A 70,337-nucleotide genomic window follows, 5' to 3' on the forward strand; every position below is an offset into this window, starting at 1 on the left:
AAACTCATCATAGACGGAGATTTCGGGAGCAATTTAAAGAAGTAAGCGAAGCAAAGCAGTATTGCGGGAACGTGCCCTGGACGTTTGTTCTCACGCGCACTCCCTGCCCCTGTGCAAGTGGGGAGTTTGTTGGTCACGTGCAAAGAAGTCCGCGTAAACATCTTCGTCTTTCTTTCATTTCAAAGTAATTACTGCTTTTCAAATCCGGGTTTGGTGTTTTCTAGAGATTTTACTTATTTTGATTAAAAAATCAGACGGGATAAAATGAAGCAAGTCACTGAGACAAGGCAACACACACTTGCTTTGAGTGTTTTATTGTGGAACATTTCACCGTTTTCTGCATAATTAACATAAAGATACAGATGTTACTTTGTTCAGTGTCATGGCTACCGACAACAAACGATAAAAACCTCTACATGATGGGATTTTTATTGGAATGAAAAAAAAGAACAGATTTCGTTACAGTGAGGCACCACCGCAGTTTTTGGGGTGACCAAAGCGGTGTATAGTGTGTGAAAGAGTAAACAAGACACAATGGAGTACGGATATGGCCAATGCCTTCATACAAACATAGATGAGATGCAAAATTTTGAGCACAGCTAAGGAGGATCCACAACTTCTTCCGGTTACACCGTGGTATGATGTGATTGTGGAGCAGAGACCACTGGAGTCTAATTCGGACATTGGCACGTAGCAGGTCACTCTAAGAGAGTTCACGATGCGTTAAGTTATTTTTTGTCACAATGTCAAGGCAAGGGGGATGTCGTCAGACAAAATGGACCGCTGGAAAGAAGACAAGTGTGTTTCTATGTGCGCCATAAAAAAAACAAAACAAAAACTAAAATTCAGCCATGTCTGTTGCTGTCTGCTGTGCTTCAGCCCACCGCATCCATTCATAAATCTGCCCCTTTTCTGATCAGATTAGTTACCTGGCTCTAGATTCATGTATGCCTAAAGGACTACACCTCATGGCCACACCCTGCGCTGAAAACTTACACTTCAAAGACCAACCCAACAGTGAAGACTCCCAACTCCAAGACATGCCCAGTTCTCAAGACTTACGCCTCACAACCCTCCCCAACTTCAAAGACTTATCGGAACCTGGACTTCAGACAACCTGGATTGTAAAAACTAATCTTCAGATCTGCTCACACTGAAGGCATTCTCTGTGCATGTCTTCACTAAACTCGCTTTCTGTCTCATCATGACAATGTAAGAGGAGGACTAGGTTCCAGTTACACAACTCGGTTTTACAACTTCCTTTCCAAATCTTGACCAGAATTCACACAGTCCCTGATCTGAGATCAGCATCTAGGGGCAAAATGTGACTGACAGAGCTGCAAGGAACAGTCAGTGCAGTGAATTTTTAAACCTGCATTAAGGGGACTTGGTCTGGAGGGTCTTCCACGCGAGGGTTTTCTATAGGTCAGAGTTGGGCTCTATACTGCGGATTTAGCTTCGCGGGAGAGCAGCGCTAAACTGGGAGGCCTTGTTCGATCAGGCTCATAATCCGGAGAGAATCCCTGAGGAGAAGCGTCAGGGATTATCCGACAGGGTGTACAGAAAAATCATTACAGAATTGAGCTCTGTCTCCACAGGGTTACCTCCCCTTGTCACCAAGCAGATTCCAACTGTAAATATTACAAATAGAAAGAGTTTCTTTGACCTAATATTTGGCAATCTCTTGAAACCTTAGGTTCCAAATGGTAAACATCAGTATCCAATTGAGCATTTCCATTTTCCATATTTTCTCCTTCCTACTTGTACTGTAAACAAAGGAAGGGTCTGTCGATAATGGGTCATGGCTCCCAACTAAACAATCATTCACCCCCACTGCTCTGTTCCACACAGTGAATGGGAGAGTCTTCTTCAAATTTACCTCCTAGATCTTTCATTTCTGATGCTTTTGTTATGATGTAATAGTCTGTCAATTAATCTAAATATCATGGGCCAGTCAGAGGAGGATGGGCTCCCCCTGTTGAGTCTTGGTTCCTCCAAAGTTTTCTCCTTGCCGCTGTTGCCTTGGGCTTGCTTGCTGGGGGTATCAGGTCCGGCATCCTGTAAAGCTCCTTTGTGGCAATGTCCAATGTCAAAAGTGCTATGTACATAAAATCGAATTGAATTGAACTGAATTGAAACCAGTTCAGATGGCTCAGCACGTGTGAGTACATGCTCCACTATGAAGAGCAAAAATTTGAGATGAGAAGTAAACGGGTTTTTGGCTGGCTGTATCGTCACACGCGTGTGACCCAGACTGACCGGAACAGTTGAGACTACAGGCTTTTGCTTTAATAACATCAGACACAAAGTCAATACACACAGAGGAACAGCAATCAGAAACAAGTCCCGGGATGAAGGATGCTCTACGTAAGTGGTCGTCAGGGTAACTGTTGCTAAGCGTTAGAACAGTCATAATCACCAGGAGCACATGAGACATCCAGGGGTCAGATATTAGGGTGCACAGTGTGCCGGGTCTGTGTGAACTTAAGAAGGCTTGTAAACCATGGCAAAAGTGTGGGGTGTTAGTTAAGATTCTAGAGTTTTCTCTGTGGTTTCCTCCACCTCTTTCGGCTTGTACATGAAGGTCAGGAGAAATAGCGCCACGTCATGAGAGCACCAATAGGCTGTGTGCGACGTCACGGCTGACCAATAGCGGCTCTCCACCAAGCCCTCCCTCAGCTCAAAGTCAATGCGTCTCTCCAGCTCCACTACAACACAACACAACAGAGAGAGAACATGAGGTCAGGTCCTCACTATGTCAGTAACCAGTCACAGGTGTTTGGTTCAAACACAAATAAATAAACACAACCAACAAAAAAACAATGAAGTCCTCACAGGAAGAGTAGCTTCAAACATGGCTGAGGAGCAGCACCCCACCCCCCCACCCCCACAAAATTTTCCTCGTGCCCGTTCCTTGAAATTCTCAGCCAACCTCAAAAATACTTCGATTTTAAGGTTTGTTTTGAATCATTTCTCTACACAATGTCCTTCTTCTATTTCAGCCCTGATGGGATGGTTTGGTTGTATGAAATGCCGGGATGGAAAAGAAAAAGGCTTGTCATTGTTGTTCGACTCTTCTCTTCAGGGTGTTATGCTATGGCATCTCATGGTATCAACAGAGAATCAAAATAAGTAGCTAACCTTTCAGAAAACCTGCACCCAGCACAAACATGATTAGTTGGTTGTGAACTGTACAATGCTTTTTACATAAACGAAAATGATTATCAGATAAAAAAATGTGTTGATGCATAACCAAAATGCACCAAAATGCATCTCTGATTGCCCCCCGAGTCAAACCGGCCAAGTACCAGACCTGCCTTCAAAGCTGTCGTGAGAGATTTTTCCAGCCGATATGATTTTCCTGGAGAGGGGTTGGCTATGCTACTTTCAATGCTCCTTTTATATTTATCAAATGATGACAAAAATCTGTCCTACATTTCCTAGCAGATCTCAGAACACCTTTCTACCGACAAGCCAAAATACCAAACCAATCACCAACACTAGCTTTAAAAAGAATAACCCTGGCTTAGATCAAATAAATTTAAGATTTAAGGCTATATAAAAATATTTTTTGTGAGTATTTAATCCACACTCACTAGAGTGAGTCCAACTTTGAGAGCGTGTGAAAACAGCGCCCTCTCATGGATAAGTATGACAGTGTTAATGTATGTAAATAAGTCTGTGTTGAACTCTGGAGGGATGAACTGTTAAAAAGGTGCTTTGTGGGGACACTAACAGGAAGAGTTGTCCATTATGGCGGTGGTGGAGTGTGATAAGGTGGCTTCTTCTCCCTTCTCCTCAAATTTCTCCTCTGCCTCTGTGGCCACCTCCTCTTCCCCTGAGACCACGCCCTCAGCGTCACAGGTGCCACCCTCAGAGTCTGATGGCCCCTCCTCCGCACTGCCGACCTGGCCGCTCGATCGGGAAAATCGGGAGAACAGCATTCCGCCGATTCCTTTGCCTATGCTCGCCGCTCCTGAGGGAAAACAGACAGAGACACACACACACACACACACACACACACACACACACAGGTCCACACAAATAGAGCCATACATACATACACACACACACACACACACACACACAAACAGACATACAGGCATTGAAAGCGTACCACCTGGCAATCTGTGCTTGACACTGACTAATTGCGCTCTATCGATCTGTTAGCGATAGTTGCTGAGCTCTGCCTGTCTTTCTGCTCTCAGTGTAAGGAAAAGGATCCTCTCTCTGCCCACACAGAGAAAAACCACAGTGAAGAAAGCAGTGATTATGACCTGTAGTCTGGAGACATGATACTGCAGTGCTGTATGAGCCATGTGAGGAAACACGGCAACAAATTTAGAAACAAATTTAATGACCAAATATACTTTTAGGAAAGCTCTTCCGGAGTGAAAAGTCATCAGTACATCACACCTCTTACTCCCTTCCAACAGTCCCTCTCTCTCTCTCTCTCTCTCTCCCTCTCCCTCTCTCTCTCTCTCTCTCCCTCTCTCTCTCTCTCTCCCTCTCTCCCTCTCTCTCTCTCTCTCTCCCTCTCTCTCTCTCTCTCTCCCTCTCCCTCTCCCTCCCTCTCCCCCTCTCTCTCTCTCTCTCCCTCCCTCTCCCTCTCCCTCTCTCTCTCTCCCTCTCTCTCTCTCTCTCTCCCTCTCCCTCCCTCTCCCTCTCCCTCCCTCTCCCCCTCTCTCTCTCTCTCTCCCTCCCTCTCCCTCTCCCTCTCTCTATCTCTCACCCATAATGCTGGCTTTGCCCAGGCTGGTAATGGACTCTCCGTAGTGTCTGCGTGGTTGCGGGGGTGACGTGCAGGGACTGGGGATGCTCTCGGTGTCTGACACGGAGGTGCTCTCCTTCAGCGGGTTCAGCAGCGTCGGCCGGATCTGGTCATACGGCGTGGGGCTGTTTGTGTTATACCTATGTTTACAAAGACACACACACACACACACTGACACACACCTAACTAACACACACCTCGTCTTTCCCAAAGAGATGGAGCCAGTTAAACCTTAAGAGGTTTATTTACGCAGAATGTGTAAGGACTGTTCTAGGAGGATGTTACAATAATGGTAAGTGAATGCCAAATTCAACAGTAGCAATGTTGTGTCAAGCATCTAACCACTGTTCTGAGACCAGTCACAACTTTGTTATATTAGGTAAGACTGGAAGAAAAATTGGAAGAGCTGATTTTATCACAGCTCAACCCCCAGTGCTCTGCCCCATCTCCTGGAACCTTTATACAAATCTAAAAGCACTGAGCAGCTATCAGTAAGGCTGTACAAATTCACCATTCGGTCTGATTGGCTAAACGTCCAGTCAATCAGATGCATAAACCAATCAAGTCATCTGAAACCTCTACAAGCAGACAGAGGGAGAGGGAACAGGGTGTGATTTTGGGACTGGACCATAGCATTGGGCATTGGTGCCTATTAAAAGCATACTCACCAGTGAATCTGGACTGGGGAGATGTTGCTGTAGTGTTTTAGGATGAGGGGCTCTAGCCTGTAAGCCTGTGGGAGACACAACATCCCTCTGTCAGCCCTGAGGAACTCACTCAGGGAAACAACAACAACAAAAAAAAATAAAGCTTGGACTGACTCTACAATATTTTTCTCACCACTGGGTCCGTAGGGTGGAAGATGTTGAAGAGGCGCTGGCAGATTGATCTGGATAGAATGTGATCTTGGGTTCCGTTTGTGCCTGGTCTCACTCCTCGCAGAGCCAAGAACACAGCCAAGGGAGAACCCATACAGAAGAAGTTTTCAACCTAGAACCACAAAGTAAAACCATTCGGGGAGAGAGAGACAGAGAGAAAGAGAGAGCAATGGGAAAGAGAAAAAACAACAGAGAATGATATAGAGGTTTCACACTTGATACAGATGCTTTGTGGTGTGAATGGAATTTAAAAGAAGTTTATTTGTGGAGCTGATGTGAATGTGTAAGCGAACAGGTGTGAACAGAGAAGGAGCAGAAGCAGCACACCCTGAATCTGAGGGCGGGCGAAGTGAGAGAGGACGAGGACTTTACATCCTGCAGCCGATCTTCCAAATCCCTCAATCTGTCCATCAAAAAAAACAAAAAACAGATTTAAGTCAGAAAAAAAAAATACATGCACAACAATTTGTCCAGATAAACGAATCTATAAAACCAGTCCAGAATAAATGTTAGAACTGTATTAAGTAAATGTTAGACTTATGAGACCAGGCCACAGCTGAACTTAGTAAAACAACAGAACAACACGGGATGTTCAGATCCATTATCAAACAAAGAATCCACATACGCATGTGCTACTGCACCAGATCTCCACTCAGTTATATAGGGATCTGTTAAGCAGCTGTTCTTATTCAGCCATCCTTAAACAACTTTCCTCCTGTAGCAAACTGCTACACTACTCTCTTCAGACAGTCAGCTTTCTGTGTATTATACGTACCTTTATATTATTGTCTTCATACAGTAATCAGTACACTGCTACCTGTGATTATCTTTCACGGTGAGCTCATGTCGGACTTGTGTGTCTCTTGTCAGTTTGGCATGTATGTTGTCAGACTCTGTTGTCAGATTCATGGGTATGTGACGTCAAAATGATGTGTGTGTGTGTGTGTGTGTGTGTGTGTGTGCATGTGTGTGTGTGTGTGTGTGTGTGCGTGCATGCGTGCGTGTGTGTGTGCGCGTGTGTGTGTTGACCTCAAGCGAGTGAGTCGGAGTTCCTCCAGCAGTCGCTGTTCCTCGTGTCCCATTCTTCTCGTGTCTGTTTCCGTGGCATCCATCGCCACCTGATGATGAAAGCGGACAGGATCCCAGCCAGTCATGATGTCGAAGGTGATGACGCAGCCCAGAGAGTGGGCGACGATCGACACCTTTCCGTTCTCCTCAAACTCAGGGTTCCGCGAGCAGAACAGGGAGTAGAGACGGTTCAGCTCCAAGGTCAGACCTCTGGTAATCTAGGTTTGAGTGGAAAAAAAAATGACTGTCCCTTCTTAAGGATGAAAGAGAGGTTTGTGTTTGAAACAATACTATGTATCTAGGTACATGGAGGATAATGTGCAGAAATGAGTTTCACTGTGTGTCTACGTTTGTGTGTCAGGTTCATGACGCACACACAGTGATACACATTTAGAGAGAGAGAGAGAGAGAGAGAGAGAGAGAGAGAGATTAAGTTTGGTATGGGAGAGAGACAGATAAATAATTGTGTGTGTAAATGTGTGTGTATCTGAGAAAGAAGGAGAGAGTGATAAAGTATAGTGTGTGTGCGTGGGTGTGTGTGTGAGGGTGAGAGAGAAAAAGAGCAAGAGATTAAATATTGTGTGTGTGTGTGTGTGAGAGAGAGAAAGAGAGACAGACAGACAGACAGAGAGAGAGCGTGAGAGATTAAGTATGGCATTTGTGTGTGTCTGTGTGCATGCATGTGTGAGAGAAAGACAGAGAGAGAGAGAGAGACAGAGAGAGAGAGACAGAGAGAGAGAGTCAGAGAAAGAGAGAAAGACAATCAGTGTCTGACCTCGTCCCTGTACAGGGGACTGGTATAGTACATAATGTCCATAGCACTGCTGTTTAACATGTCTCTGAGGCCTCTGACTTTATCAGGAGTGATGGAGTCCACCGTGTCTGTAACAGAGAGACAACTGTCTCACAGACAAACATCCCAGAATTACAGTTTAACAAAAAACATCAGAGACTGTTTTACTGTTTACGCTGCGAAGAAAATCAACTTTAAACTCTACCCCAGCAGCCGGCCTGCCTACAATGCTGAAATCTCATAATCCCCTAGAGAACAACACCTCTCAAGATCTCACGCAAAACTCAGTCATTATAACATTAACATGGTAACATTATAACATTAATGCTAAGCACACTGTTATGACTAAGAGTGCCTTGACCGCTTTTTCAACACATTGTTTGAATTTTTTTTTCAATAAGTCTTTTGCGTTTTAAGTGAGCCTGTTTCAAGAGGTGCATTACCCAGAATGCAGCTCTTCTTCAACCCAGGATTCTGATATTTAGTCATATTCACCATTTATCAAGATAATCTTTTTTTATTATTATTATTATTATAATTTTATCTCATCTATGTAGATCTGCTATAGTACAGGAGTCTACAGCACAAAGTCACAGGCAAGATATCCTCTCTGCTTACTGTGAACTCATCCACCTTTGTCTGTAGAAATTCCACTGCTACCGTACCTCCATCCAGGGCTAGTTTGGACCTCCACTCCACCGGCAGGAACTCCACGTGCTCCGTGGTACGATCGGAAAAGTGTTTTTCCTCCATTTTACGGGCTGCATCACGCATCCTACACACACACACACACACACAGAAAAACACACGGAAATTCATCAGTCATCAGACGTATTAGATTCACTGGCCTTTTTCCTCAAACCCGTTGACGGAGCTGACAGAGGTGAACTCACATGCTTGTGTTCCTGATGATCCGTCCCTGGTCCATCTTCTGCCCGATCCCGTGCACCACAAAGACAATGTGCGTCGTCTCTGGGGGCTTGTCTTCAGGAGCTGCCTCCTCCACGTAACCACGGTGCAGGCGGGTTCCGCTGCTAGAGGCTGGTCGACGAAAGAGAGAGAGAGAGAGAGAGAGAATGACGCTTTCACAACGGTTAGAATGCAAAACCGACTTTGAGGATGAGAGCTTCATTCTGCACTGCTTGTCCATGACTATGTGTTTATAAAGGATTTCACAGTTCAGCCTTGCATGTTATATGCCATTACGGATCCCGCGTTATGGGGATTATTGACTCACTTGTAGTCCACTCTCTTATTTTCCTTCATCTTTCTTACATTTGTATCTGGTCTAACACTGACCCTGGCCGTAGCACTTATGCACCAGACACAGCTAACGGCCACATGCTTGGTTTGTACTCTGCCTGTCTTGGAGGTTGCTTTAGATAAAAGCGTCTGCTAAATGAACAGCTGAATAAATGTATATGTAAATAAGGGAATCATTACGTAAGTAGAGACAAAAAGGAGTCGTGATCTTAAGACGTCCAGGTGAATCACAAACCTTTGGAGAAGCCTAGTTTCTGTGTGACGGTGCGAGCGATCTTGGAGGTTGTGGCATCGCTGTAAAGGTAAACCTCGTCCACGCTGTGCCAGTCAACGTGACTGCGACTCAGTTTCAAACTGTGAATCGCTGAGATGAGAAAAAGGTGGAATTAAGCGAAACATAAATGCTGAACTTTGCACCGCTGAGAGGAGATCTCTGCGTTAACACTCAATCCGATTTCAAATCAACCCCATAGAGTGATCTGCCTAACTAAGCATGTGTGTGTGTGGGTGGGTGTATGAGAGTGGGCCAATGTGTGTGTGTGTGTGTGTGTGTGTGAGACATAGAGATACCTGTCAGCTTGTCTGTAGAACCATGTCTCTTGTTGTGTCATGGTATTCATTCAAGCAAGCAAATGAATGTCTCTTTGAGTTCAGCTGAACTAAGCTTAAACGAAGCGCCCTGAATACCATTGTCATACTAAACCATTACCACAAAGGCCCTAGCGCCATAAAGCTATTCACGCCACCTGACTCCATCCACCAGACCAACACTCACCGTCCTTACTGTCTACAGTGGTCGTCACCACCTCGGTCTCAAACGTATCTTTCATGCGTTGACCACGGAAACAGGCTAAGTGTTCTAGCTCAATCAGGTCGCTGTCCTCCTCCTCCAGGGGAAGCCACGTGCCATCGGTAAACCACTGTCCCCTCATTACAGGAATACGGTCCTGCTCTGAAAATATCGGGAGGGGGTAAAAAATATATATATTTTTCCCATCTTACGGTTGCTGATGTTTTTGTGGTTAAATTTAAACTAATGAAAACCTAATACTTACGGTTCCAGTACACTGGGTAGCATTCTTTCTCTTTGACATCAACTTCGTATAGACCTCCACGAACGCACACTGCCTCTAAGCTGACGTTTATAGAGTCCAGGTCTCTCTCCTCTGATGGACAAGCCTCGTCTACCCTTTCCGCAGCAAGCGGCTCCACTTGGACAGCAGTAACCCCCTCAGGATCCCCCCCTGCTGCTTCAACACACGTCACAGATTCGCTTAAATCCCCCGAATAGACGGTTCCCCGGCGTCTGACCCTGTCTGGATTGAGTTCGCAGAATTTGCGATATGCGACCTCAATTTTCAATGAGTCGTGTCCGACGAAAGGCTTCCACGTTCTTTTATCTTCCTTGTAAAACCACCGGACTTCCTCTGGCCCAAGCTCCGTGACGACTTCTCCCCGGTGCCTGGAGCTGTTGGAGCGGTTTCGCTTTTTCGTCGCAACGTTTCCATCACTTTCACTGTAATTCGGATCGTCGGATATGTCGAGATAAGATGAGTCCGGGTCTGATCTAAGGCGGTTGTGATAATCAGAGTAAGCATCTTCCACTATGCCCAATAACACACCATCCTCAGATAACCCGCGTCGGCCTCTGAGCAGCTGTAGATGCCCATCCAAACCCGGCTGCACCGAATCCATCTCACCGTGTATCGTGTCGCTCATAGTTTCTTCGTAATCAGACACAAACACTTCATTTGACATATTCCAGTAATACTTCTGTCAGTATTTCACGAGCTCTGAGGTTGATAAATCAAATAAGGATTGTTCTTAAGATTACTCTTAACTCCATATCTGGACAAGCCAAGCTTCTGTGGTGTGCAGTTTTTAAAAGGCTGTCAGCGTACTATGATATCAAAAATAACGGTTTCGAAATCTCCTCCCTCCTCTGTGCCGACAGGAACCATGACCGTTTGTACAATAGAAGACTATAAAAACATATCCCTTATATTTACAAATCATATATACACATAATCTTCTCGAGTCTGCCGCATTACTCGTATTTTTCGAGTTGTTCGTGTGAGACTACCTGTTCATTTATGTGATGGCTAGTTACGACTTGCTTCAGAGCAGTCGTTTTAAAGCAGCAGAATTCGCTCCGCCCTGCAATGTGACAGCCAGCCTCCCCTCGGCAATTTTCGTAATGAACATGCGCCATTTGTCCTTTCGAGCCACCGTACGCGGACAGCAATAGCTTCCGTTTTAGTTTTGTGTTGTTGTTTTTAACGGGGGAAATTTTAATTCAGTTGGATGTATTTATTGTGGGTGGTCATCCTTTTCCTGTTATAGCTGCTGGTTTTAAAGATTCGTTCTACCATGGCTGATGAGTTTTTAGTAATGCTATACGAGTATTCTCCCCTCTTTTCGATCAGTGTTATAGCCCTGTGTTTCATCATTACGGTCACTGTCGTCCTAGGCTGGTGAGTTCCGATCCTCGCGAATCAGCGAGCATACCTAACAGTAATTTTACAAGGCTTTATTGGTCACGGTCAGTGGTTGTCATTTAGCAAGATAATTACAGTTTCCTCGGCTGTTACTGCTGGATGATGCGCACGTTCAACAATATCTGATGACAACGTCTCAGAGGTGGTATAAGTGACACTTCATTCCTCTCCGCTCTTGATTTAATTTACCAGGTTTGGATTTGATGTTCCGGTCATTCTGCGCAGTTCTGACGACACGGAGTCAGTCAGTGCAGTGCCGGAGAAGAGAATGGTCCAAGTCACCAATCCGTTTGCCCTGGAGTTGGGAGCCACCGCTGGCACCGTCACCGGTGAGAACCAAGTGACACAGATATTAGTCACAGATATGAATCCGAACCCCGCCCCCTTAAACTCGTACAACATTAAAAAAAGAAAATGTATTTACGAAAACCTAAAGACCTCTTAAATTTCTCCATGTTTTATTTTTTGTGGACCAGTAGTTTATTTGGATTACCCAGTGGTGAAAAGTTTGGCCTGTAATCTAAAATTATGCCCGATAAGCCCGATCACCCCCAGGCTAATTCTGCACAGATAGTTAAAAGTTTTCTAAACGTTAAATGGTGTATGCGATGAAATAACGGCGCGTCTCTGTGTCAGAGGGCGCAGCACTGCGGCCGTGTTGTCTGGAGGACTGCATTCTCAGCTGTTTCTGGGGCTGCAACATCCAGGCCCTACAGGCTGCTCTTCAGAGCCACCAGCATGGGCCAAGACTCAGCACTCCGCAGCTCTTCCAGCAGGCCCTGTACTCCCAGTATTACCACTGTCAGAGCTTCAAGTATCCTTCCCGTGTCAAACCAGTAACCTCAACCTATTCGTGAACGCAGCTTCCCCACATTCCCGACGCTGTAACCCCAACCTGCGAACGCTGCTGGAGTTTAGAGTTTGCTAGTTTTGGACACTAACCTAAACAAAATATAAAGATTTTTAGTTTGAGAAGGAAACGATATCTCCACCAAGATTTCCTGACTAACTAAACAAATAAATCCACAGATGAGATTAAATCAGTGAAATAACATTAGGTTTGTGTGTTTTGAATGGTCGTTATTTTTGTGTGTATTTTGGCCGTAACTCTACGCCCTCAGCGTTAATAAGGAGGACAAAGCAGAGTGCCTCACGCGCATGCCAGCTGATTTGGGGTTGTCAGATTTTGGGTTGTTGCCCAGAGAACGTTACCCTCTGGTGGCCGTGTTAACCTTGGCTGATGCAGAGGCCAGAGGCACATACAACATCGTAAGTGTTCAAAGCTTATCACAGAAATTGTTTTTGTTTTCTCATTTTACAGACACTGTGCATTTTTTCTGGAGCTGAGAGAATCATGATTATTAAGTTTGGTGATTTGTGAGAGATGTTATTGTGTGGATTAATGCTGACATCATTATTCTGTTCCACTCTCTCAGGTAGCCAATGTCACAGTAATCCACATCCCCGATGACAAATACCGACTGTCGGCACGGATTCTGTTTCAGTACCTGCTCACGGCACACGGGAGCATGTATGAGCTGAAGGTAAAGTACTGCCTGTTACTATGAATGTCCGTGCTGACAGTCCATTCAGAGTTCAGCTTGTAAGAGCTTTTGTTCATTCCAGTTTTTGATCACATTTAAGCCGAACCATGCTGTGCCCTCTTGATGGCTCCAGAGAGATAGTATTTAATTACGTGTCGTTAATTTGATGGCCCGTTTAGAGATGAAACTGTATTTAGCGACAACATTGACCCACCTCACCTCTCTCTCTCTCAGCCGCTCTTCATGTCAGCCGACAGTGGGGGCGTGTCCGATGGCTCAGACCCCGCCCTCAGGACAGAGGGTGTAGAGCCCCAAACTAAGGGGCCTGGTGAAGGGGAGGAGTCAGAAGGAGACTGGCCAGATTCACAAGGGAAGGACTGCGTAGTGTGTCAGAACGCGCCCGTGAATCGGGTGCTGTTGCCATGCCGACACGCGTGCGTGTGCGATGGCTGTGTGGCACGGTTTCAGCACTGTCCCATGTGCCGCGCTTTTGTTATCGAATCGTTCACTTTGTGCGATCAGCTGCCTTCTCAGAGAGGCGAGGAAGAGGAGGGTGATGAAGAATTTGAGGACTGAACAGGCCAGGCGGTTATGCAAGATGTGTACGAAGGACACGACTGTGATCTTTGGAATTCTGAAAGGTGCGACTTGCACCCTCCGGGATGTGAAGTGTTTCTCCGGGATGTGAAGTGTTTCTCCAGGCTAGGAGAGACTGCGGCAGCTAGACGCACTTTCCATGTACTCCAGCAGTATTTCACTGTCAATAACCAGAATGTGTTTCAGATGTTTTATTTAGACAGACATACGATGAGCTTTACTGGACACTAAAATTTTATGTCTTTAAAATGTGCAGATGAGATATTAATGGAATTTTTTTGTTGTTGTTGTTTTGCATATGATGTTTATTTATTGCTGTAGGTTTGAACAAACATTTCAGCATGGTAAATGTATACTTTTCAAAAAGATAAAAAAAAAAAAAAGGGGTCAAGTTGTTCTGCAAACTTCAGCAGTATGATTTTATGGAGAGACCGCTGCAGATGTCCATTAAGATCACTCACAATCCATTTCAGAAACAGAACCAAGACAGAACATTATCCAATATGGTAATCTTTAATAATACAGAGGAAATCCAGGCACAAAGCTTGTGTATTCAGAAGACATACAAACTTCCTAATGGACAGAAGCAACCACAGAAACCCAGTTTACTGGTTAATAAAGTCAGAGATGATAAAGCGTTGTATTCGTAAAGGTCTGGCCAAAAGAGGTTACTTGATTGTACTGGTTTCCAATTGCCACCAGTACTCTCAACACAACCTATAACAAACGTAAAAAAAAAATCCAAAAACTGTGACTTAAAAAAAAAAAAAAAAAAATCAAGAAAACAAACAAAAACACAAATGTGGTTTAAACTGGTCGTTATGATACAGCACATCCTTGCGCACTGGGGTTATGTTTCAGTCGGAGGAAAACCCAATGTTTTTATACGGGTTTATAATCCAGCTTGGACTCGAGCTTCTTCGAGTCAGCCACTTTCCTCACCGCCTTCATGAAGTCTTCTTGAGTGACATACTCATGGTCAGCACGAATGGCAAACATCCCTGTTCAACCAATCAGAGCAGAGAGAATGAAACGTAATGCCCTTGTCTGGGGATGGTACTGTACGTGACGAGCGCAGTGGCGTGTGTGTGTGTGTGTGTGTGTGTGTGTGTGTGTGAGAATGCCCTTACCGGCCTCAGTGCACACGTTCCTCAGGTCAGCTCCGTTGAAACCATCAGAAAGCTTCACAATGGCCTCATAATCTGGAAACACAAGAGCCAACAGTTAGATAGACCAAACAGAGCTAAGTATGCTGCAACATAGCCAGTGACTCATGACTGGCAGAGTGCATGACCAATCAGCACTCCCATCAGTCAGTCAGCATGTGATCTGTGTGCATCTATACCGGGAGGTATGGTTTATAACGTTATTCAGAGAGACGCACCGATATCTCCATGTTTAGTGATGGGGCCAGAGTGAATCTTCAGAATGTCAAGACGAGCCTGCTCGTTTGGCAGCTCAATGTCTGTGAGCAGAGGGAGACAGAACACATATTAAAAATAAAACTGAAAATTACAGAACATCTCAGTAAATAATACAGTTAGGAATGATTCTGCCTCTAAAGACGCTGGTAAATTCTGAGTAGAGAAGAGTGCTTTATTAAGAGATTATAGACACTCGTAGCAGACTGCCTCACAGACACATGGCTCCTCAGCATGTCAGCTTTCATCAGGAAACACAGTTCCCTCACACAGGTAGACCCCTCGCTCTCAAGGCAAAAATATCAAAACACCCCACAAGATGAGATTTTTCATCTATGTGATTCAATTGAAATGAAAACCTCAGCAGACCGATCACAGTGGAGCCCAGTACGCCCGTCAGAGCACAGCTTGTGCCCTGATAAGAGACATACACAGTTACGGCTGCGTATAATTAATCCAGTTAAATGGGGCCGCTTTATCACGGTATGCATTCTGGGTTATGCTGCCTAGCTTTTCAGAACCTCTGCACTGGACGGGTTGCGAGGAACCAGAGGGGAGAGAGAGAACGTACGAATCTTTCTGTCCAGTCTGCCGGGTCGCAGCAGGGCGGGGTCCAGGGTGTCGGGTCGGTTGGTGGCCATGATCATCTTCACCCTGTGCAGGGTGTCAAATCCATCCATCTGATTCAGCAGCTACCAGAGAGAGAGAGAGAGAGGCACACTAAGACTCCCATCACACTAAGACTCGCTTCACATCAAAGACTCACACACACACACTCTGAACAGGGGACTGGGTATCTCAGCTGACGGAGATTCTATTCTTAACGGGGGGGAAGCGTTTGTATTGGACAGCAGAAACATTTGATCGTCAGAGAGTGACAATGGTAGTAATCTCAGACAGGAGCTTCAGTCCTTGAACGGACAAATGTGGACTGAAATCATTCCTCCTCTTATTGAATCATTCCTGGAGAAAGCTGTTTATACTCTCAGAATGTTTCCAGTCAGAGGAGGACGTGATGACACCATTCACACTTCAGATTTAAACACAGCGCCAATCTGATTTACTCTCTCGTCCACAAACAACTAACAGCCTGACGGACCAGCGGTGAAAACACTACGCTGCAGATGTTTGGGTAACAATTGTAGGAGTGGTATTGAATGAACAAACTGCAGCTTTCCAGTCGCTGTTAGAATGACAGCTATGAAACTGGAACGCATACGACCACAGTGAGAGACACAGGAAACAGTAAGAGGTGCTCATTAGTTTCTTAAGCTTCACATACATGTCGTCTGTCTGTAGAGCATCAGGACTTTTGGTTACATACCTCCATCAGTGTCCTCTGGATTTCTCTGTCGGCAGACGTACCCTCAGAAAACCGACGTCCACCTGGAGAGAGAAAGCTTTGTCTTAAACACACTCTGAGCACTAACAAAAGTCCCTAGTCGTTTAAAGGGGGTAAAACGGGCAGACGTCGGTGTCTGCGTATTTACCGATGGCATCGATCTCGTCCATGAAGATGATGCAGGGCTGATGGTCACGGGCGTAGTTAAACATCTCTCTGATAAGACGGGCACTCTCTCCAATGTATTTGTCCACAATGGAGCTGGACACCACCTGTGACACAGTTAGGAGGACTGGTGGTCAGAGCCACACTGGGCCATGGGGACATTTATCAGTTAGCAGTTTATCAGCCGTAGTAGAAAAAACACACACACACACAGTTGGTGATTACAGTTGGTGTAGAGCTTACCTTCAGAAAGTTGCAGTCGAGCTGACTGGCCACTGCTCTAGCCAGAAGAGTTTTCCCAGTGCCTGTTGGGACAGGTTTAACATTACAGATTACATACAGTAGCTTAGAGCGGATTAGAGCACAAGAACCTGAACAAGTGGTTAAGGTTCCATCCTCACTGCTAATGTGATCTTACATTCAATAGCACTACAGGTACAAGCAATTTCCTCAGACCTTGCATGGTTTAACAAACAAACAAACAAACAGGATTCAAGACAAATTGGATCAGAGTAGCAGATTAATTAACGTCTTTTCAGAATGCAGCTTTATTCTGTGGGACGTGTCCACAGCAAAGGCATCAGAGAGAGAGAGAGAGAGAGAGAGGCAGAGGGAGAGTGAGAGAGGCAGAGGGAGAGAGAGAGAGAGAGAGAGAGAGGCAGAGGGAGAGTGAGAGAGAGAGAGGCAGAGGGAGAGAGTGAGAGAGAGAGAGCCATCTCACCTGGTGGTCCATACAGGAGACAGCCTTTGGGTGGGATGATGCCCACCCTCTGGAAAAGCTCAGGGTTAGTCAGGGGCAACTCGATCACCTGACACAGGGCGGACACACACAAATTAGAAAATAAAAACCTCTCTCTAGTTTAGTGAAATCCCTGAACCAGTAAAGTCATACACGGCTAACATCAAGACCTAATCAGCTTTTAATCAACATATGTATTTTTGAGTGTTAAACATACCTCTCTCAGCTCACGGATCTGCTCAGACAACCCACCGATCTCTGAGTAGGACACACTGCCAGGGTCCTCATGAGACATGTTATAGACCAGAGGGTCAACTTCTCTGGGCAGGTATCTGTGATAATCAGGTACACACACACACGCCGAGCAATTTAGGCAGCTATTACATGCAAAGCAAGACCCATGTATGAATCCATGATACTCATGTATGAATCAATCAAATAAATTTCACTCTCACTCAGATTTAAATTTATGTATGTTGAGGGATCAGTTTTGCCCGCTAACCTCATGATGGTGAGTGTAGTCATATCCAGCGCAACTCTGGTGCCTGGTTTGAGCTTACTTTTGTCCAGCTGGAACGGAAAGAGACAAACACAGCTTAGATAATTAACCAATTATTATAAAACAGCAGGGATTCATGCAGTGGACTTCAGTCAGATGGAGACACACGTAGAGGGCAGACTTACTTGTCTACGACAGCCAACAACATATCGAGGGCCATTGGTTGCCTTGACTATAACTGTAAAGAGGTCAAATTCGTTAGTCATTTGTTATGAGCACTTACAGCACTTTCATGAGCAATTTTTAAGTTTGGCTCACTTACATTTCTCTTCCGTCAACTGTTTGAGCACCTCTCCAACAATCTACAGAGAAAGAAAGTAACTCTTAATGAACATCGCTGTGGTCCAACATCAAAACCACGAGAGTTAGGCCAAGTGCAATGTAACTGTGGCATATCTGCGACGTACCTGCCCAACACTCTGCAAAGCCTTCAGATCATTCTCAGATTTCTCATACTGTTTGGTGAGCTCTTTCAGCTGTTCCCTCACTTTGAGTTCAGAAACGTTCCGTGGCAATAAACAAAACAAACACAAACAACTCGCTTAGTCTTCCAGCATCTGTTCAACATAACGCGCCAGGTTAACCGAGCCATCAAAGCTACACTGCCGTCACAGTGCATATTGCAAAAGTGTAAAATACTCGCTTCACTAGAAACCTAGGCTGGAAAAGGTACTGCTTTGTCATACATTTCGCGCTGAGGTGATAAAGTTAATTATGGCTGTGGAAATCTCGATACACACAACAAATTGATAGGATTAACAGTAACAGCTCTGAAGAGAGTTTTGAAGATAGGCAGACTAACTATAGTCTACAGCTTGCAATCTGTATCAGTTAGCATAGCTAACTGAGTTAGCCGGTTGAATCTAGCGGCTGTGCATGACAAAGCGACTTACACTATTGGCTAGAAAACATCACGTTCGTTGACAAGTCGAGCAAGCAATTCTCAGACGTAACTAGTTGTAAACGACCACAAACTACACATACTTACATTCTTTCAAACGTCCATCAATTTCTTTATGTTCAAGCAATTTCTTTCTGTAGTCCTGTAAACCTTTCTCCCTGGTGTCGGCCATGTTCACGCTAACTGAATGAACACTGATGCATCATGGGACAAGTCTGTATTGTGTAGACGTACACTTAAAGGAGTCCTGTTTCTTTTTGGTATCACTAATATCGACTGTAATACGCTGAACTTTAAATTCGTAACGAACCCCTGATTCGTAAGATGACGAGTAAGGGGGAGATGTAGGGGGAAAAAAGTTTAATTGTATTAATGATTAATTTCTCTTTACATTTCAGGGCGCATATCATTGCAAAAATTACTTCAAGTCATTATTAAGGTAAAACTCGCTCTTCATACCAAAGAAGACAGTTTGATCAGCGTAAAGTTGAATGCTGCATACAAGTAGCTTTTTTATGCAAACAAAACGTGTGTAGACATATTTTACTTGTCAGCAAAATGACAGAAAGGAATTTTTAAGGGACTGTTTCCCCAAATGTTTGATGGACAGCACAGCAGTTGTTCCTTCAGTTTTAAAGCAAAAAGCAAAATACCAAGGTCTAAACAGCACTACAAAAGCGCGTCATTCTGTAATTGCTCGGGTTTCCTTTCATTAATGTACAAATCTTTCGCCCTTCATGTTAAAGATTTTCGTGGAGAGGAACGTTCAACAGTTCTCTCTATTTTTGGAAGCTGTGGCAGTACTCATAGCCTCTGGTAGCTCGCCGTGATCGTATAGTGGTTAGTACTCTGCGTTGTGGCCGCAGCAACCCCGGTTCGAATCCGGGTCACGGCAGGGATGTTCCCTGGCACGGCAAGGAGGTAGATCTTTTGGAGCGTAACGTTGGCTCAGTGGTTAGCATTGTTGCCCTGGGTTCGAAGCCCAGCCGTTCCAGGTCCTGTCTGTGTGGAGTTTGCATGTTCTCCTCGTGTTTGCTTGGGTTTCTTCCGGGTGCTCCGGTTTTCTTACACCACAAAGACATGCATGCGAGGAGTTGTACTCCTGTCAGCATATGTTGGGAGCACACTGTCTCTGCCAACGGATCACATGTGTCTTTCAGTTTACAGCCCTAAACTGAAGTAAAACTTTAATTTGCGCAGTTTACAGTCGCGCTGACTGCGAACACCAGATTGAAGCAATACATGGAAAGTTGCACAGTAACCAGTTTGTATCTTAACTGCAGGACAAAATATGCCGTTATGTCATATGTTACACACACACACACACACACACACACACACAAAGGTGATTAGTTTCGTCATTATTGTTTTTAGAACTATATATTTAAATAGTCCGGGCGGGGCCTGTTTTTTTTTTCTTATGGAGGTCCCTCGCGTCAAATAGGCTATTCTCAAGGGGCAGGGAAATTTAAAGAGTTAAGTTACAGAGGTGATCAGGAAGTGTCCTATGGTGTACTCCTCTGGTTCCACAGGTTTGCCAGAAAGCTGGTGGTTTGTACAACATACTGGTTATGCTGGTTAAACCTGGAAACCTAAGTTCACCTGCTGCCTTGAAAACGTGAGTAAAGTCAACTTGAAAATACCATTGTTTCAATTCAAAAACTAAAGCTGAAAAAGTTGATTAAACTATTAAGCATTTGTTGTCTTAACATATTTTTTAAGTTTTCAAAGTTAATTTAACTTTTGGTCACTTGTTGTTTGAACTTAATATTCTAAATTAAAACAACTATTTTTCATTATCCATGAAAGGAAACGTTCCCTATCGTGTCAAAGAAACACGTTTTTGCATTATTTCAACTCGCAGTTTCAAGTTCAAGTAACCTAACTACATCCATAATACTTGCAGTATCAAGTTTACAGGAGGATTTTAACTTCAAACTAATCCCAATGTCTATATTTTGCCTCTCCTGACTGATAAATAGCACATCTCACTCATCTTTTCATACTGTGGCAGTAATACATGTTGAATTGTTCAATGTCCAGTTACCAGCTTTATTAGCAACATCAGTACCAGTGGCGGATTTAAGGGCGACATGGCCAGGCGCCCAGGGCGGCATCTTGCCGGGTGCGGCACGGGGCGTCCGAACAAAAAAATTCGGAATGCTGACGTTTGCGCTGTAGTTTTTATATCGTTGATTTGCACGACGTGTCAATGATAATCGTGTCACCGTGTGGGCCAATTAACCTTGTCGGACTGGGCGCCGAAGTAGGGGGAGCGGGGAATCTATTAAATAGCGCACCTCTGACTTTGTACAATTGTAATGCAATTTGTAAAATCAGTCACACTACGAAATGCTACCAAATAAACCACAATTCATTCATAATACGGCAAATATATAGTTTCACAGATATTGCTGCATTTTTTCTGGTTTGCCTAAATAAAAATTACAGTTAGCGCAGAATGGTGCTTTTTTTGTTGGCACGGGTAGACGCACAACATTTGCGTTTTGGTCGCTGAAGGAGGGGTTCGCCCAGGACGCCATACCAGCTAGAACCGCTACTGATTAGTACTAACAATTAGTATCATACTACTGGTAGGAGTGGGACGCGCCATACTGACGTTTCGACGCTGTGTGGAGCTTTCGAGGCGCAGACGTTTCGAAACACTGCTCCGAAGTGTGGTTCAAAACTCCCATGTCACATGACAAGGGCTAAGTGAAGATTCATTCTGTTTCACCCCTAATTCGAAACTCTGTTTAGACAGATGGCGTACCTGCCGCTCCTGTTGGATTGCCAGTGTCAGTACCTTTTACCTTATTGATCTTCATTTTCCATAAGCATAATTAGGTACATTCACTCAAACGTGGCGGCTTGTGAGCTGAAAACAGAGGAAGCCCAAACCTCACCTTTATATCTATCATTAATTTCCACTTGTTCCCGTTAATCCACCTTGATTAACAATAAAATTGATGACTCGCAGAACTGCCTAACCAGCACTAATTCCGTAAACAGAGTAAATGATTATCAATGTCATTTTGAGTTACCGTTTTTGGGCGGCGACAGGGAGGGGTTTGTGGTGTTGCCACCCCTAGGATAGCCATAGCACCCCCGTAGCACCCCCAAGAAATTTCTGTGGTTTATGTAGAATATTTCATTTTTAATGTGTGAGTACTATAACGTATAGGCTAATTTGAAAAATAAATATATACATTAATAAAACAAACCGAATATTTTTAGACTAAAAAACAGAAAGCCAACACAGGTGATCTGATTCAGGCAATGGGCGACTTTTGACCTTACTTTCACGTGTAACTTGGCATTAGCTATATCATAATGGATCTATTTTTACTTCAGAAACGTCCACATATGAAGACTAAAGCAAAAGGAAACGACAGTGATTGTTAACCTATTAAGGCTACAGGTGATGTTAATAGGTCTGAAGATGTCTAATGGTGAGTGCATGATTTTTTTTTTTTTCTTTGTTGCCTATTATGAATTTAATGCATTTGGCGGTTGAGGCACAAATTCTGACTCCTTATAGGCCTAGTTATCTCTATGCGATGCTCATTTATATAACATTAGGTCTATGGAACGGAATACTGTTGATTCATTGGTCCAGGTGTTGGTAACTGGCAGTCTCTCGTATAGCCTCTGGTAGCTCGCCGTGATCGTATAGTGGTTAGTACTCTGCGTTGTGGCCGCAGCAACCCCGGTTCGAATCCGGGTCACGGCAGGGATGTTCCCTGGCACGGCAAGGAGGTAAATCTTTTACGGGCAGCCGTGGTCTAAAGGGTAGAGAACTGGGCTTGTGACTGGAGGGTTGCTGCTTCGATTCCCAGGCCCAACATCCACGGCTGTGTGCCCTTGAGCAAGGCACTTAACCCTAATGCTTCCCGGGCGCTCACCAAGGAGGCTGCCCACTGCTCCCGTGTCTGGTGTGTGTTCACTACTGGTGTGTTGGATGGGTTAAATGCAGAGGACAAATTCACTGCTCGCTGTTCACAGTGTGTGTGTGTGTGTGCAATCACTGAAACTTAATTTAACATGAGTTGTGATCTCAGAATCTGAGGCTGAAATGTGCACAAACCTGTGTCTGTTATTTGGCGCTTGTGTGCAATCCCTGGCTGTGGTATAACTGTGCGAAATTTTATACTCAGAGGTGTGTTTACGCAGGCTGGCTTGTGTACCTTACATCTATATCCCATGAACTGAATATCTCGCCTTGTGTTTAAGACAGAATGGCATTGTAACGGTCGCGGAGCGGGTACTGCGTATGTGCGCGCGCGTATGTACGTGTGTCGGGGGTGTTGCAATATTTAACTATTACTGTAGCGACTGGGAGACCCTGAATTTCAGAGCACCCTCGATGAAAAGTCCAGCAACCCCAAAGCACCAGCAAAAGAAAATCTCTGGCGCCGCCCCTGAGTTGAGCCCTGAGTGCTAAACTTTATTGTGCCTTGAACTCAACGCTGATGCATTATACAGATAGAAGACCCTGTCATTTCTAACCTTAAACGTTTATCCTCAGAAAATGAGATCCATTTCAAAAACTTCACTTCCGTTTTTAAAATTTGAATTTCGTAACACAAGAAAGCTACAATTTAAAACACACCGAGGGATTAGTTTTCCAATACGTATTCAGATAATTGCCATCCTTGTTAAACAATTTCACGCTGTAGCTTTCGCTATAGCACACAAGCTTCAGACAATCCACGGCGTTTTGCGAGCATTTAAACTCCAGAATCTTGCAAATCAGATGAGCGCATTTGATATTAATATTCCCTGACGGACAGAGAGCGAAAAGTTAAATTATCCACAGATTACGAGAACATTTCGTGATAACACTATTGGTGTTGATCACTCTGCGAATCGTTACTTTTATTGTTGATCAAGACGGATTAACGGGAACAGGTGGATGATAGATTTAAAGGTGAGGTTTGAGCTTCCTCTGTTTCCAGCTCATCAGCCGCCACTACATGATGTTCCACAAAGAAAGTACATTAAAGGGGCCTACACTTCATAAGCTACAAAGTACACTCCAACCCACAAAACCCATGTAGTTCTTTATCCCAGTAAACATAGTAGCCTCTGTCGATTGATTATCTTCCTAAATGTCATGTCTTACACATAAAACTGAAATACCAAGCAACTGAAATAGCCTCAGAGATGATAGTAAACACAACACAACAGGGAAAAAAAGAGATATTTATTGAAACACACTGTTCATTACAGTCCCAATTTACTGTCTCTGACAATCTGAAAGCTTTTGTTTATTTCCCACCATATCACCATATTTGTTGTATGGTGATTTCTCCGAAATATGTACTGATCATATGTATTGATAGCCTGCTGGCATAACCCACCAGAATAATAAGTAGTTTACATTTAGTCAACGCTTGTCCGAATCATTGTTTTGCAGAACAGCATTATCAAGATGTGACAATTGCAAAAGTGGCCAGTAGGTGTCACCATGGAGACATGGTGTTTCGAAACTGTTTCGAAATTTCCAACACAGAGCCCATCCACGTAGAGCCTGCCCAATTCCTATTAAATCTCCTGGACAGGAATGAAAGGACAGTATTGTAGGTGGGTGATAAGTGGTTTCATAGACCTCCTCCTCTGTTGAGGGATGGTTGTTCTACTTTGATGTAGATGGCCTCCCTCACACCTCTTTCAAACTATTAGTCTTCCCTATCAAAATGTGCACCTTTTTGTCCTCAAAGGAGTGTCCCTTGTCCTTCAGGTGTAGGTACACCGCTGAGTTTTCACTTTGACCAGCAACATGCTATGGCAGAAATTGGTCCATCCGAAAGACCACACACCCAAACACAAGAAAAGCAATCTAGTATATCCAGTCCAATACAATGAAGAATGCTCAGACCTACACATCGGGGAAACGAAACAACTTTTAAATAAAGGCATGGCTCAACACAGGAAGATCAGCTCCTCAGGTCAAGACTCAGCGGTGTACCTACGGGCCTAAGTCTTAAGAGACAGCAATCTTCAGATGTGATGAATCATGTACTTTTATTTCAATAGCATGATCATGGGAGCACGCACTCTAGTCAATTCGAGCATAGTCTCTCCGAACAGAGAGAATCAATATTCTGTCATACAGTGACACACAAACAACTTTAGAGGTGGTGGTGTGATGTGGGAGTGGGACTAGTCTGTCTAACCTCTTGTCCTCTGTCACACAACGGGTTCTCGAGGGAAAACTGCAGAGTCAGCCCAAAATGCTTCCTCCCTGAACTAGCTCTGAACCCTCGTAGTCTTTAGGCACTTACGGTCACAAGGGTGGATGTCACACTTCCACACGACTTTCCCTCAGTAACTTTCCATTGTCTGACATATGATTTTATTTTTAATATAGATGTAATTTCAGACTGTGACAGATGACCGTGGCCCCACATCCCTTCAGCAGTTTCACTTGTCTAATCTTAAATGTATTTACCAGAGGTTACAGACAGTTCAAGAGATGCTCTTGATTATATAGAGGTTACAGCAGATCTAAAGGTTATCACAGATCAATAATACTTCTTCTTTTGGGCTTCCAATCCTGCACACACTCAGCCATAACAGTCTTGCACAACTTCCCCTTTCTTATTTGTCACTGCACTGTAAAAAAAAATGTCTGTGAAATTGAACAGTGAAGTGCTGTAAAATCATGACAGTAAGAAACAGTAAATAGAAAAACAACGAAGCAGTGTTTCATTTACAGTATAGTATAGTAAAATACTGATCCAAATACACCTGTTCATTTTAAAACAAGAATATGTTGAAAGAATCATATTTCTTTGTAGAATTTACAGATTACTGTAGTTTTAAAACTGTAATACAAAAAACAGTACAACACAGTTAAAATTACAACATGACTGTTAAAAAAAGTTTTATACAAAAATAAACTGTATTACATTTTACAAATTCATATGTTACACTCTACAGATAAGAATATGTACAAATAGGCCCACAGTAAAATTATGTTAATATGAATGGTGTAAAAAAACAAAAAAAAACAGGTGATGTGTCTGTTTAGAAGTGAGTAGGCCTATATTTAACAATATATCAGTAGGCTAAAATTATGATAATAGTAGTGTAACCTGCGTTGTGTAGTCAAGCACTGATCCGCACCGGTCTCAAACTCACTCCCCGACACCTAAAGAAACGTACGAGTGACAGAAGCTAGCACCTATGGGTTTTAGCCTCCTTGCTAGCATCCCCGCCTCCCACGTCCGAAGTTGCGAGTTTGAGTCCGGTGTGGGACTGCGCTCAGGACCAATGTGCCTGATTCCACTGAGCAATTTATCATCATGCCCTTGATTAACTCAATTAACTGTGATTATAAAGAGTTAAAACAAAGAGGTGCAAGACATGGGGTCCTCAGGACTGAAGTTGAGAACCACTGGTCTACACAATGCAGGTTACACCTCCACTTTCCTGTTTAAAGGCTGTCAGATTTACCAGTTTAAACTGTAATTTTTTTTGTAAATCACAGCAGTTATAAGCTGTACAATTTACAGGTTGTTCTGTAAAGATGTTTACATTTTTAGTGTATATTTTACAGAATTATTCTGCCAGCCACTGTTGTCCGTTTCTTTCCTTCAAAACAACAGATTTTTTTTTTACAGTGTGTTCAACCTAAAATGACAATATTGCAGCTTAAGACTTGATTAGGCAGAATATACGTTCAGGCAATGATAATGCGTAAATATTTTCCACAACACGCACACACACACACACACACACACACACACACATTATATATTTGTTTTGTACTTTTATTGATATGTAATAAGGCGATTTAAATTTTAATTATGTGTGAATCTCTAAATATGCTGTGCTCAGGTCTGATTCACTGGCCTCTGTCTGTGTATTCTATGACTGAGCAGAGCAGAGACACGTCCTTCCTCTTGGCAAAACTCCACTGATGCATCCACTGCTTGTGTTAACACTCTTAATAGGTAAGATTCACCATCGCATACATCCACTCTGTTAGGTACACTCTACTGTGTTAACTTATTCTCATCAGTCTTTAACAGTGAGTTTTTACGGGTCTCTCTCTCTCGCACGCGCGCTCTCAGTATTTTGTATTAAATCCTGATGGTTATGAGTAGAAACTGTTTTATTTTATTTCCTGGAAAGAGAACTGGTATAATAATACAGGAATTCAAAACGATTCATCCACATTGATGGGAAACACTGAATGAAATGTCGGGTGTAATAAACTGAGTAAAAAGTGATGTTTCACAGTCATTCTCTCTTCCCACAGTGTTATTTCTCCCTATTCTGGCTCCTGACAGTACCATGGACGGAACATGTCCGGCTGATCGTGCATGTGACCTGCAGAGACCTGAGGAGCTTATGTGGAAGCTAAACATACCGCAGCCCATTTTAGCTGATTTTGATGGAGGAGCACAAAAGCGCGCTGAGGCTACGCGTCCCCCACACAAAAGTGCCTTGATTTCCCCATCCAGCTCAAAGATGATGCGTACGTTTTCCTGAATTTTTTCCACACATGAGAACCACACTCACAAGACCTGTTAAAAGGCATGAGTCATATACCAAAGCATTCGTGTCGCAACACAATACATTGTCTCTAGTCCCCTCTGTTCTGTCTGACTGAAACATTAAAATGATACTGAAGCACGCTGTGGAATTTGACCTGTAAATCACCTCTGATGACAGGTTTTACAGATTTTAAACCTCCCAGTATCAACACGAACATTAGAGCCGGAGAGTCTCTAAGGATTGATCTGAATGCACCACACAATGTGAAAGTGACTTTTAAAGGGACTGATTCTAGTAAAAAAATGTGGATCTGCAGTTTGCATCCTTTGGAGTCTTCTTCACAGTACAAGGACAGAGTGTCACTTGTTGGTAATTCCGTAATTGTCACAAAAATGCAGCTAGGTGACAGCGGAATTTACACTGTCCAAACTATGGATGACCGTGACGTCGGCGTCTACCGGGTCACTGTTAATGGTAAGTGTTCCATGCACAGTCCTCTTTTGGTCTCCAGTGTTTTCTGCAGAGATTCACGAAAGGTTTAATTGTATGATTTAATTGTTTTGGTTTCAGGTTTAACTCACAAGAACCTTCCACTTACACTGTTGTATCTCTTTTCCAGGTGGGTCAGAAAAGGAGAGAAGAGTTGAGGACGGTGCTACAGGTCGGTCAGAGAGAGTATCAGTGGGGTTGGAGCTGGTATTAGTGCTGCTGGTAGCACAGGTGGTAAGAGTAATGGAAAAAGACGGATGAAAGACAGCACCAGAGGTGACCCCCCCCCAGGTCTCAGATATATAGGGAATTTTTAATACTGTTGAGAGACTTGGTCATCTCAAGCTCTCTCATATGCAAATGTAATTTATTGGGAGGTTTTGATTTTTTTCTTTTTTGTTTGTTTGTTTGTTTTCTTTTTCATGTTGTGCACTCATGCTAAATGTGTCCATAGCTAAATCAAGTTCTCATCGAGCAGCGCTTGATTCGGTCCCCATTTTGTGAACACATACAGACACTGCACATGACAGAGAGTGACTGTTCCCGCTGATACAGACCTAAAGAAAGAGGCTCCTTACACAGCCCACTGATATTCTATCACCTATTCATTGAATTAGATTCAAAAGACGGTGTGATGAAAGCTCTGAATTTTTTTCTTTTTTTCCCCGTTTTGGTGCTTTTCCCGTTTTGGTGCTTTGAGACCAACGCTGGTCGTTTCATTATCCTCTCAACTCTCAGGGAGTGTGACTTACGGTGAGAGGATCGTTAACCTTGGCTGTCATGGCCATGAAAATATGGCCAATTAAGTACCCTTAGAGTGGAAACTGAAAGAGAGAGAATGAAAATGAGGTGGGACCTGTGTACTCAAAGCAATTTTATACAGGCATTTCATCCCGATTACTTGACTTTGTTTGTAATTTCTATTTTTGTACTTATATTCTTGATTTGCTGTCATATAACTAAGGATGAGTTACAGTTTGTTTGTTTTGTTTTTTTTTTTGTTTTTTTGTTTCCTATATCAAAAAATATCTGTGGCAGTTTCATTTTATTTTCAATTCATATAGCATATCATGAAAAATATCTGATAGTATAATTCATGTTGTGGTTTATACCATAAAGTACCAGTATTTCATCTGAATGATTATTACTGACTACAAACACTGTTTTTGGATTGTTCCCATATTATTTTGTGTACATTCTTGTGTCCTTGATTTTGAATGTTCATTAAGAAGAGAAAGATAGAGGGATTTGATTTGAACCTTGAGTATTGACGATACGCTATTATAAATGAGTACACTGAACTGCATACCATAAACACATACAAGCTCACACATACACCAACATGGCACAAAATATCAAAGCAATCATTTCAAATGTGTCATATAACTTTATAATGTCAAGATATGCCCTTTCAGACATTTCTCTCCAACTCTACTCACCATGGCGGTGAACTGCTCTAATTGAAAGTTGTAATCTCAGTTAAGTTTAGAGATTTATCTACACATTTAACGGGTTGTATCATTTCAGTGATGAACTCTGGGGTTGGTTAGCATGCTCTCCTGGGTGGAGTTGGTCTGTCTACTCATCAGCAGATGATTCTAACATTCCTGCTGAGTAATGTTTTTCACTTGCATGTATTTCATCAGACTGATATAAAACGCAAATTCTACTGTGTGCTTAAGTATAATTTGAATATTTCAGTCAGATAGGATTAGAGAGGATGTATTGTTTTATGGTGTGGATGCTTTGATGTGTGGTCCATATGCTTTGGTAGGTCGTAGAGAAGGGATTCTAAGGCTTGTTTTTACCAGGCGTACCCCTTACACCCAAATTGATTTCCTCAAGTGCCCCATTGGACCTATAAGTAAATTTGAGATGGATTTTTCCCGTATAATCCCCCCCCCCCACAGCACAACCATGACCCCACTGGGATTTCCAGACCTCCAGTTAAAAACCTCTGTCTTTAAACGTGTTATTATGTTTGGAAGAAGTTGAGGAAAACTTACGCTTTATGTTTGATCTGAGTACAGATTTAACGATCCTGGGACAATTGACTGAAGGTTTCAAACCGTTCTTGTGGTTTTGCTGGAATCTTGAAAATTTTGCTTTGTTCGCGTCTCTCTTACGGTTATCCAAAATCTTTTGCGGTTGGTTTGACTTGAACCTGACAACATTAGAGCACTTCCTAGAACACAGGAGGGGAGCGGTTTTCTGACGTTTGCCCTCTGTTGCATTAAAGACAGACTATGTGGAATGGCACTAGTCAACATACTACAGAAAAAGAAAGCAATGAACCATTACGTTCCTCCTTTCTTACGCAGACAGTGTATTATATTTGGCACTGTGCTCAGTGTTTACCACCACAGGGATGGCTGATTCAGAATTCCTATCATCGTAAAACCTCTTCCCTTTTCAAGCAAAATCTTTATTACCACTCCATGACCATTGCACACTGCTGTTTGTTCTGTAAAAGACTGAGGTTACTCAGTAAACAGAGTGGACGTATGTGATGGTGAATCTACCTATTAAGAGTGCTAATACAAGCAGTGGATGCATCAGTGGAGTTTTGCCAAGCGGACAGGGATCCCCTCTGTTCTGCTCAGTCATAGAATACACAAACAGTATCCAGGGAACCAGACCTGAGCACAGGATATTTAGAGCTTTTAACATGTATAGTATATTAGCCGATTGAAATTGTAACTATGTTTTTTTATGTTCAATTGTAATTATGTAATTATGTTTTAAAAAAAAAAAAAAGTTTATAATTCCTCATACGGCATATTTTCAGGATCATGTAACATGTTATACAAACTCAGAGCCATCCAGTCGCTAACTGAACAACATGATCTCTACTGCAGATTGTTCTGACTGGCTGTTAATTTAACAGATTCACCAGTCTTTTACAACAACTGTGATGCAAGAAAAACGGGCATCCCTTAAAGCATAAAACCCTGCAAAAATTGTGTCACTTGGAAATTCAGTGAAATGAGAGAGAATTATTTAATACTGAATAAAATAAAGCATAGTTTTAAGACATTTGAGCTAGAGAAAATGTCAGATAGTGTTAGTATTGTTTGGTGCTTTGTTACCCAATAAATTACAGGTCAGCATTTAAAATGGATCAGATTTTATCTGTTGATTTGAATGAGAAAATAAAATCAGAACGCAGAGCACATGACAGATTTCTGAGTAGGTTTGTGATGTTTTTGTTTTGTTTTGGGTTTTTTTTACCACAACTATGCAAACTATGATGTGAGTGTCAGAATCTGTCATCAAGAACTACGTCATCAATGCCATCCGTACTTGGAAGCCTGGTAGTTTGCAGTGTGACAATATTGGAATGAAGGGGTAGGCCAAATAATTAACAGTTTGGGTATTTACAAACTAGTATGTGACAAGCAAATATAGCTTTCTAAAAACTGATTTTTTAGACTTTCATTGGGACTGCTTTTTTTCCTTGAGACATATATACGTACACACACACACAACTTAAAACCCTAACTGATTAAAGAAATTATCTTACTTATCAACAAACAACACCAAAGTAAAGATTGTAATAAACTATTATGTCATTTAATGTGCAGTTCCTCTTGTTTAAAAAAAAAAACAATGCCTTAAAAGCTTAATGACTTACATACACGACGCTTCGTTACAGAAATATGCTTGGTACAGATGAAAAGTGTTATTGTTTTCTCAGCAGCGTTTCGTATTCTTTTCAATGAGATTAAAGCTCAGCAATGTTGTTCAAAAATTGTGCATTAATATATATACTGAATTCCAAAATGTACCAAAGTTTACCTACATGAATGCACGTATGCACGCACACAAACACCCATACAAAAAAAACAACATTGGTTAATATTAGTCTGCTCAGCGCATTGGAAAAATCACATTGACAGTTTAATTACAAGCAGTCAAAATATCAACAAGGCATAGGTCGACAAGGTAGCCTTTATTAACCCAGACCACATGCCGCATATCAAATATCTACCAGTTCTGACATTGTTAATAGGGATTTTTCAGAGGCCTGGGAAGGGTTTGTGGTCAGTAGCACTTACATGTGGTTGCTTGTAAAAAATTACATTGCTTGAACAGCAATATAATATCAGAGAATGCAGCAGCCAGTGTATTTGAGAAGACATGTGTCAGGTAACTGAATATTGAATTCATTAGTCTGCTCAGTCAACGCATTGGAAAAATCACATTGACAATTTAATTACAAGCAGTCAAAATATCAACAAGGCATAGGTCGACAAGGAAGCCTTTATTAACCCAGACCACATACCACATGTCAAATATCACACCTCATTTGTTACAGAAAAAAATACAGGTGTTTTAGGTCATATTGCAATTGGTGACTTCAGTCACAAGAGGGCAGTGTCACCATATTACACATTAAACCTTTGCAAAGTTGAATGGTGATGTCAACACTATGTTCTTGCTGGAGCTGGGGCTCTTGGTCCTTGTACACCTTGAGAGTGTTGAAGAGCAAGGAACCCAAAAATGTGGTAAGCCACAATCAGGTGTCTTCTGGCCATGAACAGGTACAGGGAAGTTGTAAGGTCTTAATGCGGGTATACTCTGTGTGATTTTGGGTTGTTGCAGACAAAAGATGACAAAATGTGGAGATATGTTTGGTCGTGGCTCCAAAACAGTGGTCCTACATCGCACTGCGAGACAGGTTCAAAGATGGCCGTTGTCACTTTCTTGTGACCAAAGATAGCCTGGGACAAAATTCTGACAGTGTCAGAAATTTCGGATGACCATCTCACAATGTGACTGCTGCTACCACCTACATCTACTAACCAACTAACTACTAATGCTACATCTACTAATGTTCATGATGTTTGATTCTTTATTCTATGTTGACTTGCATCGTAGCCTATGATTCAGTAGGTGTTATCATAGTACAGTCTACATACATCAAACTTGATGTTGTACCTAAGATTACCAGATCCACGTCGCACAGTGTGGCTTGCAATAAACTTATAAGACTGCTGAAATCTCACAGTCTGTAGACACCTTTAGGTGATTGTAATGGACATTAGGATTAGGGTTCTGGGATTTTACAGTGTGGTCCTGTAGATAATGCATCCTGTATGTTGCCCTAGGATTTTGGTCTTAGGGCAACATACATCTGCTAAATGCCAATTTGTAAATTGTAAATTGCTTGTTGTGTGCGTAGTCCCTGTTCTGTGCAGCGGCCCCAAAAGGCTGATGGGAGTTTGTATGTTGGCTGTACAGCATCATTTGCTGGTAAACCTGGTGTAGAAGCAGATGATGTGTTGTTAGGTAACAGTAGTTATTAGCTAGTATTCTTGCCTCTTGCTTACAGCAGTGTGTGGGGAAGAAGGGGGCGAAACCTGTGGTGGAATGAGGGCTGGTGTTTGAAGCCTTTGGAGAAGTGACATGGCAAGCTGGTCAATGAGAACTCTGTTAAATCGCTCAACCATGCCATCACATCGTGGGTGACATGTGCTGGCTCGAGTTTTCCAGTTTTCCAATCTTTAACTGTCTGCCTTTTATGTGAATCTGGCTTCATAACATCTTAAAAAAACAATATGGCCAAAGAAATGGACAAGATCCACTTTGCAGGATTTAGCGTGACTGGTTTGCTTCATCTACCTGCACAGGTGGTATGGTATCATCATGTACAGGTAAAGTTCAATGGCATGCCTCTTCAACTAGTGTGGTGCCAACTAGAATGAAACTCACCCAGATGTTAACCTGTTTGCAGTTCACTGTCATCATCAGAGGTGTTTAAGACACAAACAACAGTCATGCCACCCTGCACCTCACTGAGAGAGTTCACCACGAGTACATTGCAGACTAGATTGGGCAGTAGAAAACCTACACAGTCAGACGGCATGGGAGAAGCAGCTGTAGCTCCTGAATCACAAGCTGTGATGGTTTTTCTCCTAGCAGGAAGTTCAGTAGGCACTGGCATAGATACATTAGAGCAGGTGACTACTTCACGGCCATTGGGCAATAGGGGGACCTGCATGTTCTACAACCGCAGGGTTGTGTTAAGGATAGCTAGAATGGCATGGTGTTCTTACAGAAAATCCCTAGTATGGATTAAGTCATGGGCACGACTGGACTTTCCATCTTTAAAATCTTATACTGGAAACCATACCATATTTGGCATTTTTGAAAATTTGGTTACAACTTGGCAAGTTTTAGAAAAGAATAAATGGACATTGACAAATGGTTTAATAATAAGTACTTGTCAGATGTACATATTTATCACAATAAATTATGATTATTATGTTTCGTCCTTATCTTAAACCATTTGTCTCAAGAGAGAGATTGGTTTAGCCTGTATTTGGCAAAAACAGTGAGAAGCAATCTTGAACATTACGACTGAGATTATGAAAAACTTGACATGTCGTGACCTTGTGCAGTGTACTTTGGACTGAAACTTGAATTCCTAAGTGTCAGAGAGATTTAGGGATTGGGTTTTTCTAGAGAATTAGTCACTGTGACGCTGTGGTTAAGATGGACATTTGGGAAGTAATTTGTTCTTTGAGGAATAGAGGACCAGTCACCAAGGATGGTTTGGCCATTGACAAGGGATGGTTTGGTAATTCTCAAGGGGTGGTTTGCTAATTTACTGTAACAAAAACTGAAGTACATACATGATACATATGCCAACGCAATTCATCTAGGGCCATAGATTTAGTGCCAACATTACTTTCCCATCAGTAAGAATAAACAGAAATTCAGATATTCAGAACTGCTGAAGTATTATATATATGTTCAGTTTTATTCATTATGACTAATCTACGGTGGGTAGCGCTGTCGCCTCAGAGCAAGAAGGTCTCGGGTTCGATTCCCGGCCGGGCGGCCAGGGTCCTTTCTGTGTGGGGTTTGCATGTTCTCCCCGTGTCTGCGTGGGTTTCCTCCAGGAGCTCCAGTTTCCTCCCACAGTCCAAAGACAAGCAGGTTAGGTGAATTGGTGATGCTAAATTGCCCCTAGGTGTGAATGTATGTGTGAGTGTGTTTGTCTGTGTGTCTGCCCTGCGATGGACTGGCGACCTGTCCAGGGCGTTTCCCTGCCTTTCGCCCTATGAGCACTGGGATAGGCTCCAGCACCCCCCGTGACTCTGATTAAGATAAGCGGCTTAGATAATGAGTGAGTGAGAGAGAGATGACCATTCTAATAAGCATCTCTTTGTGGATACACTTAAGAATGTACAACAAAATCCGTACAAAACAACAAATTAATTAAAGTTTATAACTTTCACTAATTTAAAATCACTCTGATGGTTAACCAATGCTGTGACGTTCTTGGGTGGATTCGGCTTCTCTCAGGACTCAAACCTGGATCACTCACAGCTTACCAATCAGTACCCTACCTCAGTCCTCTAACCAGCCCAAGAAATCTCAAGTATTCTTTCAGTTAATTGGTTGTACAAGGCTCATTACAGTATCTTATTGTATAGCACTCTGTGTGACTGGGACTTTGGTGTGTTAGGAAAGGCAGTTGATCATTACAGGATGAATTGAAAAGAAACCTGTCATCTGAAGCTTTAATGTAACTGAAATTTGAAGTGAAGTAGAATTCACAGAGAATATACTATAATAAAGCATGGCTTTTAAGTGAAATTTCATCATCATCTGTTTGAATTCGTCTCCTGTTTTCTTCACGTGTTTGTTTTCACGCCATCTCTCTCTCTCTCTCTCTCTCTCTCTCTCTCTCTCTCTCTGTCACACTTACCATTTTTACAAGCTTCCTCTCCTTCTTTTTTCATTCTTCTCTGCTTTTCAAACTCATAATTTCTACCCTTGGAAAAGACTCTCCCAATCTTCTCCCATCTCTGTCCATTCTCAACCACAGTATCTCCTTCTCCTTTTTTTTTTTTTTACTTTTCATTCACTCTCTCTTCCTCTTCTTTTTCATCTCCTTTCTCCTTTTTCTGCCTTCTGGTCATTTTTTCTTCCTTTCTGTTGGCTTCTTGTTCCTCCTTTCTCATCTTTTTTTTTCACGTTCTCGCCCCCTTTTTTTTTTCATGTAGCCTCTTCTTTAAATTCCACATTTATCAAACTTTCATTCATGTTCTCACTTTCGTCCGGGTATCCCGAACCTTTCGAAAAAACGCCGTTTGGTTTAAGATGGCCTGGACAGGCATTGATGTCAATTGTTCTTTCATCCCTCTCTCCAGTCCTGCTCCCTCATTACCGTCAACCTTTGGTTCCTCATTCACACTGGTCTCCTCCCAGTGTCGGCAGGCACCGCACTGTGTGCAGCTATGTGAGTGACAGCTTTAGAGCAGCCTACAGTTGCTCTGTCTCTTGTTGAAGAATAACGTTTGTCATATTCAGGGCCTAGTTCTCTGTTCCCTCTTTTTCCGTGTTCTTGGTTTCTTTCTTCCTTCACCCCCATCATGCAGCTCCCTCATCCCCTTTCCTATCTGTCATTAACTAGACTCTCTGGACTCTCTCTTATTGGTAGTACTTTCCATCTGCCCTGCTGCCCTCATTCTGTTCATCCTTTATTTTTCTCTCCTTCTGAGCTCTCCCTTTCTCCTTTAGCAGGCTTTTCAGAGTATTTAAAAACATACAGTTTCTCGTGGTTTGTTCTGCTCATGATTTAACTTGGTACCAGCTTTCACGGATGTCTTATTTCTTATCATCAAGTTTTTCCTGTCTGTCTGTCTGTCTGTCTGTCTCTCTCTCTCTCTCTCTCTCTCTCCCTCCTTATTTATATCCCTTTTTTTCATTGGTCTATGTAGACCAATACATTACTAAAACTATGCTTTTCACCGTTCCATCATTCTGGTAGATTCCACCGTTGCTCTCTCTCTCACTGCAGCTCAGCTATTGTTCTCTCAGACTCCTCCTCATTTTTCCTGACGTGGAATTTGCTTTTGAGGTCATCTTAGCATCTTGGCTCCTTCCCTCACCTCAGAATGCCCCTCTCTGTCTTTGCCACCTTCACTCTCTGCGTCTTTCCTTCCTGCTCTGACATTTCTAACCCTCTCTTCTGCCCAGCGCTCTACTGGTCTGACATTTCTAACCCTCTCTTCTTCCCAGCGCTCTACTGGTCTGACATTTCTAACCCTCTCTTCTTCCCAGCGCTCTACTGGTCTGACATTTCTAACCCTCTCTTCTTCCCAGCGCTCTACTGGTCTGCTGCCCATCTGGCCTCTCTCTCTCTCTCTCTCTCTCTCTCTCTCTCTCGCTCTCTCTCTCTTATTTCTCCTTGCAGACTTTTTTATTGCTCTTCTCAGAAAACTTGGTTGATCTCTGGTTGATTTGAGCATTAAAACATCACCTCCCTGTATTAAAGTTAAACTTATGCTTGTAATCTTACAATCTCACAATCTATGTCAAAAATACCCTTATAGTTGAATTTAATCCATTTTAGAAGCCTGTCACAGATTTCTCCTGAATGTCCACAAAAACTTGTCACTCATAATACTTTTTATATGTGTTATTTTTATGCGTTTACATTTTCATTTCCTGTGTGGAGACCATGAGTAAAAGACACTACAGGAAGCTGGCGTCATAATAGTAGGCTGATCTCTGGTTCAGTTATTGGGATTAATGTGGATTCAGAATCTGATGGCAGGCTGAGAGTAGCTGTAAACAGTCGTATGTAAATGCTGCCTGCGTCTCTTCAGTCCTGTCGAGGGTTGAGATGAGTAATCTTCGTTCTCTCTGTTATATCAAGTGTTCATGTCATGCAAAGGATGAATGACAATGCTGGATGGAGGAAGGCTCCATGGCTCCATTTTGGCTCATCCACAGACTAGTTCTGTTGCTTTGGATATGTAAGCAGTTTACGCACAGACTCGTCTCAAACAGCCAGAAGAGGGTGCTTTTGACAAGGTCTGTCATATATCAGACACACAACAGTAACCACATGTATCATCAGTCATCTTGCCTTGTCTGAGGAGCCTGGGAACAGGAGCCAGTGCAGGACTCTCTCTATCTCTCTCTCTCTGTCTCTCTCTCTCGCTCTCTGTCTGACTCTCTCTCTGTCTCTCTTTGTCTCTTTCTTTCTCTCTCTCTCTCGCTCTCTGTCTGTCTCTCTCTCTCTGTCTCTCTTTGTCTCTTTCTTTCTCTCTCTCTCTCGCTCTCTGTCTGTCTCTCTCTCTCTCTCCCTCTCTCCTCTGTATGCTGTTACAGAGCGGAGCCAGCTGTCCATGTGAAGTCAAACTCTCACCAGAGTCATTTTTAAGAGGTATCTTTAGTCCAGACCCCACTGTCTGTGTGTTTATTGTGTACTTGTGAAGTCTTTACCTTTAAAAGGATATTTGTCTATATTTAAATGCAGATGGGAGTTCCCTGTGGTAGAGAAGAAGCATTAAGATCGTGCTCTGGACAGTGTAAGGAGAGATGTCACATAGAAGGAGAGAGAAGGGCAGGCTTTAAGCAGATAAAGCCTCAGTTAAAAAAAAAAAAAGATGACAGTGGAGGAATATATTTATCTTTGTAGCCAAGAAAATCTCACTAACCCTGTATGAGAAGCAAGGATGTGTTTGTCCGACTAAGCCGGGCCAACCTACGCTTTACAGTTCGGTCATAAAACTCATCATAAAATTCATCTTCATAAAAAATTAGATGCTTTAGGTACACTGGTGTTTGTAAAGGCAGAATCCTTTGACTCAAATACGTAAAATGTGGTCATACATTCATTTCTCTCTGTACATGAATACGCAGGTTGACGCTTTTGCGTACATGGTGACCGTCAGTCCCCAACGTGCCTTGTAAGCATTATGAAGATGAATATCTACCCCCGTCTCTCAACGGTTTTTGGTTAGCATCCACTTGGCTATGGCAAGAATCGGAAAGCACAGTCAACATTGCTGGCGGTCTGGGGTTAAAGCAGAAACCTGTCTGAAGCATGGCTTCAGGATTGAGAAACCTCACAAAGGCCTGGATTTTATGATCACGACAGTATCGGAGAGAATTCTCACAGAAAGCAGAGGAGGGTCAAGCGTTTGTGAGATCTCGGCTGGAAACGCTAAAGAGAATGGTTTCACATAGTGTTAGAAGGATTTAATTGAAACAGATTAGATAAACAATTATACAAACTGAAGTGTGCGTGTAAATAACCACAACGAGAGAACCAACTTTCAGAACGTAACAAACATTTGTTTGTTTGTGAAAGTCGACCTCACTTATCAACGTCACATTTTGTTTGCGTTCCGCAAAAGTTTGACTTTCAACAAAATGTCTGGGAAACACGAAAGGTCAAAAAGTAATGTTACAATAATAATAAAAAAAAAAACAAAAAAAAAAACGAAAACAGTAACATGACAGTGTTGTAAACATTTGGATGTAGATGGAGGGTAATGTATATAATGTTAGTCAGGGATATGTTTTGTACCATGAGAAAGAGACACAGAGAGAGAGAGAGAGAGAGAGAGAGTGTTTTGGTTGGCCTAAAAGCTTTGCTCATACACCATTTGTTTAAACAATCTGAGCGCTGACATGAGGCATTAGACACAGTGTGCTGCCTTGCTGATTAGGCCTAAATGGAAAAACGCACTAGACAGCCCTGAAGCGTCTACAGAGCAGAGAAAGAGAGGCCAGAGGGGATGATTGTGATGATGTTTTGGATGCTGTCGACACATTCCCACATTCCCACATTCCATTGTGACCAAATTAAAAAAAAGAGGTTACTGAACAGAGACATCAACCCAACACCTTAGAGTTAATCTGAGAGTTAATCTGGTCTTTTGTTGTTTCCATTATACTTAATAAACAGAGCCTTCGTCTGGTTACACATGTTTATTTGGTTTGTCAAAGCTGTGAGTCTGCTGGGATAAAGACACAGCTACACATGTCAGTATTCCCTTAACTGACCTCCCTGTAGAGAGCTGATAATATAATCTTCAAGTCAAAATGATTTATAAATGATTTACTGTGCTCAGAATTGCCTTTTTTTTTTTTGGTGAGTTCTTTACAGGTTGTACGCTTCAGGTTTTGACTCAAGGCTCTGCTGTAACACTTTTTAAATGCTCTAGCAGATGGCAGAATATTTACCTACACGATGATTCTATGTTATTTTCTCTCTCGTGGTGCCACCTCAGAACAGTCGAGCAGGGATGGTCCCTTCTGGGTCCCATTCTGTGTTAAATTTAGACCGGGCCTTTTATTGCATCGACTTATTGTTTACCAGACTGTCTGATTACTGTCTGTCTTCCTCTTGTTCCCAAGTTCTGTTATTTTTTTTTTTTTAACACATGCTTTTGGGGTAAACATGTGATATCCACCCTGTAAACAATCTCAATGACCAATCTGATAAGAGGAAATAAAGACCTCATGAATCATCCACTTGCGTTTAAGTCTCCAAGATGATGCTTCCCTACAGACATTACATGAGTCTCTCAGGTAAAAACTACTTAGGACAAGCAGTTCGAAATGACAGAGGCCTGTGAGGTCACTTCAGGACAGGGCTGTTAAGCCCAAACCCTTTCAGAGAAGCTGCATGGGTAAACACAGCTGTTTAATTTGGACAAGAGAAGAATTCTGCGTTCTGTGGGAACGGGTGTCTCTCTTTCGCTGACGATTTGTGGTGGCGAAAGTTCTGCCTGGGGAGCACGAGGGGAATCACCTCAGGAGCACGGGACGGTAGATTCCAAGAGAGCGCGGGAGCAGCTGAAGAACAGCGGCTCATAAATCTGAAACTAGGCGCTTTAACGTGTGCGATATGTGTTTTGGCAAGTCAGAAAATGAGGTTGGGCTGGTAACAGTCTTTAATATACCTCACCCCGCAGCAATGTCTTCCCAGCAGGAAAAAAAACCTGTGGGATTCGAAGAATTATGACGGAAGAGCGTGGTTCACATCGATGTACTGTTAACGCGCCATTATCGAACCTGACCCGACATGTCTTACCATTGTAGATAATGCAGTTTCCACCGCATAGTTTCAAGTTTATGTTTTGGCAAGAGTTAAGCTCTAAACGGTGCCTGGGGTTACAGTCTTGATTGGGCTAATCAGGAGGTTAATGATTAGCTGATGACTTGAGCTGAACCGTGTATGTGTTAGAGCAAGGACAGAAACCATAATATTCAAAGCTGTGAGCCTTCAGGGACAGATGTATGGAACAGTGGTGTCGAGTTTCTCAACACCAGTCGTCATGGCAGCCTGCCCTGCACATTCCTGTAACAGCTCAGTTCAAACACACCTGCGGCAGCTCATTGGCTAATTATGTAACGGCGTGTCATTTCAATGAAACGTACTGATGCTGGATTAACACAAAAAGATGTTTCCAATAGTCAAAAAGACCTGATGAGGGAGTCTCACTTGTGGTTTCTCTAATCATAAAAAATATATATGTATATAACATATATATGATAATATAACAGTGAGTTGGCCATTTTCTTTTGGACCCTGTTTTTCTCTCCTTTCTGCCCAACAATAGTAAAAGAAAAAAAAGAATAATTTTAAAATGTCTGCAAAGGTGTAGTTGAAATCCAGAGCTGAATTCATAACGCTTCATTTTTTTTTTTTTACAGACATAGTATTAAAGATCTTATTTAAGTGCATATAATCTAAAGATATTCTGCACAGAACTACAATAATGCATTGTACAAAAATTTGAGTAACAAGAAAATCTGTTCCACTTCCTCTTCTTCTTCTTCTTCTTCCTCTTCTTCAGCATTGGCATACTAAACACCAAACTATCAACGTTTTTCTCTCAAAATAAACTTGACGGAATAACATTGGTGTAAAAGGAAAAAGTAAAGGTTTTCACCCAAGCGTCAAGGACAAAACAAACATGAACGACTTTTTCTCTTTGAATGAAAAATCGCCTGTGAGCAAACACTGGCATCCACCAAGTCTGTCTCATTTGACTTGAACAATCTGGTAAGTGAACTGCCATTGCGTACATTCCGGCTAAACAAGAGATCGTAACCTAATTCATCATTTTTATTTTCGCAAGTTAATTGACCGTGTTGTTTCCTCAGGCAGCACTGAAGCGCGATGATGAAACCATGCGAGTGTCAAATGCTACAAGTAAGATTAAAATCTGCATATAAGGTTATCTCCGAGGTCGATCGACACACCATCTGTCAGACGTGCCAAAAAAAAAACAGTGAGAAGAAATTCACTCATCTTTCACAACGAGTTTCGCGGAGTTTTTATGATGTAACCCAACTGGAGAAGAGAGCCACACCACAGCGCATTTCATTTAAGTCAAAATATACGCTCAATATTTACGCTTTGGTGGTTTATGGAGTTATTTTGATATACATTCATCACGTCTTGACACATTTTTATTGTTCTGCGAAGACAAAAAAAAGCTTTGAATTTTGCGTTTTTAACTTGAGTCCATCCAAAAGAAAACGAATGTTCTTTCTTTCTGTCAACACGACACAGTATGAGTCAGCAAACGACCAAACGAGTCGGAACTGGTATGTAAATAAAAGAGAAACTGAAACGCCATGCAGGAAACTCAAGAGACAAATAGACGCTGCGCTCTCAACAATATAAACACATAAACCGACTTGTTACGTCTCAATAATTGGAGAGGATAGGCCAGTGCTATTGTAGGCCGTAGAGACCATAACCCGAGAGAGGATCTTGAGCTGAAATGTAGGATTTGGGGACATTCTAAGATGCTTAACATGATTGAAAAAGGGGCACGCTTGGCTTAATGTACCAAAACATTGACTTAGAGGAATCAAACCTCTCTCACACCTCCCTTGTCATAAATGCTATCTACTTCCAAAATAACAAAACCGTAATGTCAAGATAAAATATATGTTTATTTGTTTATTATTTTGAATACATTTAACATTCTCTTCTCTGTAAGGAAACTGTTTAACTCGGGTTAATGGCCTTACTGAAAACATTTAATGCCAAATTTATTGGTTGTTTTTTGTAGTTCGGTTTCGTTCTTTTGATGGTAAACTGTGTTTATGACCACTAGCGGAACTTCAATGGGTGCAGTGCGTGCCAAAAATAAATTCTGGAGTCCGCAGAGTTTGTAGCTTATACTATGATCACTTTTAAAAATACGTTCAACGTACTCATAACACAGTTTGCAGAGCAATTTTCAGACACGAGATCCGTGGCCAAGAAATATCAGGCGCTTAATCCGGAACAATTATTTAATTGCAAGTCGGTCCAAAGTATATACCAGTTGGCAATACATTCCAGTAGTGAGGTTCCTGCTACCGATGTTCCTTCTGAATACTGCTCCTTTCGCGAAATGTGCAGGAGTCTAGGGATGGATTAGCTCTCCACTGGCCAGGTTACAGCCTTTCTTATAGCCAGTGACATGAATCGAGCGTTCCCAAATCTGGCTACCCTTTACAAAATACATCTCACTATTCCTCCACAGACAGAACGTTCCTTCAGTCACCTTAAACTGTTAAAAACTTTCCACCATGGGCGAGGAACTCCACTCACAACTCGCGTTACTTTTTATCGAAAGAGAGTTAGGTGCAAACATCGATTTGCATAAGGTGGTCAATGCAGGAATGAAACGTCGCAAGGTGAATTTGACAGGTTGATGTTACCACAATCAGTATGCTGAAAATTAAATCTTTTTTTTTCTTTTCTTTACCTTTATCCTATGTCCACAGTTCAGTTTATTGCGCTTGGCGCGTGATGATTATGACTGCGTGTGCTGCAGCATATGTGTTTGTTATGTTTGCAGTAAATAAAGAAAACACCCAAGCACTAACAGATTGACACAATAAGCTGAATTAATGGATCATTGATTTAATTTCCCTAAAAAACAAACTGTCTAGCCTAAATTACGACTTAATTAGGACAGCTGTGATCTAGAAATAGCGTACTTCAATGTGCAAACACGTTTTCTTCGGTAGTCTGTAGACCACCAGGGACAGAAGGATGTGTGAGTAAAAAGAGCACTCACTGTTCCACTGATCTTTCTCACCAATCGGCAGGAAAAGGAAGCTCCCTCTCTTTTTATGACTACCAATATTTGAGAGGGTTCTCGTGTCCTTTGCTCATTGTTTTGGTACCTTACATCTGGTTAATCCGGGTATTTTTCACGTTTAGCTTTTCGGATTTGGTTGTCGAGCAGCTAAAGGGTCTCCCTCACCCATCCTCGCGCAACGGGAATAGGCTACATAAGGTCATCCTTTTGACTTCCGTGCCTCACAGGCCCAACAATCAGAAGACGGTAGATGACGGCTTAAAACAGTAACGAGTTTCAAACGCAGGCTATCCAACGGCCCTCAAGTTATCTCAATAAGAGCGTGGCATACTTCGAAAAATCGATCATTTGATGTTTTTTTATAGTACAGTCGGCGCAGTTGTACAGTTCAGAAGATATAATAACGAAAGAAAGTAAAAAGCGGTCAAACTGAAAAATATACATCAGTATTCAGTATTCCATTTTTGCTCTTTATTAAGTTTATGACCTACAATATAACATTTCCCCCACTGTAGTCACTTATCCTCTCTAAAAAGTAATAATGTTTCAGAAATGACTGGAGGGAATTTACTGGTAATAATTCTAGTCTAGTGTCTTTCTTGAATTTTGAAGATAAAAATCTTTCCCAGCAATATGGTAGTATTGTGTAACATTTCATCATGAGTTAGGTAATCTGCCCATATAACAATGCCAGGTTTGTTCAATGGAGTGTGAAATTAACTGCTTCTGTAAACGAAAGCAGATCACTGCACAAGACTTAAGAAAGTGCATAATACCTTTATTATTATTTGTAGACCCACTTTGAGTATTCCATATGTGTAGCATCCATTGTTGTTACCAAAAAATGTTTTAATTGAGAAACATACAAACAACATCTACAACATTGAGAAAATTGTTTTCTGTAGAATTGGCATATCAAAGAATCCCCCCACCCAGTGCGTTTGAAGGTGGAAAGGACTCTCACATGGGCCTCTTGTATTTCTAATGTAGCATAAGTTGATGTTTCTCTTTGTTAATTCTGCAATTAAACTCAAACTTCCTCCCTGGAGGAAAATGAGAGGTAGACATCTGGCAATGCCTATTTCCCGTTCGGGCTGATGTACTGATTAATTTGCCTTCTCCCCCCTCTTCACAGTTTTCCCTCTCATCGAGGATGACAGTTATAGGGGTCTTTCTTTCACAGTTTTCCCTCTCAGCGAGGATGACAGTTACAGGGGTCTTTCTTTCACAGTTTTCCCTCTCAGCGAGGATGACAGCTACAGGGGTCTTTCTTTCATATTTTTTTAACTGTGTTTTTATTCCTTTGGCATGCCCCGTTCCCTGTCCTGTCGTAAATTGTCCCGCAACTGCAGGGCCCACGCACCAGTCAGCACATTTTTCCTGTCCCCGTACGAACGTGGAAGCCAGTGATAGTTCCTTAGAACTGCATGCACTTGGACAGGACCTCAGGAGTTGACGGAAGAATGACGACAGGGACTGTCCAACTGACCGCCATGTTGATTCACACTCGGCAACACTTGACCGCGCTTCTACAAACAGCAACTTGAACTTGGAATCTCGGTGTTTAGGCACGGTGTAATCCACCGCGACATAGAGCTCCTTACATTACCATTTTCGCCCATTACGGGAAAGGACCAGATAACACAGCACTCTATGTTCTGTATGTAACTTGAGCTTCTGAGACAGTATACAAGACTTATTTCCCCCAAGTGTCTAAATAAACTGTCTGTCACAGATCAACACTCCCCACCCACCCCCAAACACAGCCTCTGTATAAACTCTCCTCCACCCCAAATACAGTCCCAACGATAAACACTCACTCCAACATTCCCAAGATCAGTCTCTATATGAAAACGCCACTATCCCCAAACACAGCCAGGGTCAGGTGGCCTCAGCTTCAGTGATGTGACTGAACAAGAGAGATGAGCTTACTGTGGCTGAACAATCCTACTCAATAGTAAAATTTTCACAGAGTCCATATGGTTGGATGGGACACTGTCCGTCTACAGGTCTGAGACAGTTCATCGTGTCATGTCATGCTCTCTGGTTTGACTGTCTGTATTGACCTTGGGTTGCACTTTGGAAATTTAAAGTACTTCTTTGAGGCCTCAGAAGACTGTGGCCAATTCATAGTGCAGATATGTAGAATGACATCATCTTATTTCACAAAGAAGAGGCTGAGAAGAGTGCACAGGAAGCAGCCTGCATAGTCCAAACCTCCAGATCTCATCAAAACCTCATCACTCATTTTTACAATTGATACTATCACTATTATCATGACCACTACTACTACTGCTACCTCAGCTGCTAATAACAATAGTAACGGATGGATATGTCAATGAAAGCGAGTGGATTTAATCAGATGAAACACATGTTCCCAGTTTGATGAGTTTGTTTCTACACGGAAGGTCGAGTTGAGTTTTGCCTGACAGTCATTGTTCGTGGATTTACAGAGTCTATCAGTCATTCTCATCTCTGACAACCTCTCTGCTAAGGACACAACCTTGAGATGAACTAAACAGCAAGGAGATTATATACAAGACCCGATGGAAAAATTATGCTGGAGACACACCTTATAAGGATTGGCCCTTTCCTCTACGAATGCCCTGTTAAAGCTGTAAAACAACACCGCAGGGCACCGGTGCCTGGATACACAGACCTGTGGTATGGCCCAACGCCCAGAAACACAAACACAGAGAAAACCAATCTCTCATTCACTCTCTGTCTGTCAAATGTGAGCCAACCACTGTCATTCACAATACATATCAAACCGAATATTTCACCGCCGAAACAAATCAAACAAAGACCTAAGCCCAAAAATTTGAAGTCGGTGAGAACAAATGAAAAGATGTCTAAATCTCACTTTCATAGCCTCGTCCACTTAGTTTGATGAGCTCACAGAAATTGCACACAAATACAGAGACACAGGTCTGACTGCAAATGATTGATGACCAGGGAAATATACACTGTATTTTAAACACAGCAAGGCCGGTTTTCTTTGTAAAAAAAAAAAAAAAAAAAAATTAGACTTTGACCACAGATGTAGAGTTTTTGTTGGGACTGGATTCTGTGGTTCTGTTCTGTGGTCTTGTTTCAGGATGTTGCTGTTGTAGTTTCTTAGCATCTCTCCTGGTGCATGTCACTCTCCCTGTCATTGAGCATAGACTGGTTACCACGATAATTTGCTTTTGGTTGTTGTTTTTCTTCATTTGGCATCTGTCATTGTGATTTTAGACAATGTTTCTCTTGACACACTGAGTAACTTGGCTGTTTCTCTTACTGATGCACACATTCTGTCAGATCTGCCATGCTGCCTCAGAAGTTCAAACATTAAAATGTCAACTTTAAGTTGATTTTTATTCTTTTGTAGTAGAAAAATGCAATAAAATCGAGTATGTTTGCACTTTAAACTGACATCTGCGAGGAACCATTAAGAATATAGTGATAGGATATGCCACTAGCGTGGCCACGGGCGTGCCCGGGTGTGCCTGTGCCATCCAAATCTAAAGCTGGCACACCCAGCATAATCATAACAAACGTATGAATTAGCTGCAAATTAAAAAAAATCTTAACATTATTTGTGATCAAAGTTCAAATGAGCGCGGGGTAGCGTTGTCTCAGGCGCTGCCTTTATGGTTGTCGGTTGGCGGTCAGTGACAGATCTCAGCAAGATGTCCAGTGAGTATACAATTGCAGTCGCCACAATTCCAGGTTTCACACTGCTTTTATGCAACAGTTGTCCTATAATGTTATTTGGGAAATAATAGCAGCATTAAATGAAGAAATTATGGAAGCCCTAAGATACCATCAGCTTACATTTTGATTACGTTTTCTCGTGATAAACTGTTATTTTTCTTTGTTTTCTCGAGATGTCGAGTTATTTATGTCATTATCACGGAATAAAGAAACTTTGTTTTCCTAAAATAATGACATAATTAATTCGATATATTGTTTTCCCGTGATAGCGAATTGATTGGTCAGTGAGGTGGGCACTCGCCCCTTCCCCAGTAATTGGTTACACTGAATGACATACAGCAAAGCACAGGCCACTCGACTAGTGGGCTTATTTTGTTATCACGGGAAAACAGCTGTTTCGTTATTTCGTGATAATGACATAAGTAAGTTGACATCTCGATAAAAAAAAAATAACACGTTATCACGAGAAAACGGAATTAAATGTAAATTCACAGCATCTTAGGGCTTCCATAAGAAATAATGCTGCAGCTCACCTCCTCCACCTTATTTCTTGAAACCATCACATGTTGCTAAGAACAGTAAACAAAACAAGTAGCCTGCTATCGATTCAGTGTATACTGATAGTAGGCAAATACCCTCTTAATGTTTTAATGAGATCTTAAAATAAGAGTAAAAAAAACTGTTATGGTTCATCTACAGATCACTTTTTGCTTTGGTTCTTTGCTAGGGCTGGACCCGACTATTCGGATATTCGTTCATTGGGTAGGTTTTCGGTTTTCAGTTTTGGGATTATGAAGCCCTAGTTCTTGCACACCTTGGATCCCACCGACACACCTAAATTAATATATCTGGCTACGCTACTGGGATATGCGTAGGTTTTTTGGAAATTCACGGAACTGATCCTGGACTCGGGACTGAAAAGCAACAAACACATAACAGAAGGGCAGAAGATCTGCAAGCACAAATCTAAACAGGAGGCGTGTGTGCCTGATTACCGCCACACGAGGGGTGTATGACTCATTTTAGAATTCTTTTTAACTGTGATTCAGAATTTTTTTTTTTTTTTTTGCTGTTTCCACTATGTTCTTGTCTGTGTCCTCATATGGTTTTTCGACTTCCTCTTTTGAGGGTTTCCCAGTGCATCCTCTTAACAGAGAGGTTTGTTCATCGATGGTAATAGTGATCAGGTAGGGTTATGTTAATAGTCAGTGGTCAGCAGGATTATGTTAGAAAAAGCATACTCATATGTCAGAAAACCACAAAACATTGTCATGACACACATCCTTACTCCCATAGCACAATGTGACGTAAAGTTGTCACACACACACACACACACACACACACACACACAATATCTCTTTCTCTCTCTTTCTCTCCCTCTCTCTCTCTCTCTCTCTCACAGACTCACCAACTATAGCAGGACACGTAGCAAATGAACGTTTGAGTGCAATGACCAAAAAACCTAAATAAACCTGTCTCACATTAAAAACCTTTTAGCAACACAGACTGTCTGAGCGTGGTTTATATTGTCCACTGCTGAGGAATTTGGGCTTATAAACTTGGACTTTTAACTTGATCCATTATGAGTGTCAGATGACTGAGGAGGGTGATTTTGGAAGGTAACCTCTGGAATACTACAGAAGAAGAACTGTTTTTGGTTGTTCTCTTTTTTATGTGTTACAGCATCAGTGCCTACTAGTCTCTCTCTCTCTCTCTCTCTCTCTCTCTCTCTTTCTCGCTCTCTCTCTCTCTCTCTCTCTCTCTCTCTCTCTCTCTCTCTCTCTCTCTCTGTACACTGTCATGAACAGCACAGTGACTTCGTACTGGTGAGAGAGGAGGAACATTACCAATCAGAGACCAGGCTGAGGGAACGGGTGAGCTTCAGAAAGACCTACACATTTCTCTAACAATTAGTAAAGCTACAGTATGGCACAATTTTGGCCTCTTAAGACGAAAAAAGATCGAAGGATATTTGGTGGCAAAACATTATGCAGTCTATCAAAAATGATATGCTCAAACATTCAGAAAATAGACTCCTTCAAAGATAGGGAAAACTCTACAGAAGGATTAGACCCTCCTACCAAACATAATGAGGCATCGGTGAGTTATGACTATACACACTCAGGTAGTCGCAGTTTAGTTTCGAATTATTTCCATATTTTGCAACGCTTGAAGACTTTTTCTGTCATTATAATTTTTTACTAATGATAATTGTTTCTAATTATTTATTCCTATAATATGTCAGTTGTCCTCACAGACTTGTCTGAGAGAACCCATTTAAAATGTAGTTTCTATGGCTTCATTCCCAGGCTGTGATATGTTACCCTGTTGTGTTTGGCAGGGTAGAGAAAATATAACTGAGAATGCAATAGATGGAATGGCCACCAGTGTAACCTACTTAATCTGAAACAGCCCAGAACACTCCATTTAGTCATGAGAAGGTGAGGTACAGTTTCTACACAGGTATACTCACAGTACCAGTGGCGTTACTTTATGCTAGAAATAACATTCTCACCAAAGGTTATGTCTCGGTCAGTCTGAGGCCCTATCTGTAGGATACCTACAGTGATTTTACATTCTTTATAACAAACACCTCATTGTCATTGTTCACCCTTTTAGGCCATGTCCTTCTGTCTCCAGCTATGTTCCTTCTTAAGATTACAACACTGGCAAATTATTACAAAATGAATATCTTTATTAATGAGTGGTGGAGCTTGGGAGATACAAAGACCAAAGCATTAGTCTTACACATGTTTAAATAATTACTGTTGTTTATTTCAGCGCTACAGAGGATGGAAACACATGGTTCCTTTTTATTTCTGTTATTACAATTACTTTGTATATGAATCCCTTTTTATGTAAACATTTAGGAATGATTGATCTGAGTCTGATCTTCACCTCCACAATTATAAAACGAACAAACAAATTGTGTTTCAATAATTAAAGAAATAAAAAACATCTGAGTCGTGGGGTGTCGCTGAGTTAACAACACTGAAAATACACCAGGGCAAACCCCGAACACTGTATGTTAAATATGCTGGTGACTTCTGAGTTCTTCAACTGTAGGCCGATCTGAACTGAGCTTTTGGTAACATTACACAGGTGCACTAACATACACAGAGTAGGCCTACAGCGGCGAGGATTTTTTTTTTTTTTGCCGCATTTCATGTAAGTTAAGGAGACATTTGACATTTCACTCCACAACTCGGTCTCCATAGTAATTCATCAGTAAGCTAAATTACCGTTACCGCGCAATCCTTGTTTACTGTGATCGGTTCCAGCGCGTTGCCAACGTCCCACCGGTGCAGCGTTCAGTCTGTAGGGGGGGGGGGCTTTCAGTCTCCTGCTACAGGCTGCTACCGCCAAGCAGTTACAAGAGCATCGGTTCCTCTACTTCCTCCGCTAGATATCAGGGGAGAACAGCTGGTTTGTGGAGTTCCATGGGTGGACTTCGAGGTGCTGGCCGGACGAACGAGGCTTTAGCAGGGTGTGGTGTGGGTGAGGGTGCCTTTTTCAATTTCCCCCAGAGGAAACGCAGCACAGAGGGGTTGAGAATGATAAAGAGCCAGGGGTCTATGATGGGGTTGAGGGAGAGGAAGCGGAGAGCCAAACGGTCGATGATGTCCCTCTTTTTTGTGCTCCAGAAGTTTATGTAACCGCGGATCTGTCGGGGGGAGAGGGATAAACGTTCATCTTCGTCAGTTTCATGGGTATCTTGGACCCACAACTAATGTCTTACATTCCCTCCAGTGGAAAAGGTACATTTACATTTATTCATTTACCAGACAGACAGAAGTAACGCCCGTGTTATCTTGTTACATGAATTACATGAATCGAAACCCTATAAAACTGTAGCTTACTTATCTCTACGTCACATTGTTTTGAAGGAAAAATCTGCGACACGTTGAATTTAAAATTAGCCTACCACCGTTTCATCTGATAATGAAAACTATGACGCATGTGTGGCAGCCGTCGCACGCCTCATCCGTAGATAAAACCAATTACAGGTTTCTTCCAAAAGTAGCTACTTCAGGTGCAGATAAATAAACACATAAATCAAGCACCATATTGACTTAAATAAAACTGTTAACTAGTAGCGGGTACTTTCTGCACGTTGTCTCATTGCAACTTGTGTCTTACAACTTATGAGACTTGTTACAGAACAAAAAGTGCTTTTTTTGTACAATTTCTCACAGGAAGTGATCTTACCACGAGAGGAAGAGAGCAAACGATGAACGCAACAGTCATAACCCCGAGGAGGATCAGATGTTGTCCTTCTTGAGCAATAGACAGAGATCTGTGACCCCTTGTCCGACGAATCGAGCCCTGAGTCGTCTTTCGCCTTCGGTACATGAGAATCAGATGATAGATGACAGATACATAGCAAATCACCGTTAATATGATCATTATTGATATGCAAGTGGCGTATATGAGGGCAAAAACTCGATGTTTAGATTCACTTGCGTGCATGTCAATAAAACACCAAGTCCCGGGGAAGTACTGCACGTATCTCCCCGCTCCCACGAAAGGTAATATGCAGAACAAAACACAGACCAGGTAAATGAATGAAATAGCGATGTATCCACAACGCTTGCTCGTGTTCCTTTCATAAAAGTAAGGGTGTCCTATTGCGAGCCACCTTTCCAGTGCCATGGATAACAATATGGCAAAAGTGACCAGGCTGAAAAATGTCATACTAAATCCAAAATGATTGCAGACAGTGTTGTCACCACTCATCCCCACCAAAGACTCATTCTTTGTGTACGCAGCTATGACCAGAGGACTGACAGAAAAAGTGCCTAACAAGTCCGTGATCATCAGGGCAGTCACCAAAATGTGAAACAAATACGGAGATTGATTCCTCCGACGAATTCCCAGAAGTAGTAAAGCGAGAACGTTACCCAGAATACCAGCACCGAACATGAACGCGGGCACTGCTGGTCCTCCGGACTCCACAGTGGAACAGACATGACTCTTTCCTTCAGTGTAGTTTGATTCCATAAGAACTCTCTGTGTTGTTGTACGTCTCTTTTCTTCAGTCCTTTGGCCAGTTTCGTTGTTCGTTATTCATTGATCCTACACCGCGGCGGATGGATGATATAGCCTATGTTCCCATTTTTAAACATCCTTATGCATGGGAGTCTATACATGTGAAGCACGGGCCCCCGAGGGACTCGAAAAGATGAACTATGAATCAATGATAGGCTCTTTCACACAGAGGAGGAGTTTGCGAAACCGCTCGTAATAACGGAGTAAATGATTCATGTCAACGTCAGCAGTCCGACCGCTTCGTCATACATGTAAATATAGTTGTTCTGATTAGTTGAATCGATGCAATGTGGACTAGACTGAATTCCTCGGGATGATGACAACTAGGACACATATGACAAAATAAATAATTTTCTCAAAGCGAAACTATTTTTTAATTTTCAGTCTTGATAGATGAGAGCGGTGGACTTTTAAGTTGTTGCTGAATTATGAAGACATTAATTCAGCTGGACGAATAATTTTTTTTAACCATTCAACGCACAGACATGTTGACTGATTTAAATCAGTCTTCAACGCATGAAGACTGATTTAAACTTCTGCGTAGGCCTACGCGAGTGGTCTACGCCGTCGTGAGCACAGCGTGACAACACTTTCATGAGAAACTATTCGTTCACAACCAGACTGAAAGCAGGCAGGATGTAACCAAAATGGCAGAATGCAAACAAAGTGAATTAAACACATGTTGAAAGTAACTCGACTCATGTTATATGAGACAAATCTCAGACTACTTTTCTAATTTCGTTTGTTATATGAGATTTTGCAATATATACTATATATATACAATATATATATATATACTTGTCTAAATCATCTGTTAGTGTAACAATATTGTCTGTTGCGTGGCGCGTGCGGAACAGCTTAATTAGCAAGTAAACACTATCATCGCACGCTTTTCTTATTACGAACTATCCCATTTTTCGTTACATTCACAAGTATGGATCTGGAAGGAAAGTGTCAAATGCAATAACAGACACTGATAACTAACTTGTGCTGACATGACGCCAGGGTTACTCCATAATGGAGGCTGATTCGCCAGTCTATTTTCTTGATTAATAAAATCAATCTAATGTTAGCAACAGGCTGTGCATTAACAAAGTTATTTCCTGCAGTTCATGGGGAAAATGAACAAGTCTTCAGTGAGTGCAGTTGCAATGTACTGTTCCGTTTAATTTTTTGTTCTTTAGCCTGTTTGAATAGAAAATCGACAAGAGGTTGTGTTTGTCATTTTTGTTTTCAAGGGTCAGTTATTACTAACCGCTACTTTGTCCTATTTCTTTTGATGAGGAAATCGGTATGCTGATATTGAGACTGCAAAGATTTGGATATCGCGCGCATGACATTTTGGTTAAAGTGATATCGCCACCGCGTGGGAGAGACAAACTTCTCCTGTGGGAATTAAATGTTTGTTGGGTGGAAAAAATGCAACTAAAAACCAGTTGTCCTCAAGTTTGTATTATTTCAGGCCAGCAGAGACGGATAGTATTTTCAAATCAATCTTTATTAATGAATGTGTTCTGCTTATCAGACGCGTTCTCCAGTGGTTACAAACGCCAGCTGGCACGTTTCAGAAGTATTTTGGCCAAAATAATAGTGTGTAGCCGTCTCACTATCATTTTGGTCACTTTGTGGTTTTGGTAGAAACATCTTTTGAATTATCTCCTACCAAATTGTCTCTTCTTTTGCGCTTCACTGCCATAGAGCGCCACTTTCTTCTGCTGCAAAGAGACACAAACACTCAGTCCCGAAATGCAGTTCTATGGAATATTTACGTTAATTTTTGTAAACTGTAATTTCATAACAGCGATTCAGAGGAGAGATTTACTACCTTATGGTCCAACCAAGGGAGATGTTTTACTTAAAGAAGGAGACGACGAAATATCCGTGGTGCTGAAACTTAAAAAGTCCTTGCAGTTCTACAACACGGAATTCAACATTCTGTATGTAAGTCACTAGTATATATATAATATTGGGGTTCATAAACTATTCCTGCAGATGGTTAAAAGCTGAATAATTTCGCATCTGATAAAGGAAGAGCTATTACTGAGTGTTACATTGTTTGATTGCCCAGTGTTGTATGATGTGGGTATGGCTACCTCGCAAGAACGTATAAGCTAGTACTAAAAATTTGGTAAATAATAGAGTAAAATGTGTCTCTCCATTCTCCAGGTGGGCACCAATGGCATCCTATCCACTGAACCTCCTCCCAGTGAGTCTGAGTACCTGATCAGAGGTTTCCCCTTAAGCTTCCCCGTCATTGCACCCTTTCTGACCGATATTGACACCAGCGAGGGAAGAGGAGCCGTGTATTTCCGATCCGAAGAATCTTTAGATACGTTGATCAGAGTGACTCACATGGTGCAGAAGGGTTTTCCCCAAATGAGATTTCGGGCCACGCATTGCGTCATTGCCACATGGGACCAAGTCAGTTTTTATGAAGTAGAGAGTTACGAGTCCCAGACACACATTACAGTAAGTAAGAGACCTCCCCAGCCTTTGCACTTCATGTGCCCTCGCAGTATGTGTGGTCCAGTGAAAGACAAAGGACGTGTGTTTTGGGACATTATCTTTTATTGTGGTGTTATTACAGTATAATGATCGCCATATAATTCATTAAACACTTTGAGCAGCAATGACAATAAACATTTTTCTGTCCTACACAATACAGGGTAAAGAAGTGTTGTGATGCAACTCTGTGTGATGAGGGCACAACAAAAAGCAAAATGAAAACTTTGGACTCATCAGTGTACCTATATCTCCCCCTGTTGGCAGGTGAACACTTTCCAGACAGTATTGGCTGGAAATAAAACGGACACGTTTGCTTTGTTCTTGTATCCCGAGGGAGCCCTCCGGGCTTCGGGGATCAGGGACAATACTTCAGACAGCTCAGAAGCAGGACCTACTACAGCACGAGTTGGTTTTAACAGGGGAGATACCTCCACGACTGAAGGGCTCTTTTACAGTCTTGTCAGCAAAGATGAGTCTATCAAAAAACTCTTTCAGTAAGCACAAAACATATTTCTGAACCAATTTACAAAAAAAAAAAATAATAATAATAATAATAATTTCATTTATGTTGTTTGAGTACATCTTCACTGACACAATCTTCCTGCTTGTTTTTTTTTTTTTTTTCATTCTTCAAGGGCAGGAAACTCTGGCTTTAAAGGAGTGTGGATATTTCACATCGGAAGCAGTCGATTTGACTTCCAGAGGGTGGTTCCTGCAGTGGTTCCAAAGGCCACTCCTGCTGCTTCTCCTCAGGGCTTGGAAAGTGGGTTCAACAGCGCAGTGAAACCCCAGGCCACAGGCACAGATGACAACTCTTCTGTTCTGATAGGTCAAAGATCTGTAGCCCACCCTGACACCCATAATGAGACGCAAGGCTCCTCTCCACTGAAGTCCTTAAGTCAGTCTCCACCTGTGCAGTCTGCAGGCAGTCTGATCAATGCCACGGAGACATGTGGCTCCATCCATTTGCACTGTTCCCAGGACAGTTTCTGTACAGAACATCCAACTGGTCCATGCTGTCAGTGTCGCTCAGGTTTCTATGGCAACGGCAGGCAGTGCTTTCCTGGAGGTGGGTGTAGGGTTCTTTTTTGGGGGGGGGGGGGGGGGGGGGGGGTTAGTAACTACAGCCACAAGTAGTAAACAACAAATATAATAAAATCAACACATAATTAGTTTTTATAATTTGGCTTCAATCCAAAATATGTTTAACGTACAGTGGACAGGGCTAAATATAAAGGTAAATAGCTTTACTATTATTGTAGATGCAGGTCTAAATTTGTGTTCTTTTATTCCGTTAATACAAAAAAATGAACAGATAGGATCAAATCATGTTTGTGCTTACACCGCTGCTGTAAAGGACTAGTCAGTATGTCTGGAGAGCTGTTGTTAACTTGTCAGTTACAAAAGCAGCTCCTGTTGAAGCCTAATTTATGCAATCTCAGTTCCAGGAATTCTCTCATTGGTGGATCACTGCTCAGGCTGTATGCTTATCCAGAAGGAGAGCGTTCTGTTCTTCTTTATCTCCTACACAGTGTACAGAGGTTCCAAGCGCATTCTTGTCCATTTTAATGTGATCTTGTGAAGTAGTGAGTGGTAAGATGTTGTATTGACAGGAGTTTCACAACGCCTGAGTGGGAAACTGCATGGCCTCATCTCCATTGGGGGCACAAAGGTGCAGCTGAAGTGGGCGGATCTGCACGGATACGCTGTGGTGGGGGAGGGACGAGTCTACGTGTCCATCGGTCCTGTCCCGGACAGAGCAGGTTGGGCCCTTATGACCGTGGGTCCCTTAATCTCTCTGTTTGGGTGGCTCTTTGCCCTGGAGCTGAAGAACCACCAGAACGGCTTCAGTATCACAGGTGAGTTCTTTAAATGTTCTTTTATGACAACTCCTTCGAAAATGTTCCGCATGGTTAAAACTGAATTGACTTGAACGGAAGTTCTCCTTTTAAAAATGTGGTTTCATCACCAGTACTACTCGTATTCGATAGACTTGGTTGAGAGAACCTGACTGATTTTCAGGAGCTGAGTTCACTCACCATGCAGAGATGACCTTCTACCCCAATAAAGAACATCTCAATGTTACACACGTGGCTCGAGGTTTGGATTCATTTAACCACATTCGACTGGATACTCACATTCAGGGATACTTACCCAGCATTCCTCAGGGTGCCCGGGTTCAAATCCAGCCTTATAAGGAGACTTACCAGTACAACAACTCAGGTGACTCTCTGACTCATCTCCGTGGCATTTCAGCTTCAGTTTCATTTTTTTATTGATCGATTAATTGATTGATTTTTGATTGATTTGACAGGGGAAACTGCAAATTAATCACTATGTCTGTGAATGCACCAGAATCAGACGGTTGACCAGTTTTTGCGCCTGACTCTAACATTTCATTTAACGGTCGTTTTGAATTTCTAAACTTTTACAGTGATGGATCTTTTGATTGTTTGCTATTATTAGCTATTTAACCATACGCTGGGCTGAATTGATCTATTTTTCGTAGAGCTCCATCATTTTGTCGATGGCCAGGAACACTGAAGCTTAAATGATCAAGGCCACCAGAACTCCCTTTTCACTCTGATGAATCTACTTCTCCATTCTTCATCATGCAGTTATAGAACAGGCATTGTGGGTAACGTTGTTTCTCTTCGTCTCAGTGGTGACCTCGTCGTCTCTGAGGGACTACACCGTGGTGTCTGAAAACGGAGGAGCAGAGACATTTTCTTTCTTATTACGCCAGAATGTGACATTGAGAGGGTGCCAACACGGGCCGTGGAACATTCCAGACTTCCAGCAGCTGGATGTGGAGCACACTTTGGTCACGTATTCACCTGAGGGCCACATCCTGAGATATGCTATCATCAACACGGTGGGACCTGTCGGAGGTAACACTTACAATGGTTTATGTTTTTATTTACTCATGATCTCGGGTACTTAACGTACAGAAAGTCCCCTGCCATGATGCATAACCAAGCTTGGCCTGGGTTTGTTCTGACCACACCAACATGTCTGTTTTCAAAGAGCATTGGTATTACTTCCTGTGCTATTAGGTCAGACACATGATCACGTGATGACTTAAATAACCAGTCAGGAACAGGACCAAATGCATGGATCTGCAGTGGGTCTTGGCTTATGAAGTGTGTGGTTAATACTTACGGTTTCAGACTTGGCTTTGAACCTAAAAAAAAACCCTTCCTTTCTCAGGTGAGCTTCCAGGGCTTTTAGAGGTGAACCCTTGCACATCAGGGAAACATTACTGTGACCCCATGGCCCTCTGTCTGCCAGGTGAAGGTGTTCAGTACCACTGCCAGTGTGCCATGGGCTTCAGAGGAGATGGACGTAACTGCTATGGTACAAACGACTTTAACGTCCTACGACAAGGCTAGCTTCATTACTTCCAACTGCACACCATAGTTAATTCACTCAGCTAATGATCCTTTAGTTGATTTGCCCGTACCTTAGGTTTAGGAAGTTACACAAAATGATTAGTGAAATGAAATGGTCCTAATTGAAACAAAATGATTGAAATATGTCAGGGGTCATTTGAATATTGCTGTTCTGTTGTCCAGTCATATCATGCCCCAAGAAGCTTGAATAATATGAATTGATCAGTGTCTCGCCGAATATTGTCATATTAAGTGCAGATGCAGTAGAGTTTCATTCAGCTCTGACTGTCCAACCTGCCCTCCTTATATTAATGTGTTTGCTTTTGTGTTCCGTCTCTCTCTGTCGGCTGCTCTCTGTGTCTATTTGGGTCTTTCTGTGTGTCTGTGTCTCTGCCTGCAGATGTGGATGAATGTACTGAAGGTTTGAGTGCCTGTGGACCTCACTCACAGTGTGTCAACTTGCCCGGAAGTCACCACTGCCACTGCGACACGGGCTACGAGTTTGACTTTGACTGGCGCGTCTGCGCTGGTGAGAACTGGATAGGATGTGTGGCTGACAGTCCGTTGATGACCTTTTTTTTTTTGGCTGTGATACAAGTTTGTATTGCACCATGCATATCATTTCTTGCTAAACCTTTCACTGACGTAACATTTCCGTGTGGAGCGCGAGCTTTTGGGGACGTTGTAAACGACTCGTTCTTCTCTGTGACAGATATCGATGAATGTTTGCTCCAGCTGTGTCACCCGTTCGCCTCCTGCTCAAACACCCCAGGCTCCTTCCACTGCCAGTGTTGGCCCGGATACGAGGGCGACGGCTTCCTGTGCCAACCCCATCGTGAGCCCCATCAGAACCCAGTCACATACGCGTCTGCTTACGTTATTGCCTCTTATCACAGTCTCGTACCATGTTTTTAAAGCAAACATGTAGACATTGTTTTTAAATGTAATTCTTGAGAGTATAGGCTACAGTTATCTGCACAACAAAGAATATAATACCATAGCTATGATATGCTATGTTTTGTTTAACCTCTAGCTACTCTTATCACAGTGAGTCCCTCAGCAAAGATTATGTCAGATGCTTACTCACTGACTTAACAGGAAACTCATTAACCCACATCATGAGGAAAAAATTGAACTGATTTATTTTAGTACTTGACAGGAGCAGATATCCGTAATAAGGCTACCTTGTTCTGTGGTTGCACCAAAACAATATACACACAGTGCTTGGCTCTGCTGGTTTTTACCATCATATTCATGCCAGATACTTTTGTTCCAAAAATGGGCAGTATTGTTAAAACCAACTTTACATGGTACCTGGCTACCAAGGCACGCCTCCGGGTAAAGACCGTACACACTTCATGACTCTGCCTTATGTACTGTGTTTAAAACGAATGGTTTATTTATCACTGGAATCTCTCCCCGTGGCTCTGTAGAGGAACCTGGGCCTGCCCTGACAGTGTGTCAGCAGCATAGGGACAGTCTTCTGAAGAGCACTGGACTCTTAGATGGACATCCTCTGGGAGATATATATATCCCACAGTGTAGTGAGGAGGGTCTCTACAAACCACTACAGTGTTTGGGTACCACTGGTCATTGCTGGTGCGTGGACAGCAGGGGGCAGGAGAGAGTGGGCACTAGAACACTGCCAGGCAATCCACCAGCCAACTGTGACCAGCCAGGTAAGGACTATGACTCTGAATCTAACTCATAAAGGGACGTATATCTATATATTTATATGTATGCTATACATGTCAGTTTTGAGTATTGTGGGGACACTACAGGCAGACAAAGAATTCAGCCCGATTTTGACACGGTTTTGTCGTCGTGGACAAACTTCCAGCGTCGGGCCCAAATATGAACATCTGGAATGACGAACGTTTTTACCCCTTGTAGTGTGACATGATCTAAGATCAGCAAAGTGGCATCTAGGACGCTCCACGACACCCCGATGAAAAATCAGGTTTTTTTTTGTATTTTCCTGCCTAGTTTGACATCCCCTTTGGCATGTTCGTAGTATGACATGTACGACCCTCCTCCACGGTAACCTATGAACTAGCGCAAGGTCGTGAAAGGCAGCATACAGTGATTGGTCGGGGTCATACTAGTAGTGTTGCCAGTCTCCCGGCCAAGTGACGGCAAGAATTTATGGCACTACGATTGCCTCATCTGACATGATAACCACCGTGAAAGACAAAAATATTGTGTAGTCTGACCCCAGCCTAAGATGATCATTTCGGGCACTGGAAGCCATAGATTCCGCTTTACCTTCCTCTGTGTTTTCATTGGGCGTTCGGTGCAAAAAAAAAAAAATAAAAAAATCGTCGACGATTGTGGTAGTGACAATTCAAAAGCAGTTTTGAAGTTCTTTGCAAACATTTTTTCTTCCTCCCTTGTGTTTACCATAGCATAGTTCTGAGGATGTGGGATGGAGCCTCTGCTATTTTTGAGATAATTATCTGTTGTGAGATGAAGTTACTGTAATTAGCTATCCCAGACATGTTCAAACCACACCAAGTCCCCCCTGACACATACTTAAGAGATTCAAACTTCATTTCAGTAAATGAGCTCAGCTACAGACTCGATTTGAGAATGTGTTTACAAAACCCTATTGAGTACCTAAGGTATCACCAGTAAGTAAGGCGTTTGTCTTTTTTAAGAGAGAATATTAGGCGTGAAGCAGCTGGAGATTTGGGTTTGCAAGCAGACTTTCCACCAGAGACAGAGAACCCTGAGTCTCCCCAGAGCCGCTGTGTCAAGAACCGTGAGAATTTCCTGACCATTTAACCCAGAATAGCATGTCGCCATAAAACAAATCTTTTACACAAAGTGTCAACACAAAGATAAGCTCACAGTCTCTGCAGTGTCTCCGTAATCAACAGTCGCATTTACCATCTTCCCCTCACTGTCCATCATCTTTGAGCCGAATTACAGCACTAAATACACAGACAGTGCATCTGCAGCTCCAATGATTTAATCCCAATGAAATACCAGTTCACTGAGGAAGTTAGCTGAAAACAGTTGTAATTGTTGTTTAACACATAACTTAACATGACTTTATCGCGCTTTCTTGGCACTTAAAGACAGTAACCACGGGTTAAAAATAAAAAAGGTCTGGAATTTCTCGTGACCCCCGTAAGAATTGCAGTCATACTGGGGCAGAGACTATTACATAAATCAGACTAAACTCTGTGGTGTTTGTGTTTGTGGGCAGCCCCTCTGCTTCCCCGTGCCGAGACTCTGTGCGAACGCTGGAGGTCCAGTCTGTTGAGTCATTACGGTGGCCAGCCTTCCGCTCAAGACTACATGCCACAGTGTGACAGCCAAGGTCACTTCTCGCCCGTCCAGTGCTACGGCAACAGCAGTTTCTGCTGGTGCGCGGACAAGCGAGGCCGAGAGGTGACGGGGACGCGATCTCACGATGCCGTCAAACCGCCCTGTAAGTCGCTACCGCACCAGAGTCGCCCCGAAAACCAGAGGGTGACTTTCCAGGCATTCCAATCCTTTCCCCCCCCCCTCGATCATTCCTGTGAGTAGTTTATAAATGTCACTTCCCTCGCTCGATGGGAACATGAATTTTCAGCAGTCACTGATGATGACATTCAGTAGTGCCAACATGCTGTGGTAAGCAGCATCTGGAAGCCAGTCAGAAAGTTAAGTAATCTGCCGATCTGTAAAACCACACTAGGAGGACCTTCTGCTTTCCTAAAGATAATTAACTACCCACTCCATCTCTATCCAAATCCACTTCCCAACCCAGAGGTGACCTTGGATATGGTCCAGGACATCTCGAAATACTGTGCTGACTGCTCTTTTAGCTGCTCTCTCATCTGCTTTTTAGCTTTATTAACTTTTATTACAAAATAAAAACTACGTTATACACTCCGCAAAAAAGAGAGTTCAGCACTCCACAAAAAAAAAGTCACATCATTCTGTAGTTCAAGCACTTCACTCAATACGCAATAAAAAATTCTCTCACCACACATGGCTTATCAATACTTCTATGTTTCTTCTACAAAAAAAAAAGATACTTGATGAAACTCCTTATAAATTCCCTCTAATCAAATTTCTAGGTATCTCGGACATACCTCCTTATTTGCCGCAGTCGCTGGTGAATCCCACGGTCATCTCTGTGCCCTCGGGGTCAGCCGTCCTGTACGCCGGCGGCCCGTGGATCGGAGTCGTTCCTCTGGACGGGGCTCGTCTGGACCACGATCGTTTTTTTGTGCTCACTGCCCAGCAGGTCAGTATGGTACCTAAAGCACTCTGTCACAGGTAGAGTTCAGTGGAACAGTAGTGATGCTGCTCGTTTTATGAGCTTTAAATAAATGTTTCAAAGGTACTTTTGTTGTCAGGACTCCTTAGTCACTGGGCTGGGCTTTGACTGTAGAGAAAACATGCTCTACTGGACAGACCTGACCAGACGATCTATCAGCAGAGTGAGGCTCGTACCAGGGCATGAACCAGAGCTGATTATAGACGCAGGTAGAGATTACTGAATGCAAACCCGGACGCAAACACACACATGTACATACAAATACAGACCCACATATGTTTATCTTGACTTCCATTTTCCTGTAACATAAAACTGGTAGCCTGACCTTAACCCTAACCCCGACCGGAGAAATATTTTGGCTCTGTTTCCCCAAGTGGTGATCTGCACACAAGGTCACCACAAGGTCACTATTTGTCATAGTTATATCCTCATGGGGACATTTGGTCCAAATACTTCTCCAAAAACATGGCACAAAAAGCGTACACTCTCACAAGTGCCCAAACACACACACACACACACACACACAAATGTAGCGCACATGCACACACACATTTCAGATGCTAAGAAATGCACGTCGTCATGAAGTAGAGGAGCGATGTGTTGAGTGTGAGGGTGTGTTAATGTGAACTGTAGCCGTATGTGTTAGAGTTGAGCTGTCCAGAGGGCGTGGCGGTGGACACGGAGCACAGGAAGTTGTATTGGGTGGACAGCGGGACCGACAGAATTGAAACGTCTCACCTGGATGGGCGTGGCCGGGCCGTCCTGTTCGACAGTGACCTCGTCAACCCCAGAGCCCTTGTAGTCCACTCAGAGACACAGTAAGGTCACTCTTTTTTCTGTCCAGTTACTGTCTCAAATGAAAATCATTCTTTTTCTCTTTTCAATATATAGGTAAATAACAGTTCTGAAGGAATGTCTATTTTGACTTAAGCACCAGTAGTGAGGTCAGGATGACCAATAATATGTTGCACTCTTCATGTCTGCCAGAACCTTGTTTTGGACGGACTGGAACCGGGACGGCCCTAAAATCGAGTGTTCCACGACGGATGGTCGCAACAGAAAGATTTTAGTTCAGGAGGGCCTTAATTTACCCAACGCTCTGACCTTTGACACCAAAACCAAACAGCTTTGCTGGGCAGATGCAGGTAGGACTCGTGAAGCACGGTAAATAAATGGAAACTGAGTGTAAAGTGGAATAAACCAGACAAGTCACGATGGAGTGGAATGTAGACTGTGGCAGCATGGAACAGAATGTAGAGCTGGGTAGAATGTAGAGAGAGTATCGAATGGGATGAATTGTAGTATGTAGAATCTATCAATCTATCTATCTATCTATCTATCTATCTATCTATCTATCTATCTATCTATCTATCTATCTATCTATCTCTCTATCTATCTATCTGTGTGGTTATGTGTCTGCTTAATGATTTCCCAGGCACAAAGAGACTGGAGTGTGTAGCTCCAGATGGAACAGGGAGACTGGTTATCAACAGTCAACTTGAGTACCCTTTCAGCCTGGACATATATAACAGTCATGTCTTCTACACAGACTGGAAAAGGTCAGTTACTCTGTGTGTGTGTGTGTGTGTGTGTGTGTGTGTGTGTGTGCGTTGAGTGTACTGTGGTCTGTCCAGCCTGGCTGTAAAGAGTGGTCATAGACTTTCCGGAATGTTCTTCCAGGGATGGAATATCAGTGTTAGACAAGTCTACGGGCAAACAGACGGACTTCCTGCCAATCCAGATGTCACACCTTTATGGAATCGCTGTCATCCCATCGGATTGTTTATAGGTGACAGTTCCACGATGAAAAGCCCTCCGCATACGTTCGCAGCTCTGCCCGTATGGAAGCATCAGAACCGTTTTAACAAACACATTACATTTAATGGCTTGGCAGATGCTTTTATCCAGAGAGACTCCCAAGACAGGCAGAATATAAACCAAGCATGTAGCCATCAAGGGGCTGTCTGTGACATCAGTGCAGTACTAGACTAGATACAAATGCAATGTTTTAACAAATGCAAATATGTCACTGTGTGATGAAAAAGAGGGTTTTTTTTTGTGTTTTGTTTGGGTTTTGTTGTGTGTGTGTGTGTGTGTGTGTGTGTGTGTGTGCTGAGAACTGCTCAGATTTGTGTACGTTTATCCATACATCATAAATGGAATTCATAAAATGTCCTCGCGCTGTTTCAGAAACGTGCTTCTCTTATGTTTGTTCAGGGGAAGAAGTGCAGCACACAGGCAAAATTATGGACGGAGCGGCAGAGCTATCCAAATTCTTTGGCTTCCTGGGCCGAACGAGAACGTTTAAACTTTCTGTGAATCTAAAACAGTTTATAAAACATTTCTCCTGACACTTGCAAAGCCGCCAATACCAATTATTTATTTTCAGGTGTGTGTTTCCAATAAACTCCACGAAGTCCAGTCTATAACAGTCTCTGGTCATGTTTTTCTCTGTGACTCTGACTGACAAACGGTGCGAACACCACTGGATTATATCCCAGTCATTGTTTGTTGAATTTACAGACAATCCGCACTGTTTCCCAATCTCGCTCCCAAAAGCCCACGGTGCTGCACATTTAACAACTCTCCCTTCCCCTAACACATCTGCTTCAGCTAATCAAGGGCCTGGTCATTAGCTGATGAGTTAAATCAGGTGCATCCAATCAGGAAGAGATCTAAAACGTGCGGCGCTTTGGGCCTCAGGGAACGGGTTCAGGAAACACCGCTGTAATGAGAGAACATAGCCTCCAACAGGTGGCGCCAGTGTCCATGTATCACAGAGGCGTCGGGCTCTGAACAGGCTGTTTTGCTGGACGAGGGTTCGAATCCTGATATGACTCAGAGAAATATGAAGGCTTAGATGAGACCTGTAAAACAACGGGCTGAGACAGCAGACGCTGGGATGACCGAGAGCATGGGGTAATACAGTGGAGGTGAACACAGTGAAGGTAAATGGGTAAAACAGATTAAGAGTATATGTAATGAGGGGTAATGACACTGAAAGTGAATGGTCTAACACAGTGAAAGTGAATGAGGGTTAAATACAGTAAAAGTCAGTGGTGTAAATGCAGTGGGAACTGAATTGAGTAAGGCAGTGAGATATAATGGGGATAATATGGTGACAGACTGAGAGCAGATGTGGTAATTACAGTCAAGGTGAATGGTTTAGATACAGTGAAGGTGAATGAGGATATGTCATGAACATGAATGAGGTAATAAAGTGAAGGTCTGTGGTGAAGGGGGGTGAATAGGATGAGGGTGCACTTTGGGCTCTGAATGGATTCATTCTTTGATTTACAGCGTGCATAAACATAAGCAAAGATCAAAGGCCATAAACTTAAGTGTTTTATTAGTGATTCTGTTATGAATGTAGAATGCAGGTTAAACTGTGTGAGGATATGTATGTGCGTGTGTGTGTGTGTGTGTGTGTGTGTGTGTGTGCATGTATGAAAGAGAGAGAGAATGTTGTCAAAAAGGGACCAGTAAGAGAAAAAAACATGCTGAAGGAAAAGTATTCACTGCATTTTTCCACTGCTCTTTGTGGATCATTTCAGTCAACCCTCATTACTGCCCCACAAACACACAGCGCGACTCACAGTGACTACATGAGCCGCTCTGACTGTACACTCAACTGCCCACCAGCAGTCAAACATCTCTGCAGATCTGTGGAAATGCCTGCTGGTTCACCCATCCACATTCTATCTGGAGTTGGTAGCTGTTTAGTTGTGTTTTACTATCTAAATAACAGCTGACCGCCCAATAAAAAAATCTCATCTCAGTGCCTCTGGTTACACATAAACAGCTAGTCAAACTGAAACCATGCTTTCTCTCTCTCTCTCTGTGTGTGTGTGTGTGTGAGTGTCTCTCTGTCTCTGTAAGGAATACCATCTGACCACACACTTACGGTTCCCGTAAATCAGACAGTTGATATTCCTAAACCAACCCACTCAGGCTTTCCCTCGCCCTGCCACGGCTGACAAGAAAGCCAGGGAGGTCAGACCACTAACCACAGAAAGGCCAAACTTCCCAGTCACAGACAACAGGGTGGGAAAACCCAACAGAAAGTCCGAGAGAAAGAGAGAGAGACAGCGAGACAGCGAGAGAGCGCGAGAGCCCAGGAGACAGAGACTAAGAGACCCTACCATAGGTCAGCGGGTTCAGCCAGGCTTCTTGCTCCACCCTCTTATTCCAGTCCCCATGCGGGTGAGGCATGAACCGTGGCCTGGTCACCGAGGCCACAGAAACCTCAGTGCTGTTATGCACTGGTCAGGCACTGGGCTTAGCTCCTCTGGAGAACCAGCCCGATTCTTACCCAATAAACCTTTCAGTTCCACAGCGCATACTCTGTAATTAAACTTTTATTACACCAGGGGAGATCCATTCACGATTCACTCTCTCTTCTGTCACTATGCCCTGAGGGCAGAGATGAAACAGGTATATACTGTGTAATGGTAGAGGGAGTTATTGAGTTGAGGTATCATTTGTTATGGTTATAAAAGCCTGTATCATCAGTAAATTCTCTGAGGGGGTTTCAGGAACATAGGAAGAGTTATCTTCTACAGGTTGATATCTGCATACAAGGTCCTTTTAAGACAGTTCAGCCACTTAAAACAACACATATCTGTGAGAAAGGCTTTCAAAAAAAAAAAAAAAATTTCCACCCAGGAGAAGGGCTGAGATACCACAGAGTAACACAAACGTTTATAACACAGATCTTGACCAGAGATTAAAATAGCACCAAAGATTGGGAAAACATCCCTTTTGGAATCTGACAGGGTCAGATACTTAGCAAGGCATCTCTGCGGGGCAGAAATGTCACGAAAGTCGCCTGTTACCATGGCAGCCGGGCCAGCTGCGACTCATAGCGACCACTGTGAAGCTGATGGGATCAACACTGGGTACAAATTAGCAAATGTCAGTACCTTACAAAAAAAAAAAAAAACATATCTGAAGGCATCTGATCAGTCGGTCAGTTCTGGCTCTCAAAGCAAATTTACACTGTTAGAGTTAAATTAACTCTGAATGTGTGGCCACTGGGCATTACTTTTTTTTCCTCACTTTTCATTGTGAAAGTGAAAAGAATCTAGAAAGAAAAAACTTCTGTGAGTCTCCTCAAGGCAGTTAAGAGAATGTTCTAAAAGAGAGCATGTTAAAAAGAAACTGTTATAATGCTAGTGTTAATGGAACATAACATCATTTTGAAACAAACTTGGTTGAACTCTAGGATGTTTTTAATAGAACTGCAGTCACTCAGGTTGTGTGTGTGTGCATGCGTGTGTGTGTGTGTGTGTGGGAGGTGTTAGATACTTAAGCTAGATTACCAACCACAATAACAGCGTGCAGACACCTGAGAGCAGAAAATGCCGTCGGCTTTTAGAGAATGACGACACCCGCTCTAAAAAAAGAACACAAAGAAAAAGTCATGAAAACGGTGACGTAGCATCGTCATAGAAACGCAACAGCCCTGCAGCCAGAGCACACCAAGTTTCACCTGCCCATTTACTCAGAGACCCTGTAGAGCAAGCGGCGTGGCACCAACTTCTTCCATGTACGAGAGCTCTTGCACTAGAGCCTGACGGCGCGTTGCCTCTGCGTTTTCACGTTCACATGCTTTGTTTTCTTTTGCACTCTCTGCCCTCTCCTCTGCACCCGTCAGGTGTCTCCGTCCATGTGCACAGATGTCAGATTGCGCCAAAACGCGTATGTTAATTCTAAATAACAAAAACAGTTCCAGGGGAGGTTTGCAAAACTTGTTCCAGCATTATGAGCAAGTTACACACATAATATTACACACACACACACACACACACACACACACACACACACACACACAGACCAAAAAAAAACACATTTGAAGGAGGGAGTGTTGCATTAACTTGCAAATCTGCACCACAATGAAGGTCCCTTGTCTAGACAAAATGGTGCCCCTGATGTAGCTTGCTTGAAGCTTACGTTGACTGTTAACACAACTTATGTTCAAAACGTCACTATTACCTAGCTAACTAGCTGGCTTGCATAAAAACAGTGACCAACAGCATATGTTACATAGACATCAAACTAGTTAGCAAGTGATCAAAATCCCTCAGAGGTGCAGCTTGGCCAAGAGAGGGCACATACAACGTTGCCTGGGCAACAACAGCAGGAAGGTGTGCACATCCCTGACGTGTCTGCTATGAGGGAAATGATGGAGGCAGAGAAGGACTTGGTGGAACAGGTAGACAGAAGAAAAAACATGGGAGATCCTGAAATCTGAGTGCAAAACATAAAGACACTAAAGTACTGAAATGCAGCCAGACTCAGACAGGCTTTATGACTGTGTATGTGTACGTGTGTGTGTGTGTGCTGCTCAGACTTGTGGGGGAGGGGGCACAAATTGAACAGTGTGTTAAAATGATAAACTACAGAATAGTACATTGAAATACGCTGGCACACAAACCGCCTCCATAAAAAAACACACACACACACACATACACAATGTTATTTAACATAACAAAAACACCGAAATGTATGATGAATTGATGTGTGTTTGTGTATGAACTAACAGCTTTTGGCCTGTGCAAGCTCTGAAAGCTCCAGGACTCTGTGTGTGTGTGTGTGTGTCTCCCACAGAGGATGTTACATAACATGTGGTGCTGTCATCTGTCTTCAGTCAAATCAGTAGGCTAATGACCAAAATCCCTGAATCTAGGGGTGGTCAACGTCTGAGATACACACATCCTCTCTCTTTAACACACACACACACACACACACACACACACACACACTCCAACAAGGGACCCCATTTTCGCAATTGCAACAGTCTAAACAAACTAAAGACTAAAGACATGTGATGGTCAGCTGTTTAAAGGTTAACTGAAGGTCGGGTCGGATTAGCGTTAGCATCTTTCGAACAAGACGCGAGTCTGCCATTGCCATCGCCGGGGAGACAAACAACGCCATGTTCTAACGTTAAGCAGAAACGCTGGGGAATTTTTGAGCATATTTATGAAATATGTGAAACACTTCACATTCAAACTCTTTGCAGATTCCCCCGACACTGCTGCTATACATCAGCTACATGAGTCTGAGAACTCAAACAAAGACCAGGTCAGTCGGGTCAAAGGTGTGAGGTGTGGGGTCAAAGGTGTGTTGCCTGCCGTTACATGTCGGCCGTTTGGGCTTTACACGTGTTCTGGTGTTTCCCCCCCAACAAACTAGCACTGTTGTCATCATGCCTGTTAAAAAACACGAGAGCTTTTCACTCTTCCTCCTGTCAGAATCTCATCATTTCACCACCCTCCACCTCCACCTAGATGACGCGGCAAAAAAGTGCACTGACGTTGTCTCACCAGTAGTTGGCAGAGTTTCTCTGGGACTTTCTGGGACTGGCCTATGTGACTGAAACTTCAGCTCCATGGACAATATGTGACATCCTGTGTTTGATATGACCGTTAAATTCACGATTGTTACAAATCAATCATCTGAAGAGAAGAAGACGCTGTGAAGATGTGGGACTTATAATTTGTATGACTTTTATTTCAGCATTTCTTTTGTATGAAACTAGGACGACGGTTTGCTTCAAGACCAGGTAATGGAGAGAGAAGTGTGTGCCATCTAAACACTTAAAACATTCACTGTTTGGTTTCTATAACACACACTGCACTAGAGCAGTGTGGTAGTCACATATCTGTTCTAAACTGCCCTGTGTGTGTGTGTGTGTGTGTGTGTGTGTGTGGGACTTTCCTCTCACTTATTTCTCTCTTTGCAAGGTTTGAGAGAGTGTATCCATGTCTTGTCATATATTAAATGGGGAGGGGGGGCAACACAAAAACAGCACATAATGTTCGATGAATGAGAGAGAGGAGATCTATTAGGTTTTATTACAGGTGTATCATAGTCATTGCTTGTGAGAGACAAGAGCTCTCTCCCTCTCTGTGTGTGTGTGTGTGTGTGTGTGTGTGTGTGCGTGTGTGAGAGTAAAACTAGGGCAGGCCCCTGCTGTGCAGGCATAAGCTTGACCCTGAGGTGAGAATGTGGA

The 70,337-nt window shown here is 42.7% G+C and overlaps 5 protein-coding genes and 3 non-coding genes across 8 annotated transcripts; 5 read left to right on the top strand and 3 right to left on the bottom strand.

The window, feature by feature from the left end:
* Positions 1–2,526: 2,526 nt before the first annotated feature.
* On the bottom strand, positions 2,527–10,734 carry ddhd1b (DDHD domain containing 1b). Its single transcript, XM_030770791.1, has 14 exons — positions 10,675–10,734; positions 9,829–10,546; positions 9,549–9,725; positions 9,009–9,137; positions 8,404–8,551; positions 8,176–8,285; positions 7,493–7,599; positions 6,679–6,935; positions 5,977–6,052; positions 5,612–5,761; positions 5,440–5,504; positions 4,733–4,911; positions 3,737–3,976; positions 2,527–2,708 (listed from the first exon to the last, which is right to left on the bottom strand). Exons 1-14 carry the CDS (start codon positions 10,732–10,734, stop codon positions 2,527–2,529), a joined length of 2,598 nt encoding a protein of 865 aa, XP_030626651.1.
* A 409-nt stretch (positions 10,735–11,143) lies between these two features.
* On the top strand, positions 11,144–13,479 carry cgrrf1 (cell growth regulator with ring finger domain 1). The gene is made up of 6 exons (XM_030772782.1): positions 11,144–11,247; positions 11,464–11,600; positions 11,908–12,085; positions 12,393–12,540; positions 12,708–12,815; positions 13,050–13,479. The coding sequence occupies exons 1-6, from the start codon at positions 11,144–11,146 to the stop codon at positions 13,389–13,391; spliced, it is 1,017 nt and encodes a 338-aa protein (XP_030628642.1). The 3' UTR covers positions 13,392–13,479.
* Positions 13,480–13,906: 427 nt separating this feature from the next.
* psmc6 (proteasome 26S subunit, ATPase 6) lies at positions 13,907–18,711 on the bottom strand. The gene is made up of 14 exons (XM_030770752.1): positions 18,627–18,711; positions 18,046–18,125; positions 17,901–17,940; positions 17,764–17,816; positions 17,582–17,649; positions 17,297–17,411; positions 17,062–17,149; positions 16,584–16,645; positions 16,324–16,447; positions 16,158–16,219; positions 15,405–15,525; positions 14,797–14,877; positions 14,543–14,614; positions 13,907–14,413 (listed from the first exon to the last, which is right to left on the bottom strand). Exons 1-14 carry the CDS (start codon positions 18,709–18,711, stop codon positions 14,295–14,297), a joined length of 1,170 nt encoding a protein of 389 aa, XP_030626612.1. The 3' UTR covers positions 13,907–14,294.
* Positions 18,712–19,232: 521 nt separating this feature from the next.
* LOC115810995 (U5 spliceosomal RNA) lies at positions 19,233–19,351 on the top strand. Its single transcript, XR_004025256.1, has one exon. It is a non-coding gene; the product is annotated as a U5 spliceosomal RNA (small nuclear RNA).
* An 11-nt stretch (positions 19,352–19,362) lies between these two features.
* trnah-gug (transfer RNA histidin (anticodon GUG)) lies at positions 19,363–19,434 on the top strand. The gene has a single exon. It is a non-coding gene; the product is annotated as a tRNA-His (tRNA).
* A 2,766-nt stretch (positions 19,435–22,200) lies between these two features.
* trnah-gug (transfer RNA histidin (anticodon GUG)) lies at positions 22,201–22,272 on the top strand. The gene has a single exon. It is a non-coding gene; the product is annotated as a tRNA-His (tRNA).
* Positions 22,273–50,510: 28,238 nt separating this feature from the next.
* Positions 50,511–52,102, bottom strand: ptger2b (prostaglandin E receptor 2b (subtype EP2)). Its single transcript, XM_030770793.1, has 2 exons — positions 51,311–52,102; positions 50,511–50,765 (listed from the first exon to the last, which is right to left on the bottom strand). Exons 1-2 carry the CDS (start codon positions 52,100–52,102, stop codon positions 50,511–50,513), a joined length of 1,047 nt encoding a protein of 348 aa, XP_030626653.1.
* Positions 52,103–53,896: 1,794 nt separating this feature from the next.
* Positions 53,897–64,109, top strand: nid2b (nidogen 2b (osteonidogen)). Its single transcript, XM_030770794.1, has 18 exons — positions 53,897–54,091; positions 54,317–54,619; positions 54,920–55,149; positions 55,291–55,724; positions 56,269–56,514; positions 56,678–56,878; positions 57,319–57,546; positions 57,866–58,012; positions 58,448–58,576; positions 58,760–58,882; positions 59,481–59,726; positions 61,259–61,483; positions 62,118–62,287; positions 62,400–62,529; positions 62,967–63,138; positions 63,308–63,465; positions 63,756–63,879; positions 64,001–64,109. Exons 1-18 carry the CDS (start codon positions 53,897–53,899, stop codon positions 64,107–64,109), a joined length of 3,570 nt encoding a protein of 1,189 aa, XP_030626654.1.
* The last annotated feature ends 6,228 nt before the right edge of the window (positions 64,110–70,337 follow it).

This window comes from Chanos chanos, chromosome 4, assembly GCF_902362185.1.
Source record: "Chanos chanos chromosome 4, fChaCha1.1, whole genome shotgun sequence".
Taxonomy (NCBI): Eukaryota; Metazoa; Chordata; class Actinopteri; order Gonorynchiformes; family Chanidae; genus Chanos; species Chanos chanos.

Bases quoted from the DNA above. Each gene is read 5' to 3' on its own strand.
- ddhd1b (XM_030770791.1), bottom strand. From the start codon at position 10,734: ATGGTTCCTGTCGGCACAGAGGAGGGAGGAGATTTCGAAACCGTTATT. The intron at 8,552-9,008 runs GTTTGTGATTCA...TTCGTCGACCAG, and splicing joins GAAACTAGGCTTCTCCAAAG to CCTCTAGCAGCGGAACCCGC. The intron at 2,709-3,736 runs GTTAGTGTCCCC...GTTGTGTTGTAG, and splicing joins CATAATGGACAACTCTTCCT to TGGAGCTGGAGAGACGCATT.
- cgrrf1 (XM_030772782.1), top strand. From the start codon at position 11,144: ATGGCTGATGAGTTTTTAGTAATGCTATACGAGTATTCTCCCCTCTTT. The intron at 11,601-11,907 runs GTGAGAACCAAG...TCTCTGTGTCAG, and splicing joins CACCGCTGGCACCGTCACCG to AGGGCGCAGCACTGCGGCCG. The intron at 12,816-13,049 runs GTAAAGTACTGC...TCTCTCTCTCAG, and splicing joins GGAGCATGTATGAGCTGAAG to CCGCTCTTCATGTCAGCCGA.
- psmc6 (XM_030770752.1), bottom strand. From the start codon at position 18,711: ATGGCCGACACCAGGGAGAAAGGTTTACAGGACTACAGAAAGAAATTG. The intron at 16,646-17,061 runs GTGAGATGGCTC...CTGTCCCAACAG, and splicing joins TCTCCTGTATGGACCACCAG to GCACTGGGAAAACTCTTCTG. The intron at 16,220-16,323 runs GTAAATACGCAG...TTCTCTCTCCAG, and splicing joins GGACGAGATCGATGCCATCG to GTGGACGTCGGTTTTCTGAG.
- ptger2b (XM_030770793.1), bottom strand. From the start codon at position 52,102: ATGGAATCAAACTACACTGAAGGAAAGAGTCATGTCTGTTCCACTGTG. The intron at 50,766-51,310 runs GTAAGATCACTT...TCCCCCCGACAG, and splicing joins TTTGCTCTCTTCCTCTCGTG to ATCCGCGGTTACATAAACTT.
- nid2b (XM_030770794.1), top strand. From the start codon at position 53,897: ATGCAGTTCTATGGAATATTTACGTTAATTTTTGTAAACTGTAATTTC. The intron at 54,092-54,316 runs GTAAGTCACTAG...TCCATTCTCCAG, and splicing joins CGGAATTCAACATTCTGTAT to GTGGGCACCAATGGCATCCT. The intron at 59,727-61,258 runs GTAAGGACTATG...GTTTGTGGGCAG, and splicing joins AGCCAACTGTGACCAGCCAG to CCCCTCTGCTTCCCCGTGCC.